The following is a 71853-nucleotide window of genomic DNA, read 5'->3' on the forward strand; positions in this document are numbered from 1 at the left end:
CTATCCCCGCATGTTGAAACGTTGATGCTCCAATTTAGTATCTTCAACTCTAATAAACCATAGGATGATATAAAAAATATACATAAAATATATGTGCATATGTAAACTAAAAAGGGAAGCTTCGTGCATGAAATATCTCACGCTCACGCAAGGTCCAAGAAATGAATACACCCCGAGGGAGTGTGGTGTATGTAGCCCACCTAATCAAAAAAGCGGGACCACGTACAAAGATTTGTATTCACGTAGGATTCGGGAAAACGTCAGCGTCAGTGTGATATAGGCATGTACTAACCTATTTACAATATTGCAGATGACTACCTCATTTTCTAGACTATAGTTTCACTTTTATGAACAACATAACTATTTATAATTATCTCTTAATAAAGATTATATTACGTTACTAATGTATAGAGATTAAACCCTTAATAATATCATTATGAGCCAATAATTAATCAAGCAACAAAGGATTTGGGGTTTTGGGTGATTGGCGTTGGGGGTGGGGGAGACCTGGGACTTGATGGAAGAAGAGCATTGGATTCTTTATCTTTCTTTGGTGTTATTGCCACAATCAAACAAGAAAATATGAACAATTTGGTTACCAAATATGTCCATGCAAGGTAATTGGATTGATACGTGTCAGCATCCATGATGTTTACTATATTAAACGTGGCGCATTAATTTATTATGAGCATATTAGGCACACACGAACAAAGTTCATAAGCATCTTGTATAAGCACCATACCTTCTATTTGGAGAAATTAAAGTAACACTCACATATATCAATACTATTCATAATCAACCGAAAGCATATCATAAATGCATATCCAAAGCCAATGAATTCGTATGTCCATAGCTTTTTTTATTTTATAAATCACTTGTCAATTAATTATATATTCATACCATAAAGATAATTATTCCCATTGTTTGGACAGCATTACAATTTCCACTCCCACTACATGACTAGATGTACAACATTGTTTATGCATGGTGAAGCTATATACATTGATCGACAGTGTTTGAATCGAATAAATAATTTGTATCCATTCGCTCTAATCAGATCCATTTTGTATCAATACTAGGTTTTATTATATAAATTATATTACTTCTACACTCATTCTTGACTATCGTAATTCTTCTTCTTTATTCGGTTTTAGTGGTAGTTGAGTTTCGTGCGTAAACGATACTGTTACAAGAATACGCGTAGTTGAAAAAATTTACTATTATACAAAATAAGCACTTGCTATTTCAAAGGTATAGTGAGTGAATTTACCTACTGACTTAAAATATGAGGTCTTTGTCTAGCTAATGTATAATGTTGGAAATCTTACGGAAAATACTTCATCGCTAACACGTGTAGGGACTTTTGTTCATCACTTAACACTGTAGGACTTCTTCTTCATCACAAACACTTGTAGGAACTTCTTCTAAGCTCGCTGATAAAAATACTTGATCACGAACACATAGAGAATTCTTCGTAGTCAGGCATGCCAATGGCATGCCTTTAGGATATTTCACCCGATATGGGTGTATCCCCCAGATTCAACAAGCTCTCTAGTACAAAACTGGAAAATTTTAATCTAACAAAGATTTATTTCGGTGAAAAACCCAGCAAAAGAAAGGAGAATAATTAATGTTTTCGTCATATCTATCTAATCACCAAATGTTAGAACTTGAATTATATAGGAGGAAGATCATCAACCAATAGGCTGACCATTTGATAATAAACCAACGTTATCATCAGTTTGAATGCCAAGTAATGACACTTTAAAGATTGTTATTGAATAAGAATAAGTAAAGAGCTAACAACGGTCATTCCACCGTTTAGAGTATATAATGACTATTTATGGTCTTTTATTGGGTAGAATGAATAGGCTCATTATTAAGGATTTCAATGCCTTCAACCGATAACATAGAGTAAATACTCATTTTGAAAACTTTTAAGACAATTTGATCAAATTGAAGATAATAATAGCGTTTGAAAACGTCAAATTCATTCGACATGAGTTCTGCCATTAAGGCTAATAAAAAACCTTAGAAATAATCATTTTATTTTTGAGATATTAAATAGAAAATAATATTTTCTAACATATAATACTTGTAATATATCAAAGTCCCATTAATCTATGGTTCAACACATCATTCTTCTTTATTAAAAGCTAAAGTTCGATTCACTATCTATGAAATAACAAATGTCAATTTTGATGTAGAAAGCTCGAAGGAGGATAAAAAAGTAGTTAAATAGATCATGGACCAATTAAATTGGAACCCCCAAAAAATAACATTACTACTTGGCATTTTACGTGACATTAAATTATTAGTGGACAAGACTTAAGACAACTCGGGAGATCGACTTTATGATCCATTATAAATATTAGTTTAGTTGCATAGTCTTTTTCAACAAAAAGTCAATACAAATAACAGACGACTCTATAATTAATATATATATTACTACTAAAAACGTGTAAATTTTTTTGAATTTTTCGAGGGAAAAATTGGCTTGTGGGAAGATGTCCGTCGAAAACCCCATATTTCAAATAGACTCCCCTTTAAAAATTTCCACCGAAAATTCACGTGTTTTAATAGCTACTGAATTTAAGATTTTTATAAAATAATTTACTTCTATTCAAATTGTAACTGGTCATACGCAGCGCCGAAGCTAGGTGGGATGAAAGGCCCCTTTGCAAAAAAATTACACAGTCAGTCATTGTCACTACTAAAAAACATAAATTTCCGACGGATGTCCAATTGAAAATCGGCTCGTCATAAAGGATTTCTCATGAAAAGTCTGTCGAAACGTTTACAACCAGCCAATTTTTGAACCGATTTCGCCGAAAATTCACTTTTTTTTTTTTTTAAATGTGTATATATGAGTTTATATATATATATATATAGTGTATATGATGAATTTCTTAATCAAAATTATATTTGTAATTGATCATACGAGATCATTTCCTCTGACAAAATGTAAGAATGGTGGTGATTGATTTAAGTAAAAAGGGAAGTCCGACATGGGCATGTTTCTGCCAAACACATGTCAAGATTCCCCCCTATAAAACTAGGCTTTAACATTTTGCCTAAAAATAACAATATAATTGCTTCGAAGAAACAACTAGCTCATGTGTGTACTCTTTTATCATAATGTTAATTTAGTCTTAAATCTTGTCTGCATTGTCTTCACCTCACAATCCACGATAAAGGATTCCCAACCTTTTGGTGCTCTTCTTCAAATTAAAATATTGCCTTTACCTTTATAGTATATCTTTTAGAAATTTTCATTTTAAGATAATCTTCTTATACTTTAGGTATGTCTATATCTACTTGACTACTTGCATGCTTTAATTCCTTTATTGGTAAAAGTCAATTTTCCTTGGTTCTAGTGTATATAGATTATTTGTCATACCATTCAACTCCTTGCAACCAAACTAGTGAACCAAACATGGCCGTGATGGTACATATCTCTAATTTAAACTCGAATCAAAAGTTTTGAGTTTTAACTTTTGGTAAGAAGTTGTCTTTGATTGAAACGCCCGCGACGAAAAGCTCCATGTTCGAGCTTTTGAAATGAAGTCTTCTTTGGTACCCTGAACATGGGGTTTGCTATTTGGAATCTAGATTAGTCGGACTCTGAAATGGATATCAAATACGGAATAAGAAATCAAAAGAAACTCTCTTTCGATATCCTAACTCTCCTTATTTGATTAGTCTAAATTTGTGCCATGTATGCATATTAAGACACAAACACCTTCTATCGGAAATTTCTTTATTCCTAAAGCTCGAACCCAAATATTTTAATTAAGGACAAAAGCATATGATCCCTCCACCGTACGTCTTGACGGTCGCCTAATATTAAGCTACTTTGAAGGAGTCCGGCGCCAAAATGGCACGTTTTTGGAGCTTGAAGACAAAAATGGTATGTCTTTTTTTTTTTTTTAATACCAAAATGGGTTTTTCGTTGGTTATCCAACGAAACGTTAACCCCATTTAACGTTTCCATCAAATGAAAATTAAAAAAAAAAAAATTGTATTTCGTTACATACCTAGCAAAATACAATTTTTTTAAATTTTTTTTTTGTATTTCGCTTGTTGATTAGCTAAATGTAATTCATTTTATTTTTTTAAAAGTCCACTCTTTCCTGTGTTTTTTTTTTTTTAAGTTTCCTAAAATAAAATTATGAAAATCTAAATTTTTTAGAACACAAAAAAATCAATTTTCTTGATTTAAAAGAAAGCCATTGTTTCAGATATTTTAATTAATTAAAAAAATCCAGTTTTCCATTTTTTTTTTAAAAGAGGGTTTAAAAAATGAGATTCATTTTTCCTGATTCTAAAAAAACCATTTTCCAGATTATTATTTTTTTTAAAAAAAATAATAATTTGCCAGCAATAAAATGCCATAATTTACATATTTTTTTTTTAAAAAAAAATTAGTGTTGACCGTTAGTCAAAGGGCATAAATGAGCCAAAAAGTTGAATTGAGGGGTATTTGTAGTAAAATAGATGAATGAAGAGTATTTTTAGACCTTTTCTAATAGTTCAGGGGCATTTTTGCCATTTTCTGTTAAATTTTTAACAAAATTTTTGGGAGTTGACTAAAAGCGCACCACTTATGCAAACATAATGCTCGGTGTAAGAGAACGTATATAATTTTAGGTCCAAACCTAAATGTAATATACTATTTTGATCCTTTTCTCGAAACCTAAATTGTAACGGCGCGGTTAAGTCCAATAACGAAGTAAAATACTGCGATAAAGTTTTTTTTTTTTTTTTTGTATAAAGCAATATTTTACTGGAGTAGTTTTGGAAACTTTAGGTTTAAGTGTTATATTTTTGTAAGGTTATTTTAGTCAATTTTATATGTCGAGAAAATTAGTCAACTTTATTTTTGAAAATTGAAATCACATAAGTGAAATTGACATGCACAACTACATTACTCCGAAATTTGTACGTTGAAATCTATTGCACATCATCATATTATAAGTAAAGAAAACTGAAAATTTCTCGCCAATTTGGGGGAAAATTGAAATTGGATGGGAAAAAATAGGTTTTCTAGAAAATCGGCCCAGCCAAACTGCCACATGGCGGTTTGAGCGGCTAGATCTCGGAAAAATATGCAAAATCAAAAAAAAAAAAAAAAAAATCGCGTAAATCGGACATCTGAGCGCAAAGTTATAACTGTTTAAAGTTTCACCAATTTACAACTACTTTTTCTCCTATATTTTTTAAATACGTTTTTATCTAATTGAATTAGATTTATATTCAAAATAAAGTTATGTTTTGATTAAAAAATAATACGCTTAAATCAAAACCTTAAAAAATAAAACACTTAAACCTAAAGTTTCCAAACAAAACTTACTTCGGGCACCTTTTCAACCCCTAAAACGACGATCCGAACATCTATGTATCCTTGATGTATTGAGCCTACATTATTGTACGCAGAAAAAAAAATATCATATTCTATATAAAATATTGAAGTTTCGGAGTCTTGACACACGACTAATCGTTGGTAAGTATGGAAAAAACACTAAGTGTTGCAAAAAAAAATTATTATTAAAATAAGATGTTGCGATCTTTTTATGGAAAAAAACATTAAGTATTCCTTAAGTGTGTTATTTTTAATGCGTAACTTTATTTCGAATATGTTGTGATCTTTTTAAAATAAGATTTATTATACACAAAAAATATACTTAATATTTACTAAATCATGCACCCGCATAGGTTTGATCCCTAGTGGTTGGGATAAAAAAGAGTGGCTAAACCGCCAAGCCAAGTTTGTGAAAGTGACAATGTGGACATTTTTTATTATTTATAAAGTTCACTAATGCCATCTAACTTGTTTTTCATAAATTGAAGTTCGAGCCTTGAAATTGACATGCAAAACATCAGTACCACGGGATTACCATCTTGAAATATATTTTTTATCACTAGATTTTTACTAAAGATGAATGAAAATTGTGCACCAATTTGGGGAAAAATTCAAATTGGATGGAAAAAAAGAGGTTTTAATATTGATCTAACATCCTAATTCACGACTCGAGAAAAGGATCAAAATAGTATATTACCTTTAGGTTTGGACCTAATACTATATACGTTCTCTTACATGGAGCATTATGTTTGCATAAGTGGTGCGCTTTTAGTCAACTCCCAAATATTTTGTTAAAAATTTAACAGAAAATGGCAAAAATTCCCCTGAACTATTAGAAAAGGTCTAAAAATACCCTTCATTCATCTATTTTGCTACAAATACCCCTCAATTCAACTTTTTAGCTCATTTATGCCCTTTGACTAACGGTCAACACTAGTTTTTTTTTAAAAAAATATGTAAATTATGGCATTTTATTATTGGCAATTTTTTTTTTTTTTTAAATAATCTGGAAAACGGGTTTTTTAGAATCAGGAAAAATGAATTCATTTTTTAAACCCTCTTTTTAAAAAAAAATGGAAAACTGAATTTTTTTAATTAATTAAAATATCTAAAACAATGGGTTTCTTTTAAATCAGGAAAATTGATTTTTTTTGTGTCCTAAAAAAATTAGATTTTCATAATTTTATTTTAGGAAACTTAAAAAAAAACACACACACACATGAAAAGTGGACTTTTTTTTTAAAAAAAAAAAGGAAAAAAAATGAATTACATTTCGCTAGTCAACCAGCGAAATACAAATTTAAAAAAAAAAAATTGTAGTTCGCCAGGTATGTAACGAAATACAATTTTTTTTTCATTTGACGGAAACGTTAAATGGGGTTAACATTTCGTTGGATAACCAACGAAAAACACATTTTGGTATAAAAAAAGAAGACATACCATTTTTGTCTTCAAGCTCAAAAAATGTGCCATTTTGGCGCCGGACTCTACTTTGAAGGAAAAACACATAGTTATCAATTCAAAGAATGATTTTTTTAGTTAATGGCAGGCAGTAGCACTCATCAAATTTTTCGAAATGACTTCTAAATTTGTCAGTATATATATTTATGATGTACCTTTCTCATTCTCTGAGTTGTGTTGCGTATATTTGTGCTTGAAAGTGAGTGGGCACTCATAAAAATATCAACAGTCGAAAAACATATGCATTATTCCATTCCAACACTATATATCGAATTTATCAAAAGAAAGGCTTCAATTATTTTGCTTCGTAAATTGAAGTTTATAAAGGATTTAAAAAATTCATCTTTTCTTTTTCTTCTTATTCGAGGTATTAAAAATTGGACCAACTCCGGGAAGAATTATTCTCTTGGAACTTTGTTGAGATCTAACAAATTTTGTTTTTATTAATGTAAGATTCCTCCAAGTGATCGATCACAGCTAAAGTCCAATGCTCGTCTTCTTTCTTAATAATTTAAATCATGCCAAGCTATGGTATCATATGGAAACTTTTTAAATATTTAATATACCCCATCAAGTTGGAAATGTTAAAGGCAAGTCAAAAAAGAAAAAGAACTTTTATCACTGTTAGATGACTCCATCGGGAGAGAATATTTATCACCATCAAAATAATTTAAAGATGTTTATACCAAACAAATTATGAATAAATGCATACTGTATGTTTTGAATATAAATTTCTATCACGCACTGGTTAATTAAGTAAAAATTTTACTAAATTTTACTACTTTTATGACCCGATTGGCCATGAAATTTTTCACTTTTTTTTGGAAAACGTTTTCATTTTATTTGGAAATCAACGTTTGGCAAATTTGAAAAATACCAAAATACTTGTTTTCACATTTTTCACTTTCAATACATTCAAACAACCAAATATTCTTTGCAAAAACTATAACCAAACACAACTCCAACTTCAATTCCAACTCCAAAACATCAAATAAAGTGAAAAATATGCCAAAGGCCTACTTAATATCAAATTACTTAACTAGTGTAAATATTAAATACGAATAGGTTCTTTTTTTTTTTTTTTTTTTTTTTACGTGTACAATCACACAGGACAATTTGCAGCTTCCATACGCTACTTCTTCTTCTAGCTTTTTGTCCATTATATTATTATGTTTGTTCCACATAAAAAAGACAACGTAAATCTAAATAGATTGAGGAATAATCTTGTTTCTTCTTCTCTTTCTAGTACTAGATATATTTACATTTTATTAAATATTAGATCCTCCTATGTATTCACGTAGTAAAAGTTAAAGGGATGGTTTGCTCAGCGAACAAATTATATTACAATTATAATATGAGAATTAAAAATGGGATATTTAATGGATATACTTTTTGTAGATATTGGTTCATTAAATTAAATGTGAAATTCACAAGATATAAAATAAAGCATGTGGTTGGTTTTACACTAAATGAAATTGAATAAACTTTTATTTCAAATTTTAGTCTTAGCCTTCGTAAAGTAATTGGAAGAAGGGCTCTCCTCATTTGGTTATTTTTATATGGGAGATTGGCTATCTCAGAATCGTGGTACAAATAATCTGAGATTACTTATATTGAAATAAACAATGTCAAACCAAACGTACGATAAAATAATCTCATATATTTCCTCGAAATTATTAACTTATTCCGAATACCGACTAATTCCTAAAGTAATAACCATTGATTTTCATTGTGAATAAACTAATAGTACATATTTTAAAAAGGATAGTTGGGTGTACGGAGTATTCAGTGTTTTATGTAGAGTTCAGGAAAGGTTCGCCCCCAAATGGATATAATGTAAATATCCTACATCAATGATTGATTTCACGTTGCAAATCCACAACCTATATATCATACGAAAATAATTTTAATCTACTGTTGCTCCAAGTCCTAAGTCTCCCCTTCAAAGTAAAATTATATATTCGTAAAGGTAATATAAGTAATTCAGACATTTAATTTAAACTTTAGAGTAATACTTAGTGGTGGACCACAACATTCCCTTTGAATTGTCCAAAATGAAAAAGGACGTTAAGTTGCTTGGATCAAAGGTTGTAGACTTGTAGTCCCTTTCTTTACCAATTCCATTTTCCTTTTGAGAAAATAAGTCAAGGTTGCTTTCCTATCTGTTTGCTCATCAATTTTGTCCACCAACTATTTGATGACACCATTAAATTCATTTACTATCACCGCCACACCTATTTATTGCTATAAATAATGACTAATATTATTTTATAATTTCTCTACACAATTTCATTACAATGGTTAAGTTTTCGTAAAACAAAATTTCATGTTATATATTAACAATATTTTGCTATAGCAATTAAAAATATTAAACAAACGATGTCGTTATAAAGAAATTTGACTGTATAATGATAATGTCCGCGTTAGCTTTGCATTTTCAACTATTTTTATCAATATCTAGTATTTATCAATACAAATATTAAATATTTTAGCTATCAAAATTTAAGGAAATAAAGAAATCACCTAAAAAATTTATGTCATTGCTAAAATTTGAACCATGGTTTTCAATTAATGGACCTAATATTTAAGCTATTAGATTTTATGTTTGTTAGGACATTAGGAGTTGGATGCTTATTTTTGTCATAATACACATTAAAGTAACATGAACACGTGTTTGTGTGTAACCCTTCAACTAGTTTGTATCAGCGCCCTGTATATTTTAAATTGGTTTTTCCCATATGGTTAAAGTTTTTTGTTTTTTTTTTCTCTAACAACCAATCCACTTGATCGGTGTATTACTAGGAAATAACACTTTCTTATAATCTTACTTGATTTTTCAATATTCAATTATGGATATCACAATTTTCTTTCAAACAAACTTTAGGTTGGTAACCAACTATTGTGATGAGGTGTTAACTAGTACGTAATTTTTCAATCTTAATCAGTGTTTTTGAGTTCAAGTTTTATGAATAGAAATGCCTTTGATGCGAAGTATTTACTGCAAAGTGAATTTTGCAATGCGAATTTGGATTAATTGAGTTTCAAAACGGATATTGAACACTTAATGGAAACCCAAAAAAAGAAAGGAAAAAAAGGAACTACACCTTCAAACTTAAGGATTAATAAAGTATTTTTTTAATTTTTTAAAAAATTTATTTTTTCAATAAGTACTTATATTAAAAAGTGAAGTGTTTGGCCAAGCTTTTGGGAAGAAAATAAGTATTTTTGGAGTTTACTTTTTCAGTTTTTTAAAAAATATGTTTTGCCCAAAAGCACTTTTTTGAAAAAACTTTTGAGAAAAATACACATAGAAGCACTTTTAAAAACCAAACAAAAAAAATCTTTTTAAATTAATTGGCCAAACAAAATTGTTTTTAGCCAAAAACTTTCTTGAAAAGGAAAAAGTAATTTTTAAAATAAGTTGTTTTTAAACTTTAGGATTAAGTCCTTTTCTTCATTTGGGACTTTACATGCCCTTTTTACTTAACCTTAGTTAACATAATACAATTAAATTAAGATTAAGGGGAGGCTGCTTTAATTAATTATTGCAGCTGCATCTCGATAAAGTACATTTAATGGGCTAGTAACTGTTCGTTGACAACTTTAAAAATAAATTAAGTAGAATAATTGGCACAGTTGAAGAGAGGCTCTGTGATGATATTCCTTGCTCGTTTTATTTTTTAAAATGATAAACTAGAGAATAATTAAAGATAGATAAAAAATTCTAGCACCAAGCGTTGACATTTTTTTGGCATACCGTTTCCAATTATGTAGTATTCTTTTTACTCAATTTTATATGGCACTATTTTATTATTAGTCTGTCAAATAAATGAGTTTTTTATTTAAAAATAATTTAATTTTAAACTTCTTATATTATCTTTAATTTTATGTTTTTGTAGCTACAAATATCTCATGATATGTTTAAGATCTCCCACCCAAAATTCCTTTCGTTCTTTTAAAAATTTCGTGACTAATTAAATATGGTCACATAAATTTAAATGAAAGAAGTACTACTTATTATTCTTCTTCTTTTTTTTTTTTTTTCCCATCGAAAATGAACTATTAATAAACAATGACAAATGATTCTGTTGCTAAATCAATGCATTTAATTTCAACAAAAGAAAATTGTAGAAGCTTTCAAGAGAGACTTGTTCAATAGAAAACAAATGATTTCAAACAAAGACATCAACATTGAAATATTATGGGAAACAGCTTAGTTGAAAAAAACAAAACATATCACTGTTAAAGCTCATGAATTGTTCCTGAAAAGTAAGTAATCAGTTTAGTTTCAAATCCTTTGCTTAGTTGTTAAATATTTCTGATATTGTATTTCCATTTATTTATGTTCGTGGTCTTTTAAGAAAAAAAAAAAAAAACTGTTTTAACAAATTGTGCTTGGGGTCTAATATTCAACTCAGATCATCAATTAACTACACATAATCTCAAATGAGTTGGAATTAATGATTTGAAATATTTGCATCCATTCTTCTCTACTAAAGCATTTAATACTCACCACGTTTGACCAGCTTTATATTTATTATTGAAGGATACAATTACCCCAAGTAACAATTCACTCATAATTTCATAGAAGTGTTAAAAATATCGATTTTAAGATATGCACCGGGGAGAAAAAGGTGCTCCAACAAATCAAAAAAAAAAAAAAAAAAAAAAAAAAAAGGCGTATAGAATTTTGAATTACGAGAAAATATTGAAGATTAATTCAAAATTGGAGTAGGAAATCTAAAATCATTTAGAATTTAATATTTACTAATTTCTTTAGTTAATGTCTAGATAAATTTTGTACACTACAAGAAAAATGTTGCTCCCACTAATTCAATTTACGTGATACCGTTTAACTAGATATGAAATTAAAATTAACTTATTTCTAAATAAGAAAATATATTATTATACTTAGACATATTAAAAAGGAAAGTATAACACATAAATGATACTAATGTCCACTCTAAATTAGAAAATATTTTATTGTTGTTACACAAATTAAAAAAGAAAGTATAACACATAAATTATACTAATTTCTAAATAAGAAAATATTTTATTGCTCTTAAACATATTAAAAAGGAAAGAATAACACATAAATTATACTAATTTCTAAATATGGAAATATATTATTTACTTATTTCTAAATAAAGAAATATAATAGTGTCCACCCAAAAATAAAATAAAAAATTGAAACAGTAATTGCAGCAGTGCCTAATATTCGTGAGAATAACGATAATAACTATCCTTACAAATTATATTCCGTCAATCACTAACACATTACAAAAATAAAAGAACTTCGTGACGGTAATCACGCTAGTACATAACTACATACTTAGCTTAAAAACATAATTACTACACTAATATTAATTAGTATAAAAATATTGTCTTTGCCCAATTTAAGAAGATCTGACAATGAAGCAGCTACAATTCTTGAGCCACTGTCCTATGAACAAGAGGGGAAAAGGTGGAAATTGAGGCCAAAAAAAAAAAAAAAAAAAAAAAAACATTTATGTTGCAAACCCACCTATAGTTTCATAGACCCCTTTTCCTCTTATACCCAAAAACCAGAAAACAAGCAAGATTTTGAGGTTTTTGCTAATTTTAGCAAGTGGGGTTGAATCTTTTTGGGTAAATTTGAAGTGGGATCAAGAATGGTGTTCATTAATGAAGATATGATTAAGCAGCTTCTGACTTTAATGGATGAAAGTTAGTTTCTTTACTATTTGTTATGTTGATGTTTCTACATTTCTTTAAAGTTTCAGTTTTTTTGAGTTTGGATCTCTAATTTTTGTTGTTGTTGTTGTTTGCAGTTGCTGAGCCACTTCAGAAGACTTTTCAGGTTTTGGTTCTAAACTCAACTTTACAAAATTTTGGTAGTTTTTGATTTCCTGGATTTGATCTGGCTAGTTTCTGTAATTCTTGATATTAGTTTGTTATTAACTGTGGATATCTCATTTGTGTGTGTTGATTAATAGTTAGTCAATGCCAAGTCAAAAAATTTCTAGATTTATCCATTTGTGTTTTAGCAAAGTCTAGTCTTGGAATGTTGACCAATTGCAACAGATTTGTTTTAGTTAGTACTTAGTTGCTTGGTGTGAGTAATGACAGGAAGGTGCAAATGCAGTTGATTTTTCTATTTTTCTTCTTTTGGTTTTGGTGGGCTAATTGTGAATTAGGAGGCAATGATTCAGATGACATTTTTGCAAATTACTCGATTTAACATAATAAGGTAAGTTGTTGCAGCTTGATTGTATTCCCCGGAGATGGATGTTCAAAGCTAGCATCTTGATGCAGAATCTGAAGTCACCTAAATGAAAATTGGTCAAAATATGCTGCCCAAAATTATCATGTATATATATTTTGAGCCAAAGATTGGCCTTTTACTCTCTTATTGAGGTCGCCCAATCTTCAGTCTGATTCTTGATTATCTACTCTCTGCGAGTGACCAGTAATTTCGTTGTTATTTATATGGCTAAAGAAAGTTGCAATTTCACATTGCAGAAGGGGTTTAATTACTATTTTACAGAAAGGTGATCGATCATGAACACTCTTAGAAAAATATAAGGTTCACTACATCTGGCTTCAAAGCTTAAATTAGTGAAGTGGCTGAACAAAATAAGATGAGCTAAGCATTTTGGCATGTGCAATAGTTAGATAGTGACGGGAAAGATAGCGATCTTTTCGTTTACCCAACGCTAATTATAGGTTAAAGGAACAAAAACGGAGATCCTTATTCGTGATGTTTCATGAACCTCACATGAATAACTATGTAATGACCTTGTGTATATTGTGTCTCGTGATCTGTGCAGAATGTACATCAGGGGTACCGAACCGAGACACTGATGAGGTTTCTCAAAGCTAGGGATGGCAGTGTCTTGAAAGCACACAAGATGGTAGGGGCATACAGTTTTCATTTTTATTTGAAGCTAAGAAGCCGTTTGGACATAGATTTGGTTGAAACTTGGAAAAAAGAGTTCTCGAAGTTGAAGTTGTTTCCGGACATGCATTTCACTTGAAAAAAATGTTTGATCTGTGAGTAGAAAACAGTTTTTTCTCTTGTTTTTCAATCTTGAATTGAAAAACCATTTTTAAAAATTAACCAAAAAATTAGTCCAATGAATAACCAAACAATGTTTTGAAATAAAAATCTGGAGAAAAGGAAAAAAAAAATTCTATGTTCCAAACTGCTCCTAATTATTGCTTCTGGATGAATATTGTGTCGAAGAAATCTTCTAATTTTAATCAGCACCTTGCAGCTTGTTGAGTGTTTAAATTGGAGGATAGACAATGAGATTGATCAGATACTTGCAGTAAGTTTTCTCTTATCATAGCATAAACATTCTCTCTATTGCAGATAATGTGATAAATTTGGTCGCTTAAAAGTCCACTACTTTTTTTTTTTTTTTTTTTAAAAAAAAAAAAATTATTTCGTTCGTTTTGCTTTTTCCATCTATTCTCTGGGATGATATAATTAGATGTATCATAATGAATTGTCAGCTTGTATTGACTATATCCAATAGCTACATTATGCAATATAATCTGCTTGATTGTGAAGATATCTACCTTTAGCTATAATTCTACCGCATTACATATACAACAGATCCACATGGGCTAAAAGTAGTCAACCTTACGTAGTGTAAGGCTCTGTTTGCTTTCTCCTTTGCATCCGATCTGCAGGATTTTCTGAAATCCAAATGGGAAAAGGAATAGATATTCATTTGAAATAGAAGCAAACCTTAAAAAGCCTAAGTTAAACAGCTGCAATATTTGAGTGAAAAATCTTTAGTTAGTCTCAAATAACAAAGAAATGAAGGCTAAATTGGTTCCATCTTTACTATGTTGCTGATATTTGTCATTTATTGTTGCAGAAGCCAATTGTACCCACTGATTTGTACAGAGGAGTGAGGGACACTCAGCTTGTGGGAATGTCTGGATATTCAAGAGATGTAATACTTTGTTATAAATGTATAAGTTATCATCGATTAGCTCTCTTTGATATAATCTCATTTTGTGCTTTCGCCTTGGTTTTAATCTGTACAGGGTCTTCCTGTCGTTGCTGTTGGTGTAGGGCTCAGCACATACGACAAAGCATCAGTAAGGGTCATATCTTTGATGTTTTGCTCTGTTAACATTTTCAGCAAAAATATAATTCAGCTGCTTAAACATTTTTCCATTTGTCTCCAACACACGACATTGAAATTGCACTGACATATTGTTTTTTCTCTACTGTAGATTCACTACTATATTCAGTCACATATCCAAATGAATGAATACCGCGACCGTGTAATATTGGTATGTCCTTGTGTTGGTTCATTCAGATACGAGATAAATAAAATGTAATTTAGACTGACTGATCTTCATGTTATAGCCTTCTGCATCAAAGAAATTCGGGCGGTATGTTGGGACCTGTATAAAGGTTCTGGACATGACTGGTCTAAAGCTATCTGCGCTAAACCAAATTAAGGTATCAGTTATTTTCTTGACATGTGATTGTATTTCAGTGAGCATTCCGACCAAAATCCTACTATATTATTTTCCTTCTCACGGCTTTACTCATCTACTTGATCATTCTTGACATGATGTTCAATTTTCTCTCTTTCTCCAAACGAAGATTAAGTTCAAGTTTCTGAGTCAAAAAGATTCTTCTGAGTGCATTTGTTCATTCACTAACTATTGCCATTTACAAAATTTGAACTTCTGAAAAAAGAAAAATTAATCATCAATTACTCAAACAACCTAAAAAAAAGCATATAATAGAGCGCCAAGAAAGTTTTTTTGGTGGGTGCTGGAGAAAGAAAGGAACCTGCATCAGATATGTAGATGTCGGAAAGGATATAAACGAGGAAATGGTCACAAGTAAGAGAACAATAGGAGTTATAGAGGACTCTCCCTTAACTGCGAGTTTACAACCAGGACCTACCTTGAACCCATACTTGTTAATCATTGGATGAGATAATCAACAGTATGAAGGTTCAGGTTTTAGAGTGCACGGTATTTTGTAGATTATATTGTGTTGATTGACGAAACTAGCTAGATATTCAACCCAAAGCTGAAAATACAGAAAAGCATTCTAGAGAATAAGGTTTTTAGGATTAGTAATAATAAGTAATGCAAGACAAAATATGTGGCGGTAGCACTTCCACCAACATAGGCACCAGATAACTACCCACCAAAGGCTTAGACAGGAAGATATAACCATTAGTTGGCTATAAAAAACAAATCATTTATAACTGGAATCGAACGAATAAAGAGGATCATATAGACGACCCTGACTACTTCGGGATTGAGACATTTGATTGATATTGATTATTGAAATGATTTATTCATTATAAAATGGAGTAATACCTTCTTTCACTTGAGCACACGATAATCTTTTTAAAACATGACATCTTGTTTATTCCTCTTGTAGCTCTTAACTGCTATATCTACCATTGACGACCTAAATTATCCTGAGAAGACAGAGACCTATTACATCGTTAATGCTCCATACATATTCTCAGCATGCTGGAAGGTTTGTGTATAACTTATACATAATCACATACTAGCCTTCCTGAATCAAATAACCTAAAGCCTAAGTCTATACAAACTTGCAGGTTGTTAGACCTCTTTTACAAGAAAGAACTAAAAAGAAAGTCCAAGTTCTCTCAGGCTCGGGAAAAGATGAACTATTGAAGGTAAGATTTCTCCTCCTTTTTTTGTGTGTGAATTGCTTTTTTTTTAAAGAGATGAACTATTTAAGGTAATATGTTTTTTGAGTCATTTGCTTTTTACTTTGATTCAAAGAAAGTGAGCACATTAATAATGTTCGGTCACAGCCTCCATTTCTTATTAAGGATTAAGAGACTTGACGTCACATCTAACTAGAATTGTCTCTCACTTAGAGCATTGAAAAACTCTATTTCTCAACTTGCAGATCATGGATTATGCATCACTACCACATTTTTGTAAAAGAGAAGGCTCGGGTTCATCTAAGCACTCTAGAAATGGCACAAATGATAACTGTTTCTCCTTGGATCATCCTTTTCATCAGCAACTCTACGAGTATACTAAGCAGCAAGCTCTAGCATCAGAGGCTGTTGCTCCAAGCAAAGAAGGATCGGTCCATGTGACCTTACCTGAGCCAGATCCGGATGATGCCAAGATTGCTGAAACAATAGAATCTGAATTGCAGAGGATTGGTGAGAAAAATGGAATTTGTCAAACATTTCATGAAATAAAGATCAATGGCGATTGAAGCAGAATCGCTGGTTCAATGTAGTCTTGATTACTGCTTATTCTGAAATCCGGCTTTTGCATGAGAGGATTTAAGTAAGCGTTGTACTACTAATATGGCTTGCATCATCTCGATGCAGGATTTAGATAGAAGCTAAGTTGTAACATGGCATTACACTACCTTGGAGTGGACTATCATATGGGTGGTCGAAAATGTTTTAAGGAATCCCACGAGGAATTTTACGCGCTTTTCGCTGATTTGATCTGCTTTTTGCTGCTGCTTTCATGATTGCTGAATCTTCTCAAGATAGAATAAACTTTCTAGTTGAAACACTGTAAAGGAAAGGGGGAAAGGGTGAAGTTATGATAAATAAAAAAGGACAAAGGAGCCTTTCATGTCTTTTTCTGTGTGTTTTTGTTCATCTCATGTGCTTTTCTTGTTCAAGCAGAAATATTAAGAACCTTGGTAAAAAAATACTTCCTCCATCCAATTCATGTATAATATACTTTGACTCGCAGTGGGATTCAAGAATAAATCAAGACACCTAAAATTTGTTTTCTTAAATATGTCAATACATTTGTGTAACTATAAAATTGTTAAAACTTGGGGTCTTAAGCATGTACATTTGTATGGTTATAAAAGGTTGAATAAAATGAAAATTTTAAATTATATCCATAAAATATGTCATTCTTTTGCAGAGACTAATAAGGAATAATACACATTTTTTTCATCAATAATGACGGCCAGCACCATTCATAGACCTATCAAACAAATTTAGACATAAGGGTCCACGAAGAGTATGAATACAAAAGACTCCTAAATTTACAGCATCAATAGTCTTTCATTACACTATTCCCAAGTCAATCAAATTTTAGACTTCCTTGCAATGACTTACGCATGCAATAACCTCAATTTACATAAGAAATCACAGAGATGTTTTTAACCAACAATGAAATTTGCAGGACAAACATGAATTTCTTTATGAATATTACTTCAGCTGCCTGTAGCAGTTGTAGGCGTAGGCAACTGATACGGCAGCACCAATAACGGCAAGAACAGCATATGTATCTTCACGTTCCCAGCTCTCGTACCATGTAGGCATCGAGCACACCTTGCGAGAGCGAGCCCCTTTTCCACTATTACTTCGAGAAATTTGTTTCCTGAAACTCTTCTTCTTTTCAGATGTAAACTCGGTGTTCTCTTGGTGGAGAATGAAATTGTCTGCATCGACAGGTAGTTGAGTGTTCTGACAACATGAGCTATTTCCATTTGCCCGGCAACAGCCTGTACCCTCTAACTGGGATCCACATGTGCTCGTACCTACATCATTTGAGCTTTTGGTGCCTCTTTCTATATCTGTTCCACCATTAACGCTGAGCCTATGTTCTTGGGATGCTTTCTGTTCGTCTTCAGATAGTCCCATCTGGCCCCTGAAACAAGATTTTAGTATTCTAGATTAGCAAAGAGATGTTTTACACCGATGCATGAAACTGCGCCTGACAGAGTAGCCTAACAGATCAATCTTGAAAAGCCCACTCTTCACCTCTACAAAATTAGGATTGTTTTTATAGAACATTTCCTCATTAGTACTACTTTACATCACATTAATGAGTACATTCGAATCAACATTCTTGTGCTCTTAAACCCTCAGAACTTTATGAAGCACTGAGTTTCAATTGAATGCAAAAATTTCTCCACAACAAGTTAAATTCATTTAGAAGTAGTCACGAGATTACAATAGCAACAGGGGAAAGAAAATTTACCTCCACAACCAATCAACAATTTCTCCTTTAGCAACATGCTGTTCAAGCAACTGAGGTACATCATCAGGTGTAACATAGCCATACCTAGCGCAAAATAAAATCAAATATATAATTAACTACCCAGCTCAATTTCATCAACTGTCTACAACTGAGAGAACAAGGCCCAAAAGAAAATAAGCATAAGCATTTTTCCTAACCAGTGTCCGGAGACTTTCTTGTTATTGTTTGGTCCGAATATGATCACATTTCCAGCAAACTTGTGTCCACCGATGTGTGAGCATGGACTAACAGATACTTTTCCTTGAAGACCATTTGACTCTATCTCCTCCCTAAGTCTACTAACAATAGCTGGTCCACAAACACCACATCGACGATCTCTTGAACCATGACAACACACAAATATGTACCATCCAGTCAGAGCTTCAGGATTTCCAGGTAACCACTCACCGTCCTTCACTAGCACCTCCTCAACAAATGTGTCAACATCAAAATGAGTCAATCTCCTGCAACATTGGTGGATTTAATGTCATTTAATAGATATGCAATCAACAACAGCAGATGCACTAGAAGAGTATATCGTATTCTAAACCTGTATCTGATCATGTCCGGAAAGATCAACACATCCCCATTTGATGTCTCAGTTCCATCATGCCCTTCACATATTGTTAACCGAGTCTTCAAGAAAGAAAAGTTACAAGGTAAATCAATATACATATTACTGCAATCATGAATGAAATCATAACCAAATCAACAATTTGCTTAAGAAAGGAAATCTGTGAAAGCTGGCAGACCAGAGGCAAAACTGTGGAATATAATACTTTTATCACAAAAGACTAACTATATAATAGCAAGGTGGAATCTAAATTCACATAAAGCATCTGGGCAACACGAATTTAACATCATGGCTACTTCAAGTCTTAAAATAAGAGCAGTATTCAAAACTCAACTTTCAAGAACCAAGCCTAGAGATCATATAGATGTGCCAAGAAGGATGCCAGAACTCAATTTTCTAGAGCTATGTAACAGATCAATCATATAGATGCCTCCAGAAGGATGCCAGTTTAGGAAGTCAGCATGCTGGTAAAGATGTTGCAACAGACTAGAAATTATGAGAACAAAAGCAATAATCCGGATTGTTACTTTCAGTGTTCTAAATTGCTAGACGACTGATCTGCAATTCGCCTTAACAGAATATATAAAATGGATTCAACTAACCAAATAAGGAATATTTTACAATCAGCTCTCTTTACAGTGGTAAATGCACTTCCTTAAGAAAGTTTGAACAGATAATGTAGGAACTAACTCTGCATTTTACTTTTCGTTCTATCGCTATATGCAGGAAAAAATTAGTCCACACATCCCAAAAAAGTAACAATCAAAATCACGCATGCCCAACTTTTAAAAGAAAGCATCTGCTTAAACTTGAGAAAGATTGAACTCGTAAGCTTAAGGAAGTAGTTCCTCCCTCCCTATTTATTGGTGTACCGGAATTGAGAGGGTCAACACTCTAAGATAGCCAAAAGTTTCAGGGATGAGATGGGATGTAGATTAAAGGTTTTCCAAAAATATTTGAACATTTACAAACTACTACATGGTAAGAAACTACCAAGTTGGAATATTGTTCATTTCAGAATGCTCAAAGACTTAATCAAACCAGTATCACCTTATTCGCGACTCCAATCAGGCCCATTTCATACAAGTTCTAAACAAATCGTCCTTTCAAAAATTAGGGTACTCTAAACTTAGAGGTTAAAAGACTTAATCTTTTATTGGTCAAACTCTAATAGTTGTAGTATAGTATTTGAATTTCCAGAAGCAAAAGATGTCAAAAGTCATTGAGATGCAAATTTTTGCCAGTAACTCATAACAACAAGTTAGCAATAACAAGTCTAGTTAGTCTCTACAACTAGATTTTTCTTACACCTGTAAATTGCCCCGTTAACTTTGCGGAATTTGTTAGCTCCCTGTCCATAATTTAGAAAATATGTAGTCCTGGAGCTAACATTACTTTTGCTTTTGTAATATTTCGCATCTGCTTGATGCCTATTAATGTACTCCCTCCGTACCAATTTGAGTGTCTTACTTTCTTTTTTGGTCTGTCCCAAAATGAGAGTTTCTTTCAATATTTAATAAGTTTTCTACTCCCTCCGTCCCAATTAATATGCCACTATTTTCATTTTAGTCAGTCCCAAAAAAGAATGACACATTTCTATATTTAGCAACAATTTAACTCTACCGATTTTACACTTACTGAAATAATTTCTAGCGACAAAAACTTCTTTGGCTTGTTTTAGACTACAAGATTCAAAAGTCTTTCTTTCTTTCTTAAACTTCATGCGCAGTCAAACACCCTAACATAAATTGGGACGGATGGAGTAATTACAACATTCCACATGGCAACTTTAAGACCACAAGATTTAAAGGACTACACACATCTTTAATTTAAGGCTATAACATTCAACAACAGTCTCCCTTTGTTTCTTAAACTCCATGTCCAATAATACTAAAGAAACTTAAATTGGGATGGCTTCTTACTTCATAAAAAAAATATTAAGTTAGCAAATAACAACAATGGGCACTCTAGAAGATAATAACAACAATGTTAGCAAAGACAATAAAAGGCAAAAATAAACCTGTTTCTTAACATCATTCTATCGAGCAGCAAGAGCAACAGCGAGATAGTCAGTAGTCATTATTAATATGAATTTTATGCCTTATCTTTAAGGCCTCTTATTACAATTTGGCTTTAGGCCACTAATTTTATTGAGTCACAACAGTTCATACAATGCAGAAAAGCTAATAACAAGGGGCAAAAATAAACCTGTTTCTTAACATCATTCTTTTGAGCAGCGAGATAGTCATTATTAATATGAATTTTGTGCCTTATCTTTACGAAATCCTATTATAATTTGACTTTAGGCCACTAATTTTATCAAGCCACGGCAGTTTATACAATGCAGAAAAGCTAATAACAAGGGGCAAAAATAAACCTGTTTCTTAACATCATTCTTTCGAGCAGCAAGAGCAACAACAAGACAGTCAGTAGTCATTATTAATATGAATTTTATGCCTTATGTTTACGAAATCTTATTATAATTTGACTTTAGGCCACTAATTTTATCGAGCCACTAACAGTTTATACAATGCAGAAAAGCTAATAACAAGGGACAAAAATAAACCTGTTTCTTAACATCTCATTGGTAATATGAATTTTGTGCCTTATCTTTAAGGCCTCTTATTATAATTCGGCTTTAGACCACTAATTTTATCGAGCCACGACAGTTTATACAATGCAGAAAGGCTAATAACAAGGGGCAAAAAAAAAGACCTGTTTCTTAACATCATTTTTTCGAGCAGCAAGAGCAGCAGCAAGAAGCCTAGGCAATCGATCAAACTCAGTAGCCTCAATACGAGGTGGCCAAACTTGAGGATTCTTATAGCAAAGGAACACGTGTCGTTCATACAAATCAACAGTTCCAACAAGCGGAACTTGCCTAAAATCAGGCCGAGAAAAACCGAACTCAGCATCAACAGCTCCGCCGCCATCGCCAGAGAGAAAACCCTCGTTTTGGAAGCTTCCAGAAGCACTACCGATCTGAGAAGAATCTAGAAGGAAACTATCACCATCAGATACAGTTATAGGTGATGAAGTTGTATTAGGGTTTATGAAATCGTTGTCCCTGTTGCTGTTGTTGATGTTCGCCATTAATGGAGTTGTTTGTTTGAAGTTTGACTACTGTCTTTTCAGTGTAAATGGAAATGTATATATAGTGAAGTGAAATGGAACTCTTATTTAATTCACTCTCTTCTGTTATTATTACAACCTGTACTTTTTGTTTTTTTAGCTTTTGATTTAATGTAAATATCTGAGTGTCGTAAAAATTTTATCGTAAATTTGTTGAATGATTGCATGTTTTTAATCGTTATAACACGTATATCATGAGATTCAGATGTTATATCACGTGTATCGTGAGATTTGGTCGTTATGTATCACGTGTATCGTGAGATTTAGACGGTATATCACGCGTATTGTGAGATTTAGACGTTATATCACGCGTATTGTGTGATTTAGACGTTATATATCACGGGTATTGTGAGATTGAGTCGCCATATATCACGTGTAATGATTGCACGTTGTTAGTCGTTATATCACGTGTATTGTGAGATTTAGTCGTTATATCACGTGTATTTATGAGATTTAGTCGTTATATATCACATGTGTCGTGAAATTGAGTCATTATATATCATGTGTAGCATGGGATAAATACATGAGCGCACAGCCTAGCCAATTATGGAAGTATCTGGTGCTCACATGAATTTGTTGAATGATTACACGTTTCTAGTTTATACAGTAGCACATAACCTAGTTAGCTATAGAAGTATTTGGGGGTCACATTTTGTTGAATGACTGCACGCTTATCGTGAGATCAATACGGTAGCGTGTAACCTAGCTAACTATGGAATTACCTGGAGCTCACATGAATTGTTGAGTGCACGTTTTTAATCTCTATATACCACATTTATCGTGACATTAAGACGTTAACGCACAATCTAGTGAGCTATGGAAGTACCCCAGACTCACATGATTTGGTTGAATGACTGCACATTTCTAGTAGGTATACCACATTTATCGTGAGATCTCAATACGATAGCACACAACCTAGCCAGCTATGGAAGTACTTGGGGCTCACATAAAATTGTTGAATGATTGCACGTTTTTAGTTGCTATACCACGTTTATCGTGAAATTTAATCGTTATATCACATGTATCATGGATTTGATCGTTATATATCATGTGTATTGTGAGATTTGGTCATTAGTATCGTGAGCTTTGATCGTTATATATCACGTGTATCGTGAGATTTGGTCGTTATATATCATGTGTATCGTGAGATTTGGTCGTTATATATCACGTGTATCGTGAGATTTAGCCGTTATATCATGTGTATCGTGAGATTTAGTCGTTATATATCACGTGCATTGTGAGATACATACAGTAGCACACAGCCTAGCCAACTATGAAAGTACCTAGGACTCATATAAATTTGCTGAATGACTGCACATTTTTAGTTGATATACCACGTTTATCGTGAGTCCAACACGGTAAAGCACAACCAAACCAATTATGGAAATACCTAATACTCACATAAATTAGCTGACACAAAAGATACTTTTTGGAATGAACAACTTGTATTTGTACATTTTAAAAGACTCCTTAAGACTACATTTGCTAGATCAGTTGTCGTGTAATAACTCTTAATTTCATACTTTGATATCAATGCTTTTCTTCAACAGAAAAAAAATGAATTATATTTCTAAAAAGTAAGTTTTCATAAAAAAATCTAGTAAAATTACAACAATGATATGTTATACCGCTGATAAAGTAAGTAGTTTTTGAAATTAAATATATTATATAAACAATATAAGGTAACAAATCATGAATGCAAATTATATGCACAACTTAGTGTAAGAAGTTTTACTCCATTTTGTTAATGAAAGCTTGAATAGTTGTGTCTCCGCTTGGATTGTTCACCATGGCTTGAACAACTGTCCTCACTAGAATTTAAACCTAAAACTTCATAATTCTCAACTCACTTCATCAACCCACTACTAAGTCATATGTTTGTTCACCAAGACTTGAATAGTTGTCTTCGTTAGAATATGCACCGAAACCTCACAATTCTTAATCGCTAGGTCACACTATTGGGTGCAATCTATGTCATTATTTTTATAACAAGTTTTTCAAGACGTGCAACGCACGTGTGTTCCGAGTCATGTAGTACACATTTTGAAAAATAATAGAGTAATGACTTCCCGGGATTGTGAAATGGACTCTTATTTAATTCTCTCCTCTGTTATTACCACATGTACTTTTGCTTTTGTTGCTTTTCACATTTGGTTGTAGTTCTGATTTAGCGTAAGTATCGAATCACCATATCACGTTTATTGTGAGAGTGGATGTGACCTTTGATTTAGTGTAAAATCGAGTCGCCATATCACGTTTATTGTGAGAGTGGATGAAGTACTATTAGGGTGTATAAAATCGTCCCTATTGTTGTTGCTCGCCATTAATGGTGTTGTTTTTGAATTTTGACTAGAAGTCTTTTCAGTATAAATGGAGATGTATATAGAGTATAGTGAAGTGAAATGGAACTCTTAATTAATTCACTCTCTTTTGTCATTACAACCTGTACTTTTTCTTTTCTTTTCTTTATCTAGCTTTTGATTTAGTGCAATTATCTGAGTGTCGTAAATTTTTATCGTAAATTTGTTGAATGATTGCACGTTTTAAATCGTTATAACACGTATATCATGAGATTCAGACGTTATATCATGTGTATCCTGAGATTTGGTCGTTATGTATCACGTGTATTGTGAGATTTGGTCGTTATGTATCACGTGAATTGTGAGATTTAGATGTTATATCACGTATTGTGAGATTTAGACGTTATATCACACGTATTGTGAGATTTAGATGTTATATATCACGTGTATTTTGAGATTGAGTCGCCATATATCACATGTAATGATTGCACGTTGTTAGTCATTATATCACGTGTATTGTGAGATTTAATCGTTATATCACATGTATTTATGAGATTTAGTGATTATACATCACATGTATTGTGAGATTAAGTCATTATATATCACGTGTAGCATGGGATAAATACATTAGCACACAGCCTAGCCAACTATAGAAGTATCTGGTGCTCATATGAATTTGTTGAATGACTGCATGTTTCTAGTTTATACAGTAGTGCATAACCTAGTCAGCTATAGAAGTATTTGGGGCTCACATGAATCTGTTGAATAATTGCATGTTTCTAGTTTATACAGTAGCGCACAACCTAGTCAGCTATAGAAGTATTTGGGGCTCACATGAATTTGTTGAATGACTGCACGCTTATCGTGAGATCAATACGGTAGCACGTAACCTAGCTAACTATGGAATTACCTGGAGCTCACATGGATTGTTGAGTGCACGTTATTATTCTCTATGTACCACGTTTATTGTGACATTAAGACGTTAACGCACAATCTAGCGAGCTATTGAAGTACCCCGGACTCACATGAATTTGTTGAATGACTACACATTTCTAGTAGCTATACCACATTTATCGTGAGATCTCAATACGATAGCGCACAACCTAGGCAGCTATGGAAGTACTTGGGGCTCACATGAAATTATTGAATGATTGCACGTTTTTAGTTGCTATACCACATTTATCATGAAATTTAATTTATCACATGTATCGGGGATTTGATCATTATATATCACGTGTATTATGAGATTTGGTCGTTATATATCACGTGTATCGTGAGATTTGGTCGTTATATATCAGGTGTATCATGAGATTTGGTCGTTATATATCACGTGTATCGTGAGATTTAGCCGTTATTTCATATGTATCGTGAGATTTAGTCGTTATATATCACGTGTATCGTGGGATAAATACAGTTGCACATAGCCTAGCCAACTATGAAAGTACCTAGGGCTCATATGAATTTCTTTGAATGACTGCACGTTTTTAGTTGATATACCATGTTTATAGTGAGACCAACACGGTAAAGCACAACCAAACCAATTATGGAAATACCTAATACTCACATAAATTAGCTGATACAGAAGATACTTTTTGGAATGAACAACTTATATTTGTACATTTTAAAAGACTCCTTAAGACTACATTTGCTAGATCAGTTGTCATCTGTAATAACTCTTAATTTCATACTTTGATATCAATGCTTTTCTTCAACAGAAAAAAAATGAATTATATTTCGAAAAAGTAATTTTTCATAAAAAATCTAGTACACTTACTAACAATGATATGTTATACCGCCAATAAAGTAATTAGTTTTTGAATTTAAATATATTACATAAACAATATAAGGTAACAGATCATAAATGCAAGTTATATGCACAGCTTACTGTACGAAGTTTTATTTTGTTAATGAAAGCTTGAATAGTTGTGTCTCTACTTGGATTGTCCACCATGGCTTGAACAATTGTCCTCTAGAATTTAAACCTAAAACTTCATAATTATCAACTCACTTCATCAACCCACTACTAAGTCATATGTTTGTTCACCAAGACTTGAATAGTTGTCTTCGTTAGAATATGTACCTGAAACCTCACAATTCTTAACTGCTAGGTCACACTATTGGGTGCAATCTATGTCATTATTTTTATAACAAGTTTTTCGGCACGTGCAACGCACGTGCGTTCCGAGTCATGTAGTACACATTTTGAAAAATAATAGAGTAATGACTTCCCGGGATTGTGAAATGGACTCTTATTTAATTCTCTCCTTTGTTATTACCACCTGTACTTTTGTTTTGTATTGCTTTTCACATTTGGTTGTAGCTTTGATTTAGCGTAAATATTGAATCACCATATCACGTTTATTGTGAGAGTGGATGTGACCTTTGATTTAGTGTAAAATTGAGTCGCCATAGCACGTTTATTGTAAGAGTGAATGTAGCATTTGATTTAGTGTAAATATCGAGCCGCCATATTACGTTTATTATGAGAATGAATGTAGCCTTTGATTTAGTGTAAATATCGAGCCACCATATCACGTTTATCTAGCTAGCTATGGAAGTATCTGAGGCGCTCATGAATTTGTTGAATGACTGCATGTTTTTAGTTGTTATACCACGTTTATTATGAGATCAATACAATAACGCACATCACCAGCTATGGAAGTACCCGGGACTCACATGAATTTGTTGAATGATGCACGATTTTAGTTTCTATACCATATTTCGTGAGATCAATACGGTAACGTACAACCTAGAAAGTTGTGGAAATACATAGGGCTTAGACGAATTTGTTGAATGCCTACACGTTTCCAATCACTAAAACAAATTTATCCTGAGATCAATATGGTAATGCATAGCCTAGCCAGCTATGGAAGTGCCTGGGTCTCACATGAATTTGTTGACTGATTGCACGTTTGAAGTTGTTATTCCCACGTTCATCGTGAGATTAATACGGTAGCACATACACTACAAAAAAATGGGTAATTTGCGGAGGTTGAAAGAGGCAACCTTCGCGAATTGCAACTTTCAACCTCCACAAAGTACCCATCTTTTTTGTAGTGATAGCCTAGCCAACTACGGTATACCTGGGAATCATATGACTTTATTGAATGACGACACATTTTTAGTTGTTGTATCACGTTTATTGTGAGATCAATACGGTAATGAACAACTTTCTGCGATAGAAGTACATGAGGCTCACATGAATTTGTTGAATGACTGTACGTTTCTAGTCTCTATACCACATTTATCGTGAGATCAATACTGTCTAGCCAATTATGGAAGTATCTGGAGCTCACATAAATTAGCTGACAAAGATGATACTTTTTGGAATGAACCACCTGTATTTGTGCACTTTAAAAGATTCCTTAATATTGCATTACTAAATCAATTCTCGTCTGTAATAACTCTTAATTTCATACTTTGATTTCAATGCTTTTCTTTAACAAAGAAAATGAATTATGTTTCTAAAAGGTAATTTTTCACAAAAAAAAATCTAGTAAAATTATGAAAAGTGAAAAAATGATATGTTATAATGCTGATAAGGTAATTTTTTGAATTAAATTATATAGAATATCAATAATATAAGGTAACAGATCATGAATTCAAGTTATACGCACAATTTAGTGTAAGAAATTTTATGTTGTTATTGAACAATTGTCCTTATTAGTAAACATATAATTTCATAGATCTCAACCCACTTCATTAATTATTAAGTCATACGTTTGTTCGCCAAGACTTGAGCAGTTGTCTCTGTTAGAATATGTACTTGAAACCTCACAATTCCCAACTACTTTATTAAGTACTAGATCACACTATTGGGTGTCAATTTATGTCATTATTTTTTAAACTAATTTTTTTGACACGTGTGCTCTGACTCATGTAGTATACATTTTGAAATATAAATAAGTATATTAAAAATAAAAGTTTTGAATAAATAATTATGCATATGAGACTAAAATATAAGTTTACGTGAATGATCGCTATGAATATCACCGTGTATGTGTGACGTTGCTTGGTAACTTCTGATTATTAGAGATAGGTTATTGACTCATTTTGCACAAAATTAGGATTTTATCAACTTTGAAGTGTACAATCTTGCTAATTAACATGAGTTAAGAAAAAATTGTTAGAATCTACATTCTTTCTTTTTTACGTTAAAAGTATCACTGCATTCTCAAAATTTTATCATTTAAACATAATTTCATTGGCTTCTTAATATCTAGGAAATTTTATAACTAAGTCACAATCTTGAACATTAATGGACATTGCGGTTAATTAACTTGGAGCTTCATCTGCTCATAGTCAATACTTCATATTAATGTTGATCAATTACACAGTTACTCTCACTATTCTTTATATTCTTTTTCTAATGTCCTGTACTTTCTTTTTTCTTTAGTATTTGGGCCCACATGAATTTCGTGAATGACTGCATGTCTCTAGTCACTATATCACGTCTATCGTGAGATTAATATGGTAGTGTATAGCCTAGCCGGTTATGAAAGTACCTGGAGCTCACATGAATTTATTGAATGACTGCACGTTTTCTAGTAGCTATACCACGTTTATCGTGGGATCAATACGATAACGCACAACCTAATCAACTATGGAAGTACCTGGAGCTCCCATGAATTAACTGACAAGGAAGATACTTTTTGGAATAAACCACCTAGATTTGTACACTTTAAAAGACTCTTTAAGACTGCATTTACTAGATCAGTCATCGCATGTAATAACTTTTACTTCATACTTTGATTTCTTTACTTTTCTTCAAAAAAAAAAAAAAAAAAAAAAAAAAAGGGTTCAATTATATTTCTACAAAGTAATTTTTCATAACAAACCTAGTAAAATTAGTAAAAATGATATGTTATAGCATTGATAAGGTAATTCAAAGTACGCGTATAGTTTAGTGTAAAAAATTTATTCTGTTCATGAAAGCTTGAATAGTTATGTCTCCGTAGGGATTGCTCACCAAGGCTTGAACATTATTGTCCTTTTTTCAAAATTTAATTTAGCCCGAGAAGTGCATTTTATTAATTTAAAATCCAAAAAATAAAAGTTGTCTGAACAAGATCAAAAGAAAAGGAATAGGAAAGTAAAGGCAACAATTCTTATTTGAATCCCTAATTTCATGCGTCACAAATAGGAAAGTAAAGGCAATAATTGTCATTTGAATCCCTCTCGTTAGAGCTTAAACCTAAAACTTCATAGTTCTTAACCGACTTCATTAACTACTAAGTCATACGCTTATTCAACAAGACTTGAAAAGTTGTCTCCGTTAGAATGTGTACTTGAAAGATTGTTTTTAAAGCTAATTTCTCGGCACGTGCATTGCACGTGTACTCGAGTCATGTAGTACACATTTTAAAAAATAAGGTAAGTATATTAAAATAAAAGTTTTAAATAAATAATTATACATATGAAAGAATAAAATAGAATTTTATGTGAACATCACCATGAATGTCATCGTGTATATGTGGCAATGCTTAGTAATTTCTGATTTATTAAAGATAGGCTCAACCTAGCAAGCTATGGGAGTACTTGAGGCTCACGTGAATTTATTGAATGATTGCATGTTTCTAGTCTCTACACACGATTATTGTGAGATCAATACGGTAGCGCACAGCCTAGCCAGCTATGGAAGTACCTAGAGCTCACATGAATTAGCTGACGACTAAGATATTGAACCACCTGTATTTGCACACTTTAAATGACTCCTTAAGATTGCATTTTCTAGATCAATCATTGTCCGTAATAATTTTGAATTTCATACTTTTATTTCAATGCTTCTTTTCAAAAAAAAAAAAAAAGTTGAATTATATTTTTAAAACGTAATTTTTCATAACAAATCTAGTAAAATAACTAAAAACAAAAAAAAAATGATATTTATAACATTGATAAGATAATTTTTTTGGATTTACATTATATATACCGATAATATAAGGTAAAAAAATCTTAAGTTATATGCACAATTTAATGTAAGAAATTTTATTTTGTTTGATAGTTGTGTCTTTGTTGGATTGTTCACCAAGGCTTGAACAACTGTCCTCATCAGAATTTAAACATAAACTTCATAATTCTCAACTCACTTCATTAACTACTAAGTTATACCTTTAGGTCACCAAAGCTTGAACAATTGTCTCCGTAAGAATATATAACTGAAATCTCACAGTTCTTTACTACTTTATTCACTACCAGATCACACTATTGGGTGTCATTTTATTTCATTATTTAAAAAAAAAAAAAATCAAAAATGAATGACACTACTTAAACAATAATTTAAATTTAAAAATTCTATTGCATCTTTAATAGCATAGCTTTATAATTACACAAATATCGTGACACCTTTGGGGATTACTAACTCCCAAAATGTCCCTCTATTTTTTTAATCTTCATGCCCAGTCAATACTAGCGCATAAATTAAGAGTTTTCCCATAATGATGTCATAGAAGTTGTTTGACAACATATTGTTCGACTCAATTTATTGTTTTATATAAATTATATTAAACAAGCTTCTCTAATTGATCACCAAGTCAAAAAGGAACAAATATATTAGCAAGAGTAAGTAACATTTTAATTAAGGAAAAAAAAAAAAGGCTCATAAGCCTTATATCCTTGGTATGCATATTTTTGCTTTTTTCTCATGGAAGTCAAGGATGTCAAAATAAGAATCTGGTAAGCATCTTATTATAGGAGACAATTGCATATCTCTTAGAACTTGCAGACACACAAAAGATAAATACCAAAAGTGAAAGGGAAAAGAAAATTGCTGCTCCACAGGTTTCAGATATACACAACACAATCCATGGCATCTTGACTCAGTTCCTCCCCACCACACATATTTTGCACAAAATGTTTTGGCAAAGTGTTACCAAACAGGCTTCTCTCCAGGAAGATATGATGGAGAACTTCCCTCTACTTGGTTTTTCTTCTTGTGAAAAATACCACTGATATCAGGCATCAATACCTTCTTCTTTGACACTGATGTCTTTGCTTTCTGCAATTTGCGCGTTTCCGCTATCTTGGTTTCGACTTCCACAAACTTCTCTGATGGCTTCTCCTTCTCAACTCTGTAATTCTGCGGAGATGATCCATAGTTCATTTGTGTTTCAGTAAGAATACGAGAAGCTGCCTCGGCTGCCTTTTTTTGCTCACGTTCCCGCCACCTTCGAAGCTCGCCTTCTACCGCCTTCTTGGCAGCTTCTGCCATCTCTGCCTTTTTCAACGCTTCCTGAGTAGCAGTTTTTATATCGTCAATCTCCTTCTGAGTAGCTTCCAACTTCTTGAGAGCCTCATTCTCACTTGCTTTCACGGCCTCTACCTGAGCTATTGCAGCTCCCACTCTTATTTCTGCTAAATTATCAAATTCTTCAACTTTACGGCTCAATGAGTCGAACTCGTCCTTTGATAAAGTGATACGAGCACCAGATTCGGAAGTTGAGGAACGTGCAGCTGTGGTTTTTTCAGATAACTTATTAATTTGCTCACGAGCCTCAGCCTCAGCTGATTTTGCTTCTTCAGCTTCTTGCATCGCCAATTTAAGTTTCTTTTCTGCTTCTTCAAGTACAATTCTAGTGGCTTCAGCTTCTTTTTTCATTTCTTCTGCTTGCATTTTCATCTCTTCAGCTTCAAGTTTCGCATTTTCAGTCTCCAAAGTCAACTGGTGGAGAGTAGAAATCATTCCTTCAGAAGCACCTCTTGCTTTAGCTTCTTCTGCGACTGCTACTTCAAGCTCAGATTTGGCTTTCCGAAGCTTGACATGCAAACTCCCGGCAAGTGATTCCGTCTCTGCCTCCTTTTCCTTCAGATCGGAATGTTCTTTCTTAATATTTTCCAGCTCCATTTTAAGGGTCTCCACCAAGTTCTGGAGAGTATTCTCTTCTTCTACCACCTTATGCAGTGAGTCCTTAGCATCATCCAGCTCAGCAGTAATAACTTTAACCTTATCAAGGTCAGAAGACTTCGCACTATCCATCTCTTTTTTTAAAGCTTCAATTTCGGACATTTTTTCGGCTAACTTTGCTTCGAGATTCTTGGCTAAATCTAGATCAGTCTCTTTCCTTAAAGCAACCAACTTTTTTGTTGATTCTTCAAGTTTAGCCTTGTAGGATTGCTTCTGGACATCCTTTTCAGCATAGATTTTCGATTGCTCTTCTCGCACCTGCCCAGAGGCGAGATTTAATAGACCAATCGACTCTTGGACGGATGTTATTTCCTTGGAGAGCTCACTAGCTCTTTCCATGTTCGCTTTGGCAGTACGCTCAGCTTCAGCTGCTTGCTCAATAGCGCCAGCTTTTTCTTCCATAAATGTATTACAATCTTGACGGATTTTCCTAAGCTCTTGTTTTACTTTATCAAGATCACCTATTTCAGCCATATACTTCTCTCTTGCAGTTTCCAGATCTGTTTTCCACGAACCGTCCTTTTCCATAACAGAGTCATTATTTGGTTCTTCAAGTCGGTTCACTTGACTCTTTGCTGCTTCTGTTGCCTTGACAGCCAAATCCTTTGACTCACAAACAATTTTAAGCTTTTTGGTGAGGTCATCAACAGTCCGTTTTGCCCTTTCAAGTTCAGAAAGTGCTTGGGCTCTAGTAGTTTCGGCATTTTTCAATTGTTCCTTCAACTTGTTCAGCTCTTTCTGGGTTAAGTGAAGCTGCGTTTCCTTTGCCAGTACCCTCTGAAAGCAAGACAAGATTAGGTGAAGCTATTTGATTAGAGTATGGGTGGCAAAATTAGCCCATGGAAACATAACTCGCCCAACCCGTTCAAGTTTCGGCAGGTTCTTGACCCGCCCATATATTAGCTCAGCCCATTTAGCCCAACCCATTTCAGCCCATCTCAAAATTGGGCTGATATGTTGCCCAAATTGACCCATAGAAACCTTGTCAAAATATTTTCAAAAAAAAATATTTTCTTTATTTGATATGTACTATATCATTTTAGGTACTTAAGAAATTATAAAAGAACGAACAAAGAAATTGAAACTTAGTAAGAATTCAGCCACTTGGGTTATGACCCACTTTTTAGCTCATTTTAGCCCAACCCATTTCAGCCCAATTAACTTTTGGGCGGGTCATTTATCTCAGGCCATTTTGATCCGCCCAAGTTCAGCCCAACCCGCCCATTTTACACCCCTAGATTTGAGTCTCTAAACAATAACCATTGCTTAGATGTAAATAGTTTTTGTATTCAGTCACTCTGAGAGCTAGCAGGTGACTTCCTGCTAAATTCAGTCCTCTAAAGACTCAAAGTATGAGCATAGTTCAAAAAAATAGCTGGTACTCCTAAGTCACCGGGTGAAAGAAGATGCTTCAAGGAAACATATACAAGACCAAAGTTTGATGCATAGATGGAGATGAACGCACGCAAAATCTCTCTGACAGTATGACTTACTTGATGTAAAGAACAAATACAAGAATATTAGTGTGTATGCCACACAAAAGAAAATTGGCTTGAACGTTCATTCTCTGACTTTTCCTTGTTTAATAAGTTATTGATCAATCTTAATCATAAAATGATCATTAACCACAAGCAGCACTTATAAAGTAAGTCGCAATAAAGATGTATATATTTGAACCACGGTATCATATACCTCTGCGGACTGAGGTTTTGGCTTCCTGATAGCAGGCTTTTCCCCTGAGAATGCACCTTCACCAAACAAGTTAACAGCATCTTTGACAGACTGGAATGGTGCACTTGTATCTATCTCTCCAACTTGTACTTTGGGAGATCCAGTGGGTTTTTTACGGTCTTTTGCAACCATATTTCAATCTTTTTGACAGAATCACCTATCAAGAAAAGCAAAGAAAAGTTGACTCCAAGTGATAAAAAAAGCAGATAGCACTTTCAACATTGTGGATAAGAGTAACACTGAAGCTTGAGATACCAGTTTACAAGTGGTCATCATGCAAAACAAGCTAGGTATACTTAACATATGTGTCCCTCCTTGTACTTGAAAATCTTAACTTTTACTTGCCCTTTAGGGACTGTCCTCATTTGAAATAGAGTAAAGCTAGGATGAGTACAGCTTTGGAAAGCACATAAGTCCATTCACATACATTGAAAAGCAAACACTAGATCATGCAAACAGTTCTGAGATTGGGGAAGATTTGAAGCGTAAATCCAGAAATTAATGCAAAGATGATGGAGAAATTTAACCTACGGAAGAAGAAATAACTCTGAGCCGAGGGTCTATCGGAAACAGCCTCTCTACCTCCCAAGGTAGGGATAAGGTCTGCGTACACTCTACCCTCCCCAAACCCCACTTGTGGGAGTACACTGGGTATGTTTTTCTTGTTGTTGGAAGAAGAAACTGAAATTCTTTTCCTTATGGCACTTATCTTGATTCCTTAAGGATACTGAAACCTAACTTAATGTGTTTAAGCTAAAACGACCTACCAAGAGATGCTTTTTTTTGAGGTAAAGGTAACTTTGTATCCACACAATGAACTCATCATTTAGAAGTGATGAGGTGGGAATTTACAACCCACAATGGGCAGATGATATCTTCAAAAACTAAAAACCTTTACAGTTGCCCTATGAAATCAACTAAAGCTTCTACTTCCCCCACCATATCTTGCTTACACCAAAAATAAAGTAGGCTAAGACATTTTATCTTGATCTTCTGCATGCTACTGTTCTTTCCATCAAAACATCTTGCATTTCTTTCTTTCCATAATGTCCACCAAATGCATGCTGAGACAAGAGATGTTATCAGACCAATCAATTATGGTGCTTAGTTCATCACTACGGCTAAGTACTCCTCCTCAACTAACTTAAGAGTGAATTTTTGTTGAGATAGTCAAAAGGCTTGCCATGATAGAACCCAATTACTGCACCACAAAGGATAAGAACATGAGCTTAGTCCATCCGACTAGGTCAATCATCAATCATCAATCATCTTTCAGGGCAACTGTTAAGAAAATGAACCATGAGCCTAACTAAAACTCAAAAGCTAGCTTCCCTCCATACATCCAAGTCTACCAATTGAATCATGGACAACATAATATGGGAGCCCAACATAAGGTAACCAAGAATTCGAAATGGGGATAAATTGGCTTAATCAAAATCCTGTTGAAGATGTTGTCTCTGCCACGACATACTAATGCAAGTAGCGCATTGAGGCTCTCTTAGAGATATTAACAATCAAATTGGCTTAATCAATATTTTAAATGCTTGCCAACACAATAAAGTGTTCTTGTGACAGATTCCATTTCATATCTTGTTTGCCTAAAGATGGATTACAATATACTAGCGAAACGTGACAAGATTTAGAATAGACTAGACGTGAGCTATAGTAAGGTCTAATATACTCGATTTCTATTTATTTGGGACAAGACGGCAAGAAAAATCAAAACTTGTTATAATCCGACTTTCCCCTGGATATAACTAATGAGCATGTAGATGCAAAATCAACTAAACTACACATAAATACAATGCGGAAACTTTTCAAACTAGAACAGTGTCACCAGGTATATTCAGTGTGATGGATTGTGAATAGCTAGCTAACTAGGCATTCATTTTTGGAGGAAAAATAAACAGAGAAACAAATGCCATTGTTAGTGCACAGAAGCAAATACCTCTACAACTATCACCGGCAATGTATGCTAAGACAGAAATGTAACTATTTTCACTCTCTAAGGTCACAATAAACACATACAGGAACATGTCTTCACCATTTTTGGGTAGACTAAATTTGAATTCTATTATTGGTAAATAGTTAGAGGAAGCAAGGACACCATTTCAGTGCATAAAATTGCAGCTATACATATGCATACTCTTAAAAGGTTATTAAATTATACAACTTAATAAATGAAAGGCATCCAATTCTATCGATGGGCGCAAAACTATGAAACTCATAACGCGTCAACTATGTTCAATCGAAAGTCCATAAAAGTAGAAGAAAGTTAACAAAACAACTCAAAAAATCTCCAATCAAAAACCAGTAAGTAATGCAAGTATCATCTTAATTTATAATCATCAGGAGATGTGAGTATGAAAAAGATAAATCATTACATTTCTCAATTACTCCCCACTTAAACCACCAGAACAACACCAACTACATGGACTGCATATTACCCACCAAGCTAATAAAGACTTCAAATTTAGCCCCGCTTCAGCACAAATTCAACAATAATAATAATTATAACAATAATAGCAGTAAGGAACAAGATAATCATTACATTTCTCACTTACCACTTAACCACCAGAACAACATCAACTACATGGAATGAATTCTACTCACCAAGTCTAGTAAAGACTTCAAATTTAGCTGCTACTCAGCACAAATTCAACAACACTAACAGCAATAACAATAATAGCAGTAAAGAAAAAGATCGTCATTATATTTCTCAATTACCACTTAAACCACCAGACCAACAGTAACTACATGGATTGAACTCTACCCATCAAGTCTGATAAAGACTTCAAATTTAGCACAAATTCAACAACAACAGCAAATACATGGACTGAATTCCCTCCATCAATTTAATAAAAACTTCAAATTTAGCATAAATTCTACAAAAAAATCAACTACATGGACTGAATTCTACCCACCAAGTCTATAAAGACTTCAAATTTAGCACAAATTCAATTACAATAGCAAATACATGGACTGAATTCTACCAACCAAGTCTAATAAAGACTTCAAATTTAGCATAAATTCTACAAAAGCAGCAACTAAATGGACTGAATTCTACCCACCAAGCCTAATAAAAACTTCAACTTTAGCACAATTCAACAACAACAGCAATTATAGTAGCAATAAAGAGGGTAAAAAAGTAGGCAACCAAATGGATAAAGTAGGAAAAGAGCTCACCAAATCGATAACTCGATGAAAAGCCCTAATTATCCATAAACCCTAGAAATCATCAAACTTTTGACTCCCAAAAGGGTCGATAAACAGCAGCAAATTAGGCGAAAGTAGTTGACGAAATGTCCAAAATTTTGCAAAGGTCCACACTTTTATCAAAACAACATAAACCCAAGAACCAAACCGCAATCAAGAATGGCCCAAACACTCCAAGAAAATCTTTTCTTTCACAATCTTAAAACCTTAAGAGCAAAGTAACTACATTAACTGAATTCTACCCACCAAGTCTAATAAGGACTTCAAGTTTAGCACAAATTCAACAACAACAGCAACTACATGGACTGAATTCTAACCACCAAGTCTAATAAAGACTTCAACTTTAGCACAAATTCAACAACAGCAATAAAGAGGGATAGAAAGTAGGCAAACCAAAAAGAGGGAAAAGAGCTCACCTAAATGAGAACTCCATGAAAAGCCTTAATCATGCACAAGAGGGAAAAAAGAACACATCCATAAACCCTAGAAATCTTCAAGTTTTTGACTCCCAAAAGGGTCGATATGCATCAGCAAATTAGGCGAAAGTGATTGACCAAATGTCCAAAATTTTCCAAAAGTCAATACTTTTACAAAATTAACATAAAACCAAGAACCAAAACAGCTAAAAAGAATAGCCCAAAACACTCCAAGACTTAAAAGCAAAAATAAAAAGATAATCATTACATTTTTCAATTATCAATTACCCAATAGAATAATAGCAACTACCATGAACCCAATTCTACCCACCAAGTATAATAAAGACTTCAACTTTAGCACAAATTTAACGACAACAGCAATAATAGTAGCAAATAAAGAGTGGGAAAAAGTAGGCAACCAAAAGGGTAAAGAGGTAAAAAAGAGCTCACCTAAATGATAACTCAATGAAAAGCCTTAGTCATCCATAAACCCTAGAAACCATCAAGCTTTTGACTCCCAAAAGGGTCGATATACAGCAACAAATTAGGCCAAAGTGGTTGACCAAATGTCCAAAATTTTCCACAAAGTCAATACTTTTACCAAAACAACCTAAACCCAAGAACCAAACAGCAATCAAGAATGGCCTAAACACTCCAAGACAATCTTTTTTTCACAATCTTAATTACTGTTTGCAGGGAGAGCAAAACCCTGTTTGTGGATAGTGAAAAAAAAAAAAAGAAGGAAAAAATAGAAGTATGGGTAGTTGCAATAAGCAAAAAATAATTCAAACAGTAAAAGACAGGAATCTTGAATTGTTCACTGCAGAGAGAGAGATGGTCTGAAAGTTACAAAAAGCTAAAAAAGCTGTTTGGGTTGAAAGACAAAAATAATGTACTATACTATTACTATGAAGAGCTAATCAGAGATGAGAGAGAAAGGACAAGTCCAAGTCAGCAAATGACACCGTCCAAGGCTGACTCTGTCTAGCATACGCAAAGGCTCATAAACATTGGGTAACCATAGATAGAAAAAAGTATTACTCCACTTTCTCATGGTTAACTAAAGTGGTTTAGTCGATGATTGGACATAAGAATAGTGAAATTTAAAAAAAAAAAAGTAGAATTAAATTTGTTTTCAATTTAAAAATTGATATTATGTTTGGACATGAATATAAATTGAAGTTGTTTTTGAATTTTTGTGAGTGGTTTTGAGTGAAAACTGTGAAAATAATTTTTTAATGTTTTTTGAATTTTAAAAAATTGTGACAATCCTATGTCCAAACAGTTTTTCGGAATAATATTTTTGAACGGAACCTTAGATAACAATGCACATTATTTAGTTTTTGTTTAACTGAGAAAAGGTTCTTTTATATAATCGTGGTGTTCAAATCGGCCTGTGCACACTCAATTAATACTATTTTATAGCGTATTAATTATTACTCACCAGCACGTGTACCGGTAGCTTAGACACATAGAAAGAATCACCTGTGTTTTTTTTTATTCAGATGGAATTTGAATTTAAAATTTTCTTAGCTAACTTCTTTGATCATTAAATCACACCCTTAAGTACTAAGTGATAAAGGTATATTACAAAACATGTATCATGAGACATTGATTTAATATACACACCATGTGAAAGTAATTTTTTTTATAGGTACTATCTAGACTCCAAGGTAAGGTTTACACCCCTCAACTCTTAGGGGTAACTTTTTTTTGTTTTGGTTTTCCCCTAACTTTCTGTATTCATTTTGAAGTTCCAATTAATGTGAATTCACATCGCATAAGGCCATTAAAGAAAGAAGTTCTCTTTACTAAGATTTTTTTAATTTTTAATTTTAGTGATCGAATCCGAGACATTTGATTAAGAATGTGAAAATTCTACATATCCCACTACAATCCTCAATAGTCGTCTTAAACTAAAAGTCAGTGTGAATCTAGTATGATATACAACAACAACAACACACCAATGTAATTTCACAAGTGGATTTGGGAAGGATAAGATGTACGCAGACGTTACCCTACCTTTGTTACCCCACCTTTTGTATCGGGGCAGAGAGGCTGTTATGATATATTTTCTAAAAACCAAATGAAATGGAGCGAAAATTATCTCGGTCTCTCATTTTCGTCCAAGAAAATATCAGTTTAGTTTCTATCAATTTTACGTGTTTCTTTTGAGGTTTACTTTATGTTTACAATTTAAAATCTCCTATAATAGGTCAATTCACTATACGAAGCAAGCATCAAATGGGTGCAAAAACATACAAGAAGTTTTTTTTTTTTTTTGAGATATTGGTGATGTTTAGAATATCCCACTACACATGGGAACTAAACAAATTTAAACAACAATATATATTCATGAAAGAAATCAAGAAGCAAAAGTGTTGATAAGATAAGATCCCTCCCTATTTTATACAAGCTGTAATTTCCAACATGTAGCTTGTAAATGAATTATTGATCTTTTCATTTATCTAATTTGTCAAAATGCGGAAAAAAGTGCTTAATCTCAAAACGTTTGTCCCTACTTGATGGCCATAATTTGAGTTGTCCCTACAAACTATCTCTGCAATATATTTTGCATGGGAACTTTTATAGACTAATTTCATAGGCCCCATGACAGCGAATTTAGGGACATTACCAACTTATGTATTATCACACATGATAATAACGTAAGTAAACTAGAAAAATTTACCGACAATAATGTAACGAAATACAAAGGATCTATTGTACAATTGTAACACAATTGGAGGTTACGATACTTGGAAAGTAAAATGTGCCAGAGATTTTGCAACAGCACGTGCAAACCTGCTAGAGCGCCTCCAAAAGTGGCTCATTAGATTTGAGCAATTAGGGGGCATAAAAGTGCACCAATTGTCCTTAAAATGGGCTGGTCTTTAAATTTTTCCCTTAAAATGGACTGGTCTTTAAATTTTGCCGTTTAACAACTGATTTTATGCTTCGTGGAGCATAAACTTTTAGGAATTCAAATGCTGCAAGATAAATTGTGAGATATTATGATATGAAATATAAACTTATATCCTATACAAACCCCTTTTGTTATGAGGAGCAAAAGTTAAGGACATAAGTGCAAATGACGGTATATTATTCGGATTATATTGGACATTATAGAGATAATGGGAGAAAATTTTCAAAGACTCTGGTGAAACATTAGGAGAGAGATGATACTAAATATTTTTTGTCATTTTTAGAAAAAATGATTTTGATTATCGGATGCCAAAAATATTAAATTTGAGCTATCAGATATCATATATTCTAAAAGAATAGGTTCTTTTATGTCAACGAATACACATAATTGTCATACTATGCTAATTTCTCAAAATTATACGATTCTTTCTTTTACCATTTAGTTTAACTTTCTTGGTTTTTGGTTTGGTCCATTGCATGCTGTTACTCTTCTAGGTGGCCTTTCATCGTGGCAATTGCCTGTTGTCTCGTCTCGTCACTATATATATATATCGTTGGAAAATCGGTCGGGGGACGAGAGGGCGGTGGTTTACCTACTGCGGCGGATGTTTGGCTTATCCTAACTGAGAATTTTTTTTACTTTTTTTTCCGATTCGACGGTTCGATCTATGATTTATCATTCATGGACGTTCAAAAATTATCCGACCTTTGCATCAAAAGTGAAAATTTCAAAATAGGCTTAAAGACTGTTGTCTCGTCTCGTCACTATATTTGAAAAATACCAAAAATCGATGTTTTCACTTTTTTCACTTTCATACATTCAAACAATCAAATATTCTTTGCAAAAACTATAACCAAATACCTCCATCTTCAACTCCAACTTTAAAATACCAAATAAAGTGAGAGAATATTTAATTTTCATGGCCAAACGCCTACTTGGTGAGATTATCAGTCTTGTTGCCGAAAAAGAAGACAAAAAAACAGAGAGAGTTGAGAAAGTATCAAACAGAAATAAATAAATACATTTATCAAATTGAACAAATCATGTGCCAAAGTTTTGAGTTATTTGTCGTCCTATTAATTTTATTTTAAAATTTTCAGGATTAGTTTATTGACTTATACATATGTTATTTACAGTCAATTTTTGTCTTGATCTCATTTTTATATAAACGAATTAACCATAGTATAGAAAGGGATAAGTTCAAAAGGGAAAGATTATAGTACATAATATTATGAGAAGATTAATATAATTGCCATTGACCCGTTACGTACTATCCAAGCAAGAGGCATACATACTCATTGCCTCATTATAATCAGTCCGGGTCGGATCCTAAACCAACAGATTATTTTTCGCTCGATACGTTGACAGCCCCGTTAATTTGCCAGCAATAGACACTCAAGTTACGATGTTTTTCGATTTCAATTAAGCATCTAAACACATTATAAAATATTATTTTGATACCTTCGATTCAAATTTTAGAATATTTTTGTGCATGTTTTCGGCATTTATTAAGTAGCTAAGTTAATCACATAAAATATGTTATTTAACATCAACTTATAATTAGCAAACTGGAAGTGACTAATAAAAACATTTGATGACTATCTGAAAATGGGTCACGTGGCACCTCATTTGTACTACCTGACAGCTAACATGGTGTTAGACACGTGTCATCTTCATATAAATAAATATATGTTCCATTCCCTTGACATATTTATATAACAGCAAAGCATTGCCATGGCGACGGACAAAGCGGCGGAGCATGACCCACAACACCAAATAAATAAGGCGACGAAAGAAGAAGAGCAAGTTGAGACTAATCGATGAGAAAAATATCTTTATGCACGACAAAGGTATATATTGTTCGTTTTTTAAAAATGGTGCACGATATAGGGCTTTAAATAGTCAATTTGAAGACATAATCTGTAGAAAATCTGCATAATGAAAATTCAAGAGAATTACCCCCTCTGTTTCAATTTTATGATACAGTTTGGATATCGAAATCGCATAAATTTGGATGTACAATCTTTTTTTTTAAAATTACATATTTAGAAACTACATAAAAAATGTTCGGGCCATAATAAATATCATGCTAAATTTTTTTATTCCATAATAAGTCTTACTTTAAGAAATCAAAATATAAATTAACTAGTTTTTTCCATCTTTATTTAAAATAAGGTCAAAAAAAATAAAGGTAAACTTTGTAAATGCTACTAATAAAAATTTTTTTTTTTTACGTAAGGATAATTTGTTTAACCTTATATTACATCATTGATTTTTTAATATAAGATCTTATTTATTAAAGAATAAGTTGAGTTACCCCAATTTTTTTTTTTTGACTTATAAACTATTTTCACTTTTTATAAATTGGGACATAGAGAGTAAAATATTTCAATAGATTGATCTATTCAATAAAAATTTAAAATTCAAAACAATTATATTTATCCTAAATTTAGGCAACTTATTATGCAAAAAAAAATAATAATTACTGCAATAATTGGAAGTAATTGAAAGCAATTTTTAACAGGGATAGAATTTTTTTGATTGGGCAACTGAGAAATGTCAAACAATGACAAACATTTTAGGTGTCACAAATGAACAAATTAAATAGCTAGCTAGCCACTAGATAGCATGAATGTTAAAAGAAATGTTTCAATATTTGCTTTTTGAATTATGTATTTATATGAAGACAATTTAGCTATATATATATGCACTTTTTTAAAGATGTTTTTTTTCACCGTATTCATTTTTTATTTTAAAAGCTAAAAAGTCATGTAGTTGGTAATACAACAATTTTTTGACTTATTTTTGCTTTTTTCACCGTATTCATGAAAATTATCTATGCGAAACACTACAATTCATAAATGGATAGTTTTTTTTTGTTGACAAACATTTATTCATAATATTTACATACGGAAGAATAACCCGCCTACCAACGGTTGTATAAAAAATGAATACATAAAAACACATATACACCAAAAATTAACAAACACCATATTTTTCGGTATGTATACAACAAATACAAGCGTATACAACATAGATACACCAAAAATATTAACAAAAACAGGCGAAAAACACTGTATACAACATATGTACACCAAAAAAAATAACAAATACACTTAAATATTGAATACAAGAAATAAAATTGATTGTATTCATTTGTATACAGGCGTAACACTCTAGTCATTTGTATACAAAAACATCTTCGAAAAACGCGAGAAATTTTGTATACAGTGTATGTATACACTGTATGTATACACAAATCTGGAAAAAAAACTTCCAAAAAATATGCATACAGTGTACGTATACACAGATCTGGAAAAAAACTTTCGGTCAAAAGTTCCGATCAGATCTGTGTACATCTTCTTCTCCTTCACCTTCTTTTCTCCGTCATCATCACCGTCACCTTCAGATCTGAAAAATTCCGATCAGATCTGAAAAATTTGACGAGTTTCTGGGCATTGGTGAGGGTTAAATTGGAGATTTCATCACCGAGGGTAACGACTTTCTCCGGGGATTCGACGGCGGCGAGAAGGAGGATGAAGGTGGCGCGGCAGTGGTGGAGTTTGGGAGGGCGGAGAAGGATGTCTAGAGTTTTAGCGGGAAAAGGAATCGAGGTGCGGCGGCGGTTGAGGGAAGATGTGGGAAGGAGAACGGAGGATAATGGTGGATAAGGTGCAGGTAGCAGTTGAGGAAACAAGTGAAAATGGGATGGGAGGATTGAAAGTTGTGTATTTTACTTTATTAGTTACTAAATGATATTAATATACAAATGTTTGCTATGGGAAGTAATTAAGTTAAACTATAGCTACTAAATGTCATTACCACTAGAAGTTTGTCGAGCCATGTAATTTTCCCTTTTTTGGAGTAATATTTGGGGGAAAAAGTTGTTTTTACTATTCAATTTGAAAATTTGTTTTTACTATTCAATTTGAAAATAAATAATACCTTTTTTTTTTTTCAAATTTCACAATTATTATTTTTCAGACCCCACATAGTTCTTTTCCTTAGGAAATAGATATCAAATATTTAATATAGCTTTGATAAACTACTGATCCAGGTGCTGTAGTGCATAATCTTGAATTCGTTGATACACTCAATATATAAATAAAACATTATATAAGTGTATGTACAATTCATCTACACGGTTAAATCTTTAAGTATGACACGTTGTTATTTATTTAGAGGTAATTATCTAGAGATGTTATTCGGTCATTTAGTTAACCAGCATAACTATTAGCCAGCCTAACTATTAGTTTCTTTTTAAATGGTGGCCACTATTTCCTTTCGAACTGCACAACTAGAACTAGTTTTATTGTTTTTAGTTCGTAATTTAATAATTATAAATGGATATCTTCTATACTAATTAAATTAATAATTATGACATGCATCAATTTCACCTTTTCCGTGCTACCAGTAACTAACAAAAAGAGAGGAGAGATTACCATCCTTTTTATAATTATTAATTAGTCCCACACATTGTCTCATCAAACTTATAATTTACTAAGTGATTTGAGTTCATGGATGGGTGCATTTCGGTAAGTCCTCCATTCTCTCTGATTTTAAGGGAACAAAAGGTAGTAAAACAAGAATAACAACATGATAATCTAGTTAAAGAAAAGGAAGCTGATATTTCAAAAGTAATTAACATACAACTGACAATGTATAATCAATCTAATAAGTATGCAAAATCCATCATCACAAGAAATATAGGGACGATATATCAATCAATCAATCCAACAAGTCAGACACGGGAGACTTCTTAAATGCATCAACCTGAGCCAACATGTTTGTCAATCCTTTATTTGGGAATACATTATCTGACTTCATTCTCTCAGCAATACCATAACATGGAGCTTTGGCATTTACATAAGCCCGAATAAGGCATTGGTACTGGGTAATTCGGGAAACATATCCAGCTTGTCTCATTCTGTGTAACATTTTCTCAGTATTATGAACATCACCTCTCCTTGCATATTGTTCCATAATGACTAAATAAGAATTAATCATTGGCCTCAAGCGATTCTGCTCTGCAGCTTTATGCAATATTGAATCTGCTTTTTCCACTTCTCCAGCTTCAACATAAAGTCTGACTAAGGCATCCCAAGTTAATGGACCAACTCGGCATCCACTGTCAGCCATACGCTTCACAAGATCCTTTCCTTTGGTCAACATCTTATGATTCGCATAGATTCTCAATAACACAGAGTAATGCTTCGATGAGATTGTTGGCCATTTTCTTGCCATCTTATCAAAGACTGCTTCCGCTTCCTTAATATTATGCAGTTGTCCCCAAGCTTCGACAGCAGCTACACATTCACCAAGCCAAGGATTAGACTCACAAACTTGCCAGATTCTACTCACTTCGTCAGCCCTTCCAAGAGCTGCATAAAGAGGAAGCAAACTACGACATGCCCAGCGATTCTCTTTTATATCTCCTCCTTCCATCTCTTTTAGTACATTCTCGGCCTTCTCATTTAGACCACCCGAGACATAATGCTTTGCCAAGATGCTCTGTGTGTTGATATCAGGTTCTATCCCTTCAGCCTTCATGGTCTCAACAATTTGCTCCATTCCAGATATGTCGTTTACTTGCCCCTTAGCATCTATCAATGTTTTGTAAGTAAAAAGGGATGGCTTCACATTTTCCTTCTCCATTAGTAAGAGAACATCGGCAATCTTCTTTTTATCAGTCCTCTTATATAGAAGGAGCAACTGATTGCAAGTAAAACATGTTAATGGGAATTCAAGGTCCTTCATTTTGTTAAAAATCTGCTCAGATTTCTTCATATCACTTTCAGCGACGCAATTGGCCAATAAAGTGCGATAAATAACTTCACCTCTGAAAGACTTTGGTATCATCCCAATATAATCTTCTGCCTTCTTTAGACCCCGGACTTTGGCAATTAAATCAACACGAGAAGCATAGTCTCTGTCAGTAAAAGGGAGCTGCTTTTTTGACTCTAACCACTCAGAGAGCTGCCAAAAGCCAGAATAATTAGTATAATGCAAGAAGATGACAATAGAAACTGACAAACTAATCATGTTAGAAGCTGTTGTTTTTTTCTCAATGTGAAACTTATAGTACTAGTGTTATCACTATTATCCATAAAGTCATGTTCTACTGCAAACATAAGTTAGCACGACAAATAGGAAGCAGCTAAGGATTTTTTACTTTATGTTAATTTAGAACCTAAAAAAGCCAAAGAGGGTAAAAGGAAAAAATAAACAACCAATGCAAAAGTACCAGTAGAGCGGGAACAATGCAGCATACGCCCAGATTACAAAGAATTTCGGATGCAGTAAACAAAATGGTGTGAATATTAAGCAGGTTGGAGAATGTTTGGTTGAAGTGGAAAAAAATAAGTATTTGAGCTTGAAGTTGAAACTAGTATTTGGAGGTATTATTTCCAAATTTCTCAGCTCCACTATTTTTGCATTTTTTTCAAGAAATTCACAAAACAAAAAGGCATAAAAATTAGCGAAATTTTTCCGGATGTAACAGGAACAACAACAACAAGCCCAGTATAATCCCACCATGTGGGGTCTGGGGAGGGTAGAGTGTACGCAGACCTAACCCCCACCTTGAAAGGTAGGGCAGCTGTTTCCGAAAGACCCTCGGCTCAAGAGAGGAAAAGAGAGGAAAACAAGAGGAAAACAAGACAAAAGGTCAGATAGGGCCAAGCATATCGAAAAAAATATGATAACAACGAATACCAAAAGCGAGAAAGTCATGGTAGAACGGTCCGGAAAGAAAGGAGCATTAACTACTATAGATAAATAAGATAATCAAAGTACAACGGCCCAACAAATATAAGCAAAGAATCAAATGCATAAACCAAATGAAATAAACAAATGAGCAAAACTGCAACTACTATGGTGAAAGGGTAAGCCACCTAGCCTTCTATCCTAATCTGAGTCCTCCACAACCTCTTATCTAAGGTCATGTCCTCGATGAATTGAAACTGTGTCATATCCTGTCTAATCACCTCTCCCCAATACTTCTTCGGCCTCCCTTTACCTCTCCTGAAACCATCCATAGCCAACCTCTCACACCTCCGCACTGGAGCATCTGTGTCTCTCCTCTTCACATGCCCAAACCATCTCAGCCTCGCTTCCCCGCATCTTGTCCTCCACCGATGCCACTCCCACCTTGTCTCGGATATCTTCATTCCTAATTCTATCTCTCCTAGTGTGCCCACACATCCACCGCAGCATTCGAATTTCCGCGACTTTCATCTTCTGAACGTGACATTTCTTGACTGGCCAAAAATAGTTAAAACTCCTCCATCCAAAAAGAAAAAAAGTTAAAACCCAAATTTTCAACCTTCCATGTACTACTGAAGTATCAAGTAACTCCAAGGAGAAAAATTCTCACAGTGAAATATGAATTCCAAATGATTTTACAAGCAATAGTCAATTAGTAATATAAGCATCAAAAATAATTCATTCTCACATCCAATGTGAGACGCTCGTACAAAGATACATTACTTACTAGCATGGGAACGAATGAACCATGATAGAGCTGAATCTAAAAAGGATTCACATAAATTGAGAAACAGTTGAAAGATTGATTGATATGCCATTTTCCATTTTTGCTCATGGTTAGAGCCAAGTCACTTCTCATAATAGGTTTCGACTTTGAATAATGAGGACACAATAAACCTTAAGACATCTATCATGAGGGAATGAATTTCGGAAAGAAAGCCCCTCCATCTTTGCCAAGAGTAATTAGAGAAGTTTTTATCAAAATATAGTAACTAAAGCTATTTATAGATTCTCAAACACCAGAAACCTTAAGACATCTATCACGAAGGAATGAGATGTCAGAAAGAAAGCCCCTCCATCTTTGCCAAGAGTAATTAGAGAAGTTTTTATCAAAATATATTATGATGTTTTCTTATAGTGTCTCAAACTAAAGAGAGCAAGTACTTGTGGTAAATCCTAATTTATTTGAAAAGGGATTTCCTGGTGTTCAAGCTTCATTATTTCTAAAATGACTAATCATTGCACAGTTTACAATGGTATAAAAGGAAATTTATAAATGCATCATGACGGGCCTACTAATGTAAACACACAATGATCATTTTCTTATGAGAAGAACACAATTATCATTTTAAGAACCTGATGGTAAAACCTATAGATGCATCAAAATTGTAAACAGATATCTGATCTAATATAAAAGAGAAAGATTACCTGCAGTGCCCTCCCGTACATGCGCCTTTTATGAAGATTAAGCATCGCTTCTGCTACTTCTGCCCGTGTCACGTCATTTCCTTCAACCCATTTATCCAAAATTTTACAGACAGATAAAGCTGGTGCAGCCACAATAGCATTGTATAATGCAGAAGAAACTCTTTTCCCTGAAGAGTTCCGTTTGCTAACTTCACTCTCCGTATCAGACAGCTCTAATTCCTGAGGTGCTTCACCATCAAGATCCTCTTCGGAGAGCTCTTGCTCAGAGACTGACTCGTCCACTTTGTTGGCTTTTTGCATTTCTTCAGTTGCAGTAGAAGATTCAAGTTCTGAAAACCCAACGCCTGAATCACTATCATCCTCTCCGCTGCTCTTTGTGCCAGCTTGCGAAGAGAAACTTTGGCTTTCTATGAACACTCTTGGAAAACCACGAGAAGTTATTCGAAATCCTCCAAATGTAAGAGGTCTATGTGATATTACATTGGAAGCCCCTTTAAGCCCATCACTTGAAATTTCTGAAGTGGCATAACAAATTCGAGAGCGTCCAGTCATAAACACTTGCTTCCTGGAGCAGATAACCAATTTAATCAATTAAGTGCCCATAATCTAAGCTAGAAAAGACTCTCTCTTTAAAGGAATCGAAAGACAGAGAACCATTAAAAGAACAAAGAAGATGAATACACAATGAAAGTACCAACAGCCCTTGCTCTATAGTCTATATCACTAGCTTTAACCAACATGACGGCATCCTTGTAAGTTTTTAATACTAAAAAAATATCACCAAAATGCTACCATTATATTCTATGTTTCACTTGGCATGATGATCATATGTCACTTACATTATATCCAAAACAAGCATTGGCAAATGCTCCAGAAAATTATTTCTCAAGGTAAAATACTATAAATGAAAAAATGGAAGTTACATTCCTCTGTACCAAACATAAGCTCTATAGTAGTCTATACACAGAGCTTTGCGCGAGACATGTTTTCTCGATGGTCCAGTAACAAGTATGTAGAAGTAGAAGTGCAGAACTTCGATTTTGTTTCTTAGCTAGATTATGAAATTAATAAAGCGGAATGAACAAACCTTTCCTAGCCAAAACAGCAGACATTTGAAGTTTCCTATGTTACACTACTGTTAGACAAAAAAACTATACTTTATTAACCAAACAACTGAGAATAAATTAAACATTTACAGCAAAATTAGATGTGTTTGGTATGAAGGAGATGTCCTTGGAAAAATATTTTCAGTAGAAAATCTTTAACCTTAGGAAATCATTTTTAGTTATGTGATACACTTTGATTGTGCACACAAGTTAAAAAGAAAGAAAGACTTTTGAATCTTGTTAAACTATTACTGATTTTAATGAAATAAATCCACTAAGGTCTACTTAGTGGGAATTAATTTTCTTGAAAAAATCATTGGTAACGACCATCCAAACAGAGTGTAAGTGAAGGAAGGTGTTTTTCCATTTAACCAACACTTAGAAATGGTTTCACCAAGTAATAATGGTTTTCATTTCCTTCAAACACAACATATACTAATAAATGAATCTAACTTCACAAAGAAAAATGGGTCATAAAGAACAAAAAAAATAAAAATAAAAATAAAAAATCAAGAAAGAACAACAAAATATGTGAGGAGAAAGTATAGATTGGATTACTTGAAAGAAGAAGAAGCTCTACGAATTGCCCACATAATTCCTTTTTGCAAATTGTAAAATGCGAGTCTTGAAAATTTGAAGAAACCTTAAACCCTAAAAACCTTCTCTTTTGAGTTTTGCGTTTTAGATATTTTATTTGTCCTTAAAATGAGGGAAACTAGCAAATGGGGAAGAGTAATGGGGATAATTTCAATAATATGTAATCCAACATATAATATTACATCCATGTAGTCATATTTTTAATTTACATCCGTTTCGTCAATTTCTTTTTTCTTTTTGCAATAGTATTTATACACAAGATATAATTACCGTAAACAATGTATCCACCTTGTATAAAAGTGTATAATGATGGCCATTTTGGGTAATATTAGAAATACAGACCATTTTGGGTAAATGTTTTCTCCAAATAGACGACAACGACGACAACAACAACATACCCAGTGAAATCCAAAAATGTGGGGTTTGAAAAGGGTAAAGTGTACGCAGACCTTACCTCCACCTTGGGAGGCAGGGAGGTTGTTTCCGAAAGACCCTCAGCTCAAGAGAAAACAAGAAAAAAGAATCAGATAAGGACAAGCATATCAGGGCAATGCGAAAATGAGAAATAACAAGAGCAAAGAAGTCATGAGAAAGCAACCTAGAAAGACAAGACCCAACAAATATAAGCAGAAATCAAAGGGCAATAAACGATATGTAACACCCTGTATCTTGGAACTAAGTTTAGACTCATAGCATTAGAGTTTTAGCGGAAAAACTGAAGGTTTGAACGTTTTGCGAAAATGGTTGATAGGCCTATTTCGGGCAGCGATAACTCCTTAATCAGTTTGGAATTTGGGAAATTACCCCCAATGAATTTGTAGTATGTGGAAATACCTTTCTAACGATATATAAAGACCAAGCCAATCGTAGATCGGAGCAAGGAGATATGATCGTCTCAACATGGCTAATAGTAAGGCACTTGAAATCCTATAGAATCGGCTAAGTTTTCGATACGTCTGACTTCCAGTCAAATTTCGTGCAAATCCGTTGGGAATTTGAGAAACCTTCCTCAATGAAAGTTGTAGATCTTTGAAATAGCTTTCCAACGGTAGGTCGCCCAGCCCAAACGGAGTTACGTACAAGAAGTTATGTCCATTTTACCGAACACTGTACAAAACCGACACCCGTCGCTTCTCGGGGCGCGTGAGGGCGCGTGAGAGAGCGCGCGATGGCCCCGCTTCGCGGAGAGATCGCGCAACTCTGAGTTTTTAGCTTCAGAATGTTGAGCGATGCACCCGCATCGCGGAACCATCGCGAAACGGGCCAGTTTCGGGTCAAAAGGTCGGGTTTACGCGTTTTAAGTTATATTTAAGGTTTGGGGTCTATTTCCCCAACACCCCATTCACGAAAAATTAACCTAAAGTCAAGAAGAACAAGTCCCAAGCCTCAAGAACCCTACAAGGTAAGTTTTATCATGATTCTAGGGTGAATTTAAGTCCCTAATCGCTTTCTAACTTGAGTAAACTCTTCTAATCCATAGAGTTAGGATTGGAACATTTTTTGTTGCGTGAAAACCCTAGAACCCGAATTCAAAGGATTGGACTTCAAAAAGGTAATGTTTCTACTCTCTAATCATGTATAGTCATGAATTGACGAGTTCTTGGGAGAATAGTAAATGGGTTTGATAAAGAGGGATTATATAAACTATGCTAGAGTTTTGGATTGTTGACTCGAGATTGTTATAATGATATGGGTGATGAGAAATGTTAATTACATCTAATTGAGATCAGTAGAATCACCTAGAATTAATAGAATGGGAATTGGGCAAATAAACACCATTAATGGAGATTGTGAGCTTTATGCCCACTAAGTGTTTCGATAACATGCTTAGATGACCAAAGCATGAATATTATCGCTAATATAGAATCCCTTTGGCTTGTATTGACAGATCAAAGTTGAAAGGGGCGACGAACATTGTATTTCTCTCAAAGGTCGGAATTAAGGTATGCGAGGCTAACTATCTACGTTAGGGAATGTTCATGATTCTCCCTACGCCTCATTCTTCATACTGTCAAGAATTTGACTCGATCTGCGCTAGCCCCGGTTTCATGATATGTTGTAGAACCGTTATCTTTTAGGTTGCGGTTACGGTAATTCCGTTCATGGTTGACAACCCGAGTATCATAACTCAACACGTAATCTTTATAGACTCACGATTGTTACAGCCACAACAGTCTCAAATAGAAATTCGGTAATACTCGTAAGCACGTTGTTTTCAATTCGATCCCGGCATGTCTATTTCGGCTCAAAGATTGTTCATTGTTGTTATGGTCTCAAATTCCTTATTAATTAACCATAATTATACATATGTGATTTTGCCCGAAGACAAACTGACACGATACTTGTGATAACGGCCGAGGCTATTGATCGACGACTACTAGGCCGGCCATAACGTGCATTATTATTGGGCGAGGGCCCCACATATACAAACACATAATACGGATGATTCGGATATAGAGCGAGGGAGTATTCATATCTCTACTTCCTCGCTATTACGATTCTGATTATCGGTTGATTTGGCTTCAAAGATTTGATTACTTCATTGGTTAGCATACCCAAGATAACTCAAATGTCTTGATGTCCCTTGCTTGAGCTGCGTCTCGCGATGTAACGATATACGATGCGAGGTTGACGACTCGGTATTTAGGTGCACGTATGAGGCCATTGGTGACCCCAAATTCCTTCGGGGCGTTGGATTCCGGTTATAAAACCTATTATTCAAGACTCTTGAGGCTTCATAGACACGGTTGAGAGACGATCGGATATTTATTATGTTAGCCTTGTTGGCCGGTCGTTCAGTTGTTTGGTTTAGCCATGTTGGCTACTTTCAGATATGTTAAGATTGTCTAAGTATTTCCGCATTATGATATTTCAGTGAGACTTTTAGTTAATCAGCATGTGTTAGTTTTATTTTATAAATTAGTTATGTTTTGATATCACATGTTGATTGAATGAAATTTACTGTTCGGGGCTTCCGGTCACGTACGATCAGTAAGGTGTGCGGAAGTGTTACGTCGAGCCCGAGTTCGGGGCGTGACAAGCTTGATATCGCAGCCACACAGTTCGTTGTCTTAGAGCTCTATGAACCGTGTCAGTGGGGTCTCTTTTATATGTGCGAGGGCCCCACACATATAACTTGATTGACCACCAAGACATTCGGGGATTTGTCTCATTTCTTTCTACTTTCTAGTATGCGTGCATGTAGAAGGAAACAGAGCAATAAGTAACCTTCTTCCTCTCGAATTACGTACGTTTTGAATGCGACGAGGAGATGAACGGTGTAATTCAAGGTCTAAGTAAGGATGTTTACCCATAGGAGGTACAATTGTGCAATACTTTGTGGTAACGAACGAGACTTCTGAAGTGCTACTGAAAGTGGAACACAACGTAAGTTGCTCGAGAAGGGGTGTTGTGGAATGAATGGTATGTTGAATGATAATGATGTTTCGAGAAAGGAGAATAGAATACAACGGGGAGAGATATCCGAGAAATTAGAAAGAGTTGGTAACGGAAAAAGGTAAATCATGGAGGATCTCGGGAAGGTGAGGCGTGACGCATTCTCATGGGAGGTCATCAGACCCACTCCATCTCAGCTAAAGATCGAAAGGGAAAATAAACAGAAAGTGTAATGTACGGCTGAAATTGGACATATGAGGTAAGTTCATCATTTTTACATTGTTGTTAATCGGGGAGCCCCATGTTGATACGATATGATATATATGTATATACGCCGGCCTCGCGAGGCATCGTTGGTATTTCCCGCGCGTTGTGTTTTGGGATAGTAAGAAACGCAAAGGAAACTCGCCAAAATTTTCTAGAAAATGTGGACAGAACGAGATATGTCCGTAATATGTCCGGAAAAGCCATGTCAACAAGAATGATAAGATTTGACTAAGTTACGAGTACTTCGACTTTGAGAAATAATGATTTGATTTCCTATTCGTATGAACACCTTAAACAAGCGCTTCTGACACATCCGAATTCGTGTTAGAAAACGAAGTGGCTTGCTAAGTTCAGAGAGTGATTAGCGGAAGAAGAAATTAGCAAAGTCCGTAAGAGAGCAAATCAAGGTGTAAATTTAACAGTTGTCAAAAAAAAAAAAAAAAAAAAAAAAGGGGGTTGCCTTAAGATTTACAATGCGAGCGCAGTAAAGTCCTTAAGACGGAGTATGCCGTTTATGAATACAAGAAGAACCCGTTCATGTAAGTAAATTTAGTTCTTCCCCATGAGAAATTGCTCGTACGCGGAGTCGAAACATTCATCAATGTCAGTATACAAAGGAATTACGTAAGATAAGAAATGTTAACCGGATCCCATCAAAAGAGAAGAATTTGTAAGTATAAGATGTTAGCCTTGGTCAAGAGGTAGGATGCATAAATCGCCAATAAGTCCAAATGAGGTAATTGAAGACCCGAGGTTATTACGAGATATGAATAATCTTAGTTCCCATGTTTCATGTCATGTTTCCTTCACGTTCATGTAACAAGTTAAGGCCTGTACCATATTGTTAACCATGACCCATCATTCGAGGATTTAATGATCCCAAGGGGGAGATATTGTAACACCGTATCTTGGAACTAAGTTTAGACTCATAGCATTAGAGTTTTAGCGGAAAACCGAAGGTTCGAACGTTTTGCGAAAACGGTCGACAGTTTATTTCGGCAAGCCGATAACTCCTTAATCAGCTTTGGAATTTGGGAAATTACCCCCAATGAATTTGTAGTATGTGGAAATACCTTTCTAACGATATAAAGACCAATCCAATCGTAGATCGAGCAAGGAGATATGATCGTCTCAACATGGCTAATAGTAAGGCACTTGGAAATCCTATAGAATCGGCCAAGTTTTGATACGTCCGACTTCCAGTCAAATTTCGTGCAAATACGTTGGGAATTTGAGAAACCTTCCTCAATGAAAGTTGTAGATCTTTGAAATAGCTTTCCAACGGTAGGTCGCCCAGCCCAAACGGAGTTACGTACAAGAAGTTATGTCCATTTTACCGAACACTGTGCAAAACCGACACCCGTCGCTTCTCGGGGCGCGTGAGGGCGCGTGAGAGAGCGCGCGATGGCTCCCGCTCGCGGAGAGAGATCGCGCAACTCTGAGTTTTTAGCTTCAGAATGTTGAGCGATGCACCCGCATCGCGGAACCATCGCGAAACGGGCCAGTTTCGGGTCAAAAGGTCGGGTTTACGCGTTTTAAGTTATATTTAAGGCTCGGGTCTATTTCCCCAAAGACCCCATTCACGAAAAATTAACCTAAAGTCAAGAAGAACAAGTCCCAAGCCTCAAGAACCCTACAAGGTAAGTTTTATCATGATTCTAGGGTGAATTTAAGTCCCTAATCGCTTTTAACTCGAGTAAACTCTTCTAATCCATGAAAGTTAGATCGGGAACATTTTTACAGTACGGGAAACCTAGAACCCGAATTCAAGAGGATTGGACTTCAAAAAGGTAATGTTTCTACTCTCTAATCATGTATAGTTGTGAATTGATGAGTTCTTGGGAGAATAGTAAATGGGTTTGATAAAGAGATTATATAAACTATGCTGTAGTTTTCGATTGTTGACTCGAGATTGTTATAATGATACGGGTGATTGAGAACGATGTTAATTACATCTAATCGAGATCAGAGAATCACCTAGAATTAATAGAATGGGAATTGGGCAGAAGTTAAAACACCATTAATGGAGATTGTGGAGCTTTATGCCCACTAAGTGTTCGATAACATGCTTAGATGCACCAAAGCATGAATATTATAACAATAGAATCCCTTGGCTTGTATTGACATAGATCAAAGTCAAAGGGCGACGAACATTGTATTTCTCTCAAAGGTCGAATTAAGGTATGCGAGGCTAACTATTCACGTTAGTGGAATGTTCATGATTCTCCCTACGCCTCATTCTTCATACTCACAAGAATCCGACCCGGTAATTACGCTTTAGCCCCCGGTTTCATGATACGTCAGAGAATCGTTATCTTTAGGTCACAGCTAGCGTAATCGGCTCACGGTTGACACCCGAGTATCATGAACTCAACACGACCCTTTATGTACCACGTATTGTTAACATATGCAGAGTCTCGCCTAGAAATTCAAAAGATGCTCGGAAACGCTCAAATGTTTTCAATTCAAATTCAAGACGTTCATTTAGCTTCAAAGATTGTTCATCGTTGTTATGTCTCGGCCCTTATTAATTAACCATAATTATACATACGTGATTTTGCCCGATAAGGCACAAAGACTACAGATACGTACATACGTCGAGGCCATCGACCGACGCACTACTAGGCCGAGGCCATAGCGTGTATTTATTATCGGGGCCGAGGCCCCACATATACAAACACGTATAATACAGATGTATTCGTATATGTAGAGTGAGTATTCATATCTCTACTCTCGCTATTACAAGCATTATTGGGCCAGCTTTAAAGATTTGATCGTTTCAGCATTGTTTTACATACCAAGACAATTCAAATGTGCCGATGTCCCTTTATGGTCAGGGACCGCATCCGCGACGCAGTAACGATATACAAAGCCGATTTACTTGGCCTATTTAAGTGCACGTATCGCCTATCGCGAGCCCCAAATTCCTTCGGGCGTCTTTATTTCTTTTATATTACTTATTATTCAAGACTTCCAGAGGCTTCATAGACACAAGCCGATACCGATATTTATTATGTTAGCCTTGTTACAAATGTTCATTGTTGGTTTAGCCATGTCATTACTTTCGACATATGTTCGCATTGTCTAAGTATTTTCGCATTATGATATTTCAAAGGAGACTTTTAGTTAATCAAAGACGTGTTAGTTTTATTTTATAAATTAGTTATGTTTTGATATCACATGTTGATTCAAATTTTCACCGCCTGGTTCGCTTCTCACACGCAAAAGCACCGGTGCCGCGTTACGTCCGTCCTGTGTTCGGGCGTGACACGATAGAGCAAAACTATGACCACCACTATGAGAGAATAAGTGAGACTACCTACTAGCCTTATATCCTTCTATCCTAATCTGAGTCATCCACAACCTTCTATCTAAGGTAATGTCCTCGGGAAGCTGAAACTGCGTCATGTCCTGTCTAATGACCTCTCCCCAATACTTCTTTGGCCTACCTCTACCTCTCCCGAAACCGTCCATAGCCAACCTCTCACACCTCCGTACTGGGGCATTTGTGCCTCTCCTCTTCACATGCCCAAACCATCTCAGCTCCGCTTCCCGCATCTTGTCTTCCACCGATGCCACTCCCACCTTGTCCCAGATGTCTTCATTCCTAATCCTATATCTCCTAGTGTGCTCACACATCCACCAAGACCTTAGCATTTGTTTAAGATTTTCTCTTCTTTAGCTTCTTTATCCTGAGAACCTTGAGACCTGGCCAAGATCGTGTTCAAATTTCGGGTGGCGAGTGGGGAAGCGACTCGTTCCTTCCTTGCGGAGGAGTTAAAAGAGACTATGACAGGTGGAGTGGCACAAGATCTGCCTCTTGGCTTATGTATAGATATTGATTCATTCACACAACAATTTGCTTCTCGTATCGACGAATTAGAAGAGATGCAACATTCTTAATTCCGCGACTTTCATCTTCTGCACATGAGTGTTATTTTCCCGAAAAGTAATCCTTCCGTCTCAAATTATCCTTTTTTTTTTTTTTTACATGTGATACGCCTCTCAATGAATAGTAGTTAGGAGAGATTTTTAATTAATGTACTTTTATTTATGTCAATTTATAATCTCTATTAAATATTCATTCTATTTAAGTGTCATCTCCATTAATAAAAAAATTTACTAAGGATAAAATGAGGAAATAATAATTAATTTTGCATTGAACTTCTAAAGTGATAAATAATTTGAGACAATTTTGTAGTAACCACGACAAATAAGTTGAGACTGAGCGCATAGCAATAAATTTATCCAAACTTCACACGGTTATGTAAGGTATTAGGGGCCGTTTGCTACAATGGTGAGATATTATGAGATATCCCATGGGTGGATATTCCATGGGATCAATTATCACATCTTCTATATGAGATAACTAATTTCCACCACTTTAGTGTAAAAGTTATTTCGGTGTTAATTAATACCCCAAATCAGACATGGAATAAAATTAATCTCAAATTCTATCCTGCAATTATTACACTAATTTTTGTCTTGCTGACTTGCACTGATAGATCCTATTATGTTAGAATTAAACACCCATTTAGAGTTTAGAACTCATACATAAATTTAAAATCTTGAATTCGTTCTTAAATTTTTTAATTTACCTCTGGCCGTATTATAAGTACCAAATATCGCGATAAAGTTTAGTACTAGTGATTTTTTATGATCAGCCGTTTATTTAGTTGTGATTAGCTTAATTGGACGTGTTCCTTTGTTTTTTTTTAATTTTAAATTATTATTCTGCTGTAAAGCTTAGTTAAACTACTGATTCAGCTACCTTAGTACTTATTCCCCTTGAAGTCACATGTTACTGTCGTATTTGTTTCATCACACGTGAAAAATTACAACTTGTAGTACTTTCTCGTATATTTTTTCAATATATAAATTTTAATTTTAAAATATTGTGCTGATCTAATCCGATATAGTTTCAAAAATTAGTCCAATTGACTATCAAAAAGCGAAATAAGACAATTGATCTGAGACGGAGGAAGTATTGAATTGTTTAATCATTTCCTTTTAAAATATAAATTGTTAAATATATTGTACTTTTATTTATGTAATTATATCTCTGACAAAATTTCTTCTAAGCAACTTGTATTTAAGTTCATCAAAGGAATTCAGTATCAGCCAGTTATATATCAAGAATAAAATCTAATTCCTGCTCTCTGCCAAATGGTATCACCTTATGATGAGATTGTTTTACCTTCTCATCACCACAATGGACCTGAAGATCCTAAACACGTAGCACCAAATAAATAAAACAGGATAATTTCAATAACATACAATCCAGCATAAAATATTACATTCACGTAATCATATTTTTAATTTACGTTCACATAGCCAATTTTTTTTTTATTTGCAACTGTGTGTATACACACGATATACAACATTATACAACATCATATACTTACTGTAAACCTTGTATAAAGTGTCTAATAATGTGATTTCAATCTTGAATATGTGATTTCAATCTTGAATTTCAAACTGTAATGCATCTTTTAAGTTGACCAGTTACATAAAACTGAGCACAAGTATGCATGCATGCATGAATACATTTCACATAACACTATTGAAAATTGGGCATATGACCTCAAGTTCGGCTGATTTCATGGCAACAAACATAAGACTCTGCCTATTAACAAAATCAGCAGATTCCAACTATCAAACCAGCACTGTGAATCATGACACGTAGAACACACGTGTTTGTTATTTGAGATTGAAGGGTCTGAATATAATTGCTCAAAAGAAAGCTATTTCTGGTCAAAGTGTACATACAGATAAGGCAGCAAGTACAAATTGGAATTGCCGGGTTCGTCCTATCCTTGTTCACTTCTATAGAAATAGAAACCTCCAGTTGCCATAATGAATTCCGGCAAAATCAGTAAAACGTCACCAGCTACAACGCAAAAGTATTTGTACTTTCTTAAGCTTGTCAAGACTTGAAATCTCTAAAATAAGTATTTGTACTTTTGGTTTTTCAGAAATTTGGCCAACCTGACTATTGTTCGTAGGATATATTTGATAATGTATGTTATATTTTTTCCAGTTACCATAGTTAAATTCCTGCAAAATTACTAAAATGTCACCACAAACGCAAGAATATTTGTACTTTTTTAAGCTTGTCAAGACTTGAAATCTCTAAAATAAGTATTTGTACTTTTGGTTTTCAGAAATTTGGCCAACCTGACTATTGTTCGTAGGATATACTTAACAGTTTATGTCATATCTCGAGTTGCTACAGTTGAACAGCTTGTCAAACAATTTAAATCTCTACAATAAGTATTTCTACTTTTAGTTTTTCAGAAATTTGGCAAACCTGACTATTGATCGTAGGATATACTTAATAATTTATGATGTATCTCCAGTTTCATAGTTGAATTATATTCCTGCAAAATCACTAAAACGTCACCACAAACGCAAGAGTTTTGTACTTTTTGAAGCTTGTCAAAGACTTGAAATCTCTAAAATAAGTATTTGTACTTATGTTTTTTCAAAAATTTGGCCAACCTGACTATTGTTCGTAGGATATACTTAACAATTTATGTTATATCTCGAGTTTCCATTGTTGAATTCCTACAAAATCACTAAAATGTCACCACAAACGCAAGAGTATTTGTACTTTTTTAAGCTTGTCAAACAATTTAAATCTCTACAATAAGTATTTCTACTTTTAGTTTTTCAGAAATTTGGCAAACCTAACTATTGATCGTAGGATATACTTAATAATTTATGATGTATCTCCAGTTTCATAGTTGAATTCCTGCAAAATCACTAAAACGTCACCACAAACGCAAGAGTTCTCCTTATTTATGCAAAAATTTAATATAAATAAGGAAAAAAATATGATATACGTTTGTGGAAACCAGTACTATATATATACTCTATATATATAGAGAGAGAGAGAGAGGAAGATAATCCTCAAAGAGAAACTCAAAAGTGTATAGATATGGGAAAGTTGAAGTATGAGCCTTTATTCGAGACCAAGAAAGCAAAGGGCGGGATATTATATAGTAGGATATTTGCAACTTCTCTTTTCTGTGGGATTATTTTGATTTGGATTTATAGACTATGTAATATACCAAAACCAGGTGAAAATGGTAGATATGGTTGGATTGGAATGTTTGGAGCTGAAATATGGTTCGGTTTTTACTGGCTCCTCACTCAGTCTCTTCGTTGGAATAGAGTTCATCGTCACACATTTCAAGACAGGCTGGTACGTGACAATCTCATCTAAAAGTTTAATCTGTTAGATTGAGTAGAGCACTCGTTTATTCATTTGATTATATTTTTAACTCGCCCCTCATCCACTGAAACTGATATTTAGTAGTTAGTGTGCATAATAAAAAGGTGTTGATGAGCACTTTTTATGCAATGTCCTCATAATTACAGCAAGAAATTAATATATTTAAAAGTATTTTTACATTTTAAAAAAAAAAAAGGCCGAATGACGACTGACGAAAATAGAATAGAAAGATAGTATTTCGGATATTACAAAAGAAACTAGCGATAAAATCGTAAAAAGTTTGGTCAAACCAAAATTATATGCTATAAAGCATAAGTTAGGGATGACCACTGGTGACTTTTGACTAATTCGCTTATAAAAGCATTCGGAATGTTCTCCTACCTTCCAAGTGGGTAAGGTCCAAGTACACGTTACCCTCCCTGCACTTCATATTGTGGGACTTCACCTACATGTTGTTGGCTTATAAGTCTCCGGTGTTTACCAAATGTGTAGATAAGCCAAAGTCCTTATAAGCTAGTTTGACTAACTTATAAGCTTAGCCAAACACCCTCTGAGAACCACTACTGTTCTAATGTCATGTCGAATTGTGTGATCATCTCGTCAAAATGTTTAAACTGTTAGACAAAGTACATCTTATTTACTTGATCATTTAGTGTTGTCCATGGAACAGGTATGAGAATGAGTTGCCAAGAGTAGATGTATTTGTGTGCACAGCTGATCCTGCAATAGAGCCACCAATTATGGTGATAAATACAGTTTTATCAGTCATGGCATACAATTTTTCCACCAGAAAAACTCAATGTTTATTTCTCAGATGATGCTGGCTCTAAGCTTACCTTTTACGCCTTGCTAGAAGCTTCTCGCTTAGCAAAGCATTGGCTTCCTTATTGCAAGAAATTCAACGTTGAGCCGAGATCCCCTGCTGCCTATTTTACGTCTTTGTCCGTATCGGATCAATCCGATGCAGATTTTTCCGAAATAAAGGTACTCCCTCCATTCCAGTTTATATGGTGTTTACTTCTTTTTAGTCTGTTTCAAAAAGACTGATGCGTTTATATTCTTGGAAACCCTTCGACTATAAACTTCATATTTTACCTTTATGACATACTCTTATAGCCATAGAAATGTCATTGACATGTTGAAGGCCACATGTTCTAAGGATGCTTTTGGTATGTGTCAAACGTCTGTCTTTCTTTCTTACACTCCGTGTCCGATCAAACACTCTCGTATAATATGACACAGAGATAGGAAGTGTAGTTTTTATTTTATGTTCAGCTGGAATAGTAGTTTTAGGATTTGCCTGTTCTTTACTATCCTGGAGGATGGAAGTGCTTAAAGAACTTTTTTGTTTTGTTTTATTGGAAGTAATTGAGTCAAATGATTAAGTTGTTAAACTTCTCAATTATTAATTTAATCTCAAATAATTAACTTGTTTAACTTCTCAATTATTAATATACCAAATGCAACAAACTAGGTGAATGGTTCTGCCAACCACCTTGAGGGATCTGTATATACTTCATTGTTTTTCTTTTGTCCATTACCTACTACTTGATGAAGAGTCTGCATATGAAAAGTTTACATTTACTGCTCTATCTGCAAAATGCTATGTTGCTCGGACTCTCCAAAAACGTTTCCGCACCTGTGTCGGATCTTCCAAAAATGTCCTACTTTTGGAGATTTAACGTGCACCGGTGACATTTTTGAAGAGAGCAACATAGGTAAAAGGTGTTAATTTAGTTTGATTCAATTAAATAGCTTCCCATTACATGCAAAGCTATTATAGGAGTGACAGTCTCTTCTTTTTATGCTTCTGATTTGTATGTAATAAGCACCATCGATTTAATCTTCGTATTCTGTTCCTGTTACATTATTTACCATAAAACTGTTGAATGTGGAGTAAATTTCAAGCATAAATCTTACGACTAGCCAGTAATTAGTAGGTGAAATCGATAAAATGCTTAGGTATATATACGGTTTGATAGCCAACATCTTCTCTTAATACAGCAGAGGCTATACAAGGACATGGCAAACAGAATTGAAGTCGCATGCAGGGTTGGAACAGTCTCAGATCAAGCAAAATTAGAATACACAGGATTTTCCAAGTGGGGTTCGTATTCATCCAAGAAAAACCATGCTGCTATCTTGCAGGTATAAAAAAGAAATCAAACAAAATATCAAGGTGCAAGTTAGGCCATGTACTCGTTTCTTATGTTAAGAGAGATTCAACAATTTATATATACATAAAAAATTGTTTTTACCCTTTGTTCAGTGTAATTTTCCGATGAAGGTGATTCTATTGAATTAAGGGTAACTTTAGTTATCTGATCTTGTCTATTTTTTGTTTCGTTCACGAACCAGATACTAATTGACAGCAGAGACGAAGAGACAAAGAACATTGACGGGGTAAGACTGCCAACTTTGGTCTACTTGGCTCAGGAGAAGCATCCTCAGCACTTCCATAATTTCAAAGCCGGGGCAATGAATGCATTGGTAAGTCTAGCAAGATGTTTCATTTTTTCTATTTGTAATCTTGGATAAAAATTGTGAATAATTTTGTCAAAAAACTTTCAGATCAGGGTGTCCTCAGAGATCAGCAATGGGCCAGTAATTCTGAATGTAGATTGTGATATGTACTCGAACAACTCAAGCTCGATTCAAGATGCTCTTTGCTTCTTTATGGATGAAGAAAGAAGTCATGAAATTGCATTCGTGCAATTTCCACAATCTTTCGAAAATACCACTAAAAACGAAGTTTATGGTTCTCTACGAGTAATTGATGAGATCAGTGCATCTCTAGTTATTCAATGTGTCTTGACGACTACTCATTTCTAGTGTCGTTTAAAGAATTTCCATTCCATTATTTACATAAACTTAAGGTCGAATTCCATGGTGTGGATGGTTACGGAGGCTCTTTGTATACTGGAACTGGCTGCTTTCATAGGAGAGATACCCTTTATGGTAGAGAGTTTAGCAAGGAAGCTAGGATTGATTTGAAGAGTGCATGTCCTGAAAAGACGGAAAAAAATGTGCACGAGTTGGAAGAAAGACTAGAAAGATCAGCGAGTTCCACGTACGAGCAAAACACTCAATGGGGAAATGAGGTATGCCCATATGCTTTCCAATTTGTAATTGTTCATACTGAGGTTGAATGAGTAAATAAAAGTGTGCTATCTCTAAGGGTGTGTTCGGTATGAAGGAAAATGTTTTCCATGGAAATATTTTCTGGGAAAGCAAGTAGATTTCTTGCTTATTTTCTTGTGTTCAATACGTAAGCAAAATATATTATCCTAAAAGCATTTGTATATAATCTAGACGTATATTATGGGAGTAGGGGTGGGTAGGGTAGGGGTGTGGGGATGGGGGCTACGCGGGTGGGGGTAAAGATGAGGTATTTTGGAGGGTGGGGAGGACACAATTAATGTGGATTACCACTTGCGGAACTTGATTCCATACTTCCATTAGGGAAGTCATTTTCCTCATTTAAAGAACTTGTTTTCCTAGAAAAAATGTTTTCCAAAAAATTTGATCAACTGAACATGAGAAAATTAGAAAAAGTGTTTTTCCTCCATACCGTTCACACCCTAAAAGGTTAAAATTTTAGATGAGATGGTCACACACTTTAATAACTGACTCATTGTGAACTTATGAACATGGCAGATTGGATTGAAGTACGGGTACCGGGTTGACAATTCAGTGTAAAGGTTGGAAATCCGTTTATCATCGTCCGCAAAGGAAGGCTTTTTTAGGGCTTACTGCAACAACTTTGGATCAGATATTAGTGCAGCATAAGAGATGGTCCGAGGGTTTAATGATTCTGCTTTTGACGTATAGCCCTGTTCGGCATGGACTTGGAAAGCTCAATCCCGGCCTTGTGCTCGGGTATCTCACTTACTGCCTATGGTCTCCGAATTGCTTGGCGACGCTCTACTACTCTACTGTCCCTTCGCTTTATCTACTCAAAGGAATTTCCTTGTTTCCAGAGGTATTTTTTCCCCTTAATCATCTTATTTTTTGACAATAATGCCATACTTAAGCTTTAATTCTATAGGTTTAGCTAAGACCACTTCGGGTATTAGAAAATTATTCGTTTTCTGTTTGGTGCGAACTGAACTTACTTTAGAGCTAACATAGAATCATCAACAGTACCTGTCTAATTTGCTCTACAAGTTGATTGCTTAAGAAAATGTCATAGCCTCGTTGAGTCAATAAGAATACCAGAATTCCACTTTAAAGAACCTTACCTTAAATATGTCGAAATTGAAGTTATCTCATTAGGGGTAATGATTTTGTCCTACTAAACTTACTGGCCATTATGGTTTGATAAATACTAAAAAAAAAGAAGCAAACTTTACGGCAGAAAATGCAACTCTAGAAACAATTCGCAGAAAGGGGTTAAAACCTATGCTGCTCGAACCCTCCAAAAGTGTTGCCACACTAGTATCTGATCCTCCAAAGATACACTACTTTTGGAGGATCTGACATGCACTCGGCCCCATTTTTTGAGGAGTCCGAGCAAACATAAATTGGCACTAAAAGCACACGGTGGAGCAAAATCATTGGCCTTGAAAAGAACTTTATGAATTCTCCTGTTGCTCTCAACTTTCAGGTCTCCAGTAAATGGTTCGCGCCATTTGCTTACATGATAATTACAGAACTAATATATACTTTCACTGAGTTTCTATGGAGCGGCGGAACTATTTTGGGATGGTGGAATGAACAAAGCATGTGGCTTTACCAGACAACAAGCTCCTACATATTTGCCTTTCTTGATACAATGTTGAAGTTATTTGGTTCTTCCAATACAACATTCATAGCAACTCCAAAAGTCACTGATGAAGATGTGTTGTTGAGATACAAACAAGAGAAAATGGAATTTGGAAGTGCTTCACCTATGCTTACGATTTTGTCAACACTTGCAATGCTCAATCTTTTTTGCCTTGTGGGGTTAGTGAAAGAACTGATAAAAACAAGAGAAGTGGGATTGAAATTTTCATTTGAAACTTTGGCTTTGCAAATTTTGCTTTATGGGGTTCTGGTTTTTGTTAACTTGCCTTTGCATAATGGTCTCTTCTTTAGGCAAGACAAGGGGAAAATACCTAGCTCTACTGCAGTTCAGTCAGTTGTTTTTGCACTTTCTGTTTGCACATGTATTGCATATATGTATTAGTAGTACTATAAATTTTGGATCTTTTCAGGAACAATGTATAATTTTGGGATCATGAGATGAAATGCTCCTTCTTTAGATCCTTACAGTCTACAGAGTTTAAGTTTTATGTACTGCTGGTATCTAAATTGATAAGTTTTACGCTGGTTGCCAACATACCTTCAGAACTTTTGGCGCAGCATAAACTAAATATCGGTCGGCATAGTTAGCGTTTAGCTTCGGAATATGTGTCATAACATTCCACAAGTTATGCCGGACAAAGCAAATCTTTCAACATTCAACATAATATGAAAAAAGGCATAAGTTTAGATTTCCCTCAGCATAGTTAGCGTTTAGCTTCGGCATATGAATCACCACATCCACACAAGTTATGCCGGAAAAGGCAAAACTTTCAACACTCAACATAATCTGAAAATACTACACAACTTATGCCGAATAACTTAATTCCACAGAACTTGTGCCGAGCGAGGGAAAAGTTCAGTTTCCGATGATATAATGATACAAAACTTACGCCGAGCGAAGCATATCTAGATATTTTTATTAAATAAGCAGCAAGGACAAAAATTAAAGACCAAGACATGAGGGGGTAAAAATTAAGACCACGGATATAAGGGACAAAAATTAAAGACCGGTGTATTTGAAGGGCAATCCGTGCAAAAAAGACAAATGAAATCTGAATGCTATATAAAAATTAAGAGGTTGTCTAAGTATCTTGTTACTTAATAAGATGGACAAATATTTACCTTAGAGATACAGAACTTTTAGGTTGAAATGCATCAAACTACTAATTTAGCCAAAGGCACAAAAAGATAAGGACACACAAAACAACTGATAGAGGAACTTATTGAGTTAATTATGTAAGTAGATGAGTTTGAATCTGAATCTGTGTTAGTGTTGTCAAATTGTGATTTTACCGCAAACGACATACAGTATTGATGTGAGACTCTTTCGTCACATAAACATGCCCATAAAGCTAATTAATTAAAAAAAAAAAGAAACCTCAGCATTTTGTTAAAAAATATAGGAATCAGGAAGAAGGATGACTTTCTGAGATAATAACTATTAGTTGAATCAACCCCTGCTTTACCTTTGAATATTAGCTTTTGGAGTTTAGATTTTGAATCTATGTTGTTTTAATTTCCTTTTATGCTCCGCTGTACAATCTTCGTTTTCATTGAATCGAAGCAATGAACTGTTAAGTTGATGCAGTAATACTGTGGCAGCAATGAAAGTTATGTGAAGGGGTGTTCGTGTTTCGGTTCAAGCCCGTTTTCCTCTAAAAGAAAATCAAACCAATTAAGTCAGTTTTTCAAATATTGAAATCAAATCAATTAAGTCGATTTTTCGTGCTTCGGTTTTTGTCGGTTAATTCGGTTTTTACAGTTTTTTTTTTTTAAAAAATATACTTCCAAGCATATATTAAATTGACTATATTCCAATATAACACTTCCAAATTAGTTGCTCTTTAAGACAAGAAGAAACTATATATGTAGCTTCCTCGAGAAAATTGTATATATTTTCAAAAAATTTATCCTTTTCCAAGGAACTTAAAAACTTCTTACAATGAACTTTTTTTGTGCAAAAAATTAAAGAGTTGTGATTTAGTAAGATATTTTGACAATAATTAAATTAAACAATGATTAATATTTAAAGGACTCAAAGACAAGTTATTTTGGACATGAAATAGATTCTTCGAATTATCAAAATAAAGATTACAAATCAAACTAGAACGTAGAGGTAAAAAAATTAAATTACTGTAAAGGTAAACACCTAGATTATGAACCAAGAGTGCAAAGATTAATATATACCATAATATTTTACATAAAAATATACATACGTACATATATATAAATATATACAAGTCTCTATAAATGTGCAGTTGCACGTTCCCAGTCAGTCTTAATAATAGTAAAAAATATTAGATAGTATTCTAATAATGTACATTTATTTTATGAGTTACAAAATTGTTACTATATATTGTATAGAATAGTATCCACTTAATATTCTATGAAATTGATGTTCTCCGTATTTAATTTTTTTTTCTTCATTTTTCCCCATATACAAAACATGTTATGACTAAGATAATTCAATATTAGAGATTAAGTGACCATATTTATTTATTGTCATTTACAAATAAAAAAGTGTTGAAAATCGTTACTAAACAAAAGTACGTTATAAGAATATCAATCAGTTTTAAGAAGTAGGAATCTAGTCGCTCAGTTGGTTGGCTACCTGAACTTTCACTTTGTTGGTAAGGGTTTGAATTCCCACGTTGTAATCCCCTCCCCCATTTCCCCTTCCCCTACCCCCTATGTAATAAAAAAAAATTAAAAAATCAGTTTTAAGAATATTTAGTTATTTATTTAAGAAAATTTAAATATGGTATGTGCATGCTTTTGTTTAATTTATGGTAGATGTTAAAGTAGTCATGTGTTTCTAAATTCTAATAAAGGTGTTACCATATTCAATTTGAATTGGAATCAAATTCATGGTGATAGACTGAACTCAATTAATTAAGTAGACAATGTGATATTTTTTTTTTATATTTATTAAATATCCAATAGAAATATGGTAGATTTATATTAAAAGGATATATAAGTCTATCAATATTTATTGAATATTTTTGTGGTTCGGCATTGTTATTGGTGCATTTATAATAATGTTAAAAATACTTATTTCTACGAATAACACGTCAATTATTGAAAAGTTGCATAGAAAAAGAAAAAAATATTGTAATAATTTGCAAATTAACCAAACTACTCAATTAGAGGAAGTTAACTTGCTCCTTAATCATTGTAAACTCGTTTTCTTTGGCACTCATTCAAACTTTTAACACAAAAATTAAATACCAAAAAAAGAAAAGCTAGAAGAGTAAAATAATAATAATTATCAGAGTTACAATATACGTTTTTTCCTCACCCAGTGTCTTATTCCACTTTAACTTTTCCCTCGAAATTTTAGTTCATCGTTGTCTTTTCTAGCAATTTTTAGGTTTTCTTTAGCAAGGGCGAACCCACGTACAAAATACCCATGCTTAAGCACCCATTAACCCCGACGTAAATCATGTATATTCGTATAGAAACTTTTCAAAATTGGGTTATATTAAATCATCAGCACCTTCTGAACAAAATAGCTGGTGGGTGCTTTGGTTGGGGCGCTGAAATAAAGGTCCGCGGGGGGATTTGGGCCGAGGGTTTGATACCTCACTGCTGCATCATTGTCATTTTTTCTTGTTTTGAAGTCAAATATTTTCCTTCTTTTTCTCCGATACAGGTTCTTCATTCCTTTTCTTATATTTGATTTATGGCTTTTCCTTTTAGTTTTGGTCTCAACTTAGTGATTCCTCCTCCTCCGTTTATACTTTATTTATCTACTTCACGTTTCGTTTTGTTAGATTTTTTTATTTTTATTTTTATTTTTTTATGTAATTTCTTGTTACAAAGAAAGAGAAAAAAATCATCCACTTGTTTTTCTTGAGAAATGTTGGCTGGCTAAGAAAATCCTTCAAGCTAATTCAATTTTTGCTAAGAAATGAAGAGTTTTTTTTGGAATAATAATATAAATCGCTTTTTTTCATTCACTTTTTTAAAACTACTGTTTTTAAATAGTTGTGCACTTATACTATATGATTTGTACTAACTTTATATTAAAAAAGTGAGCACCCACCAGCCTAAAATCCTGGATCCGCCACTATTCTTTAGTATTATGTAACTGGATAAATAGATAATTATGTCAGAATGACCCATCCAGATACCTAAAAATACTTGTAAATGTAGGTCTCTTTAGGTTATCTTATTACTCATACCCCGAACTGGGACTCTTGCAATATATTATATATAGTATTTTTTTCAATAAGCCAATACTTGATATTCAATTAAAAAAAAAATTATTATCCATTTGGAAAGAATGTTTAGTTCTTTCAAGTGTGGATTTTTTAGCTTTTAATAATTATAGTAATAGTAACTACAATCTTCCCATTATGAATGCAACTAAATTTGGTGTTTCAAAGTTATAAATCCATGACGTTAAAATCGGTATCTTTATAATATCATTTGTTAGCAGCGGATACTTTTTAATTTGTATACTGCTATGATTGACTAAACTAGCAAATAGGTCTAAAGAAAGTATTGAAATAAGAGCCTAAAGATCATTATTGGTTAACAAAAAGGAAAAAGGGATAAGCTTATATTGATTCTCCATTAAATCGTGTGCTCAAACAAGGAGGTCTTCAAAGAAGAAAACGAACGCACGTAAATTTAAAGGAAACAAAAAAATAAAAATAAAACCACAGTAATAAATATAGCTAGTTAACTTTTATCTTAGTTTTATTTTGCTTGAACTTGCTAATTGTTTAAAACTCAAAGAAATAATTATTTTAGTTGAAATCAGTTACTTGATAATGAGTTACTAGGACTCATTCTTACGTTGGTTTTAGGAAGGATTTTAGTTTCAGATGAATTTGAAGTCCTACATACTAGGAGAAATTAATATTATAATTTTATCCAATATGACTTTTGTCCTAAAGAAAATTTAAACTTAAAAGGGTATAAAAGTCTTTTAATATTTTAAGGATATTTTGGTCAACCAACATTTATATTCATGCTTTTATAATAACTAGTCTCTATGAACATGCCTCACACGTTAATCCATGTCAATCATAACAGATGTTAGGTATTATTATTTGAAATTACATATGTACTATTTATTTCATGAGGTAGAAAAATATTATTTGGTTGTATCTACTTAATACTTCTCAAACGTGCGGAACAGACGTTATTCAAATAATCTCAATCATAATAAAAAATCATTAGATAACATTATTTGTAATTATATAAATTTGTTTTATGAGTTACAAAAATGTTA

General features: G+C 33.8%; 5 protein-coding genes and 1 non-coding gene across 8 annotated transcripts in view; 2 read left to right on the plus strand and 4 right to left on the minus strand.

The window, feature by feature from the left end:
* TRNAF-GAA (transfer RNA phenylalanine (anticodon GAA)) overlaps positions 1–10 on the minus strand; it is a 73-nt gene extending 63 nt beyond the window's left edge. The window contains exon 1 of the tRNA in view: positions 1–10. This exon is cut by the window's left edge and continues 63 nt beyond it. This is a non-coding gene — a tRNA (tRNA-Phe).
* A 12433-nt stretch (positions 11–12443) lies between these two features.
* Positions 12444–17436, plus strand: LOC132037573 (SEC14 cytosolic factor). Its single transcript, XM_059428104.1, has 11 exons — positions 12444–12529; positions 12634–12662; positions 13633–13716; positions 14080–14133; positions 14692–14769; positions 14864–14917; positions 15056–15115; positions 15192–15287; positions 16233–16334; positions 16417–16497; positions 16737–17436. Exons 1-11 carry the CDS (start codon positions 12475–12477, stop codon positions 17055–17057), a joined length of 1014 nt encoding a protein of 337 aa, XP_059284087.1. The 5' UTR covers positions 12444–12474; the 3' UTR covers positions 17058–17436.
* A 356-nt stretch (positions 17437–17792) lies between these two features.
* Positions 17793–22551, minus strand: LOC132037572 (uncharacterized). The gene is made up of 5 exons (XM_059428102.1): positions 22128–22551; positions 19389–19474; positions 18997–19302; positions 18800–18883; positions 17793–18466 (listed from the first exon to the last, which is right to left on the minus strand). The coding sequence occupies exons 1-5, from the start codon at positions 22503–22505 to the stop codon at positions 18025–18027; spliced, it is 1296 nt and encodes a 431-aa protein (XP_059284085.1). The 5' UTR covers positions 22506–22551; the 3' UTR covers positions 17793–18024.
* Positions 22552–31442: 8891 nt separating this feature from the next.
* LOC132037679 (WEB family protein At5g55860) lies at positions 31443–39002 on the minus strand. Of its 3 annotated transcripts, none has more exons than XM_059428226.1 (3): positions 38558–39002; positions 34437–34632; positions 31443–33521 (listed from the first exon to the last, which is right to left on the minus strand). In XM_059428226.1, exons 2-3 carry the CDS (start codon positions 34605–34607, stop codon positions 31710–31712), a joined length of 1983 nt encoding a protein of 660 aa, XP_059284209.1. In that variant the 5' UTR covers positions 34608–34632; positions 38558–39002; the 3' UTR covers positions 31443–31709. The 3 variants fall into 3 exon arrangements, with proteins under 3 accessions (XP_059284209.1, XP_059284212.1, XP_059284210.1); XM_059428229.1 differs by lacking the exon at positions 38558–39002 and adding an exon at positions 38108–38268; XM_059428227.1 differs by lacking the exon at positions 38558–39002 and adding an exon at positions 37662–37815.
* A 6631-nt stretch (positions 39003–45633) lies between these two features.
* Positions 45634–51045, minus strand: LOC132035941 (pentatricopeptide repeat-containing protein At1g80270, mitochondrial-like). The gene is made up of 3 exons (XM_059426120.1): positions 50888–51045; positions 49224–49788; positions 45634–47006 (listed from the first exon to the last, which is right to left on the minus strand). The coding sequence occupies exons 1-3, from the start codon at positions 50920–50922 to the stop codon at positions 45759–45761; spliced, it is 1848 nt and encodes a 615-aa protein (XP_059282103.1). The 5' UTR covers positions 50923–51045; the 3' UTR covers positions 45634–45758.
* Positions 51046–61423: 10378 nt separating this feature from the next.
* On the plus strand, positions 61424–67076 carry LOC132037627 (cellulose synthase-like protein E1). The gene is given in 10 exon segments (XM_059428166.1): positions 61424–61796; positions 62480–62605; positions 62607–62810; positions 63834–63974; positions 64185–64316; positions 64398–64634; positions 64703–64927; positions 65484–65500; positions 65502–65808; positions 66433–67076. Coding segments are annotated over 10 exon segments (2217 nt in total). The 5' UTR covers positions 61424–61529; the 3' UTR covers positions 66994–67076.
* Positions 67077–71853: the final 4777 nt, after the last annotated feature.

The sequence above is a fragment of the Lycium ferocissimum genome, chromosome 11 (genome assembly GCF_029784015.1).
Source record: "Lycium ferocissimum isolate CSIRO_LF1 chromosome 11, AGI_CSIRO_Lferr_CH_V1, whole genome shotgun sequence".
NCBI lineage: Eukaryota > Viridiplantae > Streptophyta > Magnoliopsida > Solanales > Solanaceae > Lycium > Lycium ferocissimum.

What these genes read in the sequence shown, in the direction of transcription:
- LOC132037573 (XM_059428104.1), top strand. Translation starts at nt 12,475, where the DNA reads ATGGTGTTCATTAATGAAGATATGATTAAGCAGCTTCTGACTTTAATG. An exon ending in ACCGCGACCGTGTAATATTG is followed by an intron (nt 15,116 to 15,191) that starts GTATGTCCTTGT and finishes TTCATGTTATAG; the next exon opens with CCTTCTGCATCAAAGAAATT. An exon ending in GAAAAGATGAACTATTGAAG is followed by an intron (nt 16,498 to 16,736) that starts GTAAGATTTCTC and finishes CTCAACTTGCAG; the next exon opens with ATCATGGATTATGCATCACT.
- LOC132037572 (XM_059428102.1), bottom strand. Translation starts at nt 22,505, where the DNA reads ATGGCGAACATCAACAACAGCAACAGGGACAACGATTTCATAAACCCT. An exon ending in AAGAAAGTCTCCGGACACTG is followed by an intron (nt 18,884 to 18,996) that starts GTTAGGAAAAAT and finishes ATTTTGCGCTAG; the next exon opens with GTATGGCTATGTTACACCTG. An exon ending in ATTGTTGATTGGTTGTGGAG is followed by an intron (nt 18,467 to 18,799) that starts GTAAATTTTCTT and finishes ATCTTGTTTCAG; the next exon opens with GGGCCAGATGGGACTATCTG.
- LOC132037679 (XM_059428226.1), bottom strand. Translation starts at nt 34,607, where the DNA reads ATGGTTGCAAAAGACCGTAAAAAACCCACTGGATCTCCCAAAGTACAA. An exon ending in CAAAACCTCAGTCCGCAGAG is followed by an intron (nt 33,522 to 34,436) that starts GTATATGATACC and finishes TCTTGCTTTCAG; the next exon opens with AGGGTACTGGCAAAGGAAAC.
- LOC132035941 (XM_059426120.1), bottom strand. Translation starts at nt 50,922, where the DNA reads ATGTGGGCAATTCGTAGAGCTTCTTCTTCTTTCAA. An exon ending in AGAGCTTCTTCTTCTTTCAA is followed by an intron (nt 49,789 to 50,887) that starts GTAATCCAATCT and finishes TATCTGCTCCAG; the next exon opens with GAAGCAAGTGTTTATGACTG. An exon ending in TGTACGGGAGGGCACTGCAG is followed by an intron (nt 47,007 to 49,223) that starts GTAATCTTTCTC and finishes GGCTTTTGGCAG; the next exon opens with CTCTCTGAGTGGTTAGAGTC.